Source organism: Benincasa hispida, chromosome 4 (genome assembly GCF_009727055.1).
Source record: "Benincasa hispida cultivar B227 chromosome 4, ASM972705v1, whole genome shotgun sequence".
In the NCBI taxonomy this organism is placed as follows: Eukaryota; Viridiplantae; Streptophyta; class Magnoliopsida; order Cucurbitales; family Cucurbitaceae; genus Benincasa; species Benincasa hispida.
Window position 1 is genome coordinate 33,205,535 of NC_052352.1, and position 72,089 is coordinate 33,277,623.

The 72,089-nt window shown below is 34.0% G+C and overlaps 5 protein-coding genes across 6 annotated transcripts; 1 reads left to right on the top strand and 4 right to left on the bottom strand.

Moving 5' to 3' along the window:
* Positions 1–5,795: 5,795 nt before the first annotated feature.
* On the bottom strand, positions 5,796–8,947 carry LOC120075178 (SHUGOSHIN 2). The gene is made up of 12 exons (XM_039028373.1): positions 8,773–8,947; positions 8,170–8,348; positions 8,054–8,091; positions 7,828–7,936; positions 7,687–7,710; positions 7,526–7,594; positions 7,406–7,441; positions 7,226–7,325; positions 7,091–7,142; positions 6,842–6,997; positions 6,575–6,730; positions 5,796–6,461 (listed from the first exon to the last, which is right to left on the bottom strand). The coding sequence occupies exons 1-12, from the start codon at positions 8,816–8,818 to the stop codon at positions 6,155–6,157; spliced, it is 1,272 nt and encodes a 423-aa protein (XP_038884301.1). The 5' UTR covers positions 8,819–8,947; the 3' UTR covers positions 5,796–6,154.
* Positions 8,948–10,999: 2,052 nt separating this feature from the next.
* LOC120075177 (probable pectate lyase 12) lies at positions 11,000–18,414 on the top strand. The gene is made up of 5 exons (XM_039028371.1): positions 11,000–11,417; positions 11,513–11,800; positions 12,051–12,957; positions 13,992–14,197; positions 18,106–18,414. The coding sequence occupies exons 2-5, from the start codon at positions 11,658–11,660 to the stop codon at positions 18,344–18,346; spliced, it is 1,497 nt and encodes a 498-aa protein (XP_038884299.1). The 5' UTR covers positions 11,000–11,417; positions 11,513–11,657; the 3' UTR covers positions 18,347–18,414.
* A 1,090-nt stretch (positions 18,415–19,504) lies between these two features.
* LOC120075176 (protein RNA-directed DNA methylation 3) lies at positions 19,505–30,119 on the bottom strand. 2 transcript variants are annotated; one of them, XM_039028370.1, is made up of 18 exons: positions 29,732–30,119; positions 27,560–27,822; positions 27,286–27,441; positions 27,043–27,201; positions 26,863–26,946; positions 25,715–25,782; positions 25,293–25,625; positions 25,136–25,187; positions 24,854–25,009; positions 24,606–24,749; positions 24,426–24,528; positions 24,199–24,351; positions 24,034–24,088; positions 23,876–23,928; positions 23,679–23,748; positions 22,564–22,597; positions 22,398–22,458; positions 19,505–22,306 (listed from the first exon to the last, which is right to left on the bottom strand). In XM_039028370.1, the coding sequence occupies exons 1-18, from the start codon at positions 29,904–29,906 to the stop codon at positions 19,647–19,649; spliced, it is 4,779 nt and encodes a 1,592-aa protein (XP_038884298.1). In that variant the 5' UTR covers positions 29,907–30,119; the 3' UTR covers positions 19,505–19,646. The 2 variants fall into 2 exon arrangements, with proteins under 2 accessions (XP_038884298.1, XP_038884297.1); XM_039028369.1 differs by having other exon boundaries at positions 22,564–22,600.
* A 21,621-nt stretch (positions 30,120–51,740) lies between these two features.
* LOC120076402 (zinc finger BED domain-containing protein RICESLEEPER 2-like) lies at positions 51,741–56,654 on the bottom strand. The gene is made up of 4 exons (XM_039030217.1): positions 55,325–56,654; positions 52,988–54,868; positions 52,848–52,902; positions 51,741–51,973 (listed from the first exon to the last, which is right to left on the bottom strand). Exons 2-4 carry the CDS (start codon positions 53,949–53,951, stop codon positions 51,940–51,942), a joined length of 1,053 nt encoding a protein of 350 aa, XP_038886145.1. The 5' UTR covers positions 53,952–54,868; positions 55,325–56,654; the 3' UTR covers positions 51,741–51,939.
* A 3,993-nt stretch (positions 56,655–60,647) lies between these two features.
* On the bottom strand, positions 60,648–65,462 carry LOC120075083. The gene is made up of 2 exons (XM_039028243.1): positions 64,648–65,462; positions 60,648–62,090 (listed from the first exon to the last, which is right to left on the bottom strand). The coding sequence occupies exons 1-2, from the start codon at positions 65,340–65,342 to the stop codon at positions 60,956–60,958; spliced, it is 1,830 nt and encodes a 609-aa protein (XP_038884171.1). The 5' UTR covers positions 65,343–65,462; the 3' UTR covers positions 60,648–60,955.
* Positions 65,463–72,089: the final 6,627 nt, after the last annotated feature.

Sequence of the window (72,089 nt, forward strand, 5' to 3'; positions counted from 1 at the left end):
TTAGTAAACGTAAATGAATTTGGAAAAAATTTAAAAATAATATAAGATTTTGGGAAGATTACATACAAAAATTAGCAAATGTTAGTGCGTAATCAGGCAAGATATAGCGAAAAGGGCCAAAACAATCCATAAGTTAAAAAAATTGATTTTTTAACTAATTCTCGAGGGTCAATCTCGCTTGAGATTGATCGAGAAAAATTATTTTTACGAGTTTTCAAAAAGCGTGCTAGTTTTGTATGGTGATAACCTAAACGTGATATTTCTGACCATTTCTCTATACAAAATTTAATTTGATGTCTAATGAATTCATTAGTTTAAAAAATGTTGAGTGTAACATAGGTTTATGATCCATAATTGAAAGCCCAATAACTTGGTAATTTTTTATGTTGAGTGATTTATTAGATAAAATTGAAAGTTCAATGACCTATATATTAAATAATTTCTTGAAGTTTAGACACCTTTTAGATACTTAGTAGGTTGCATTGTATTAGACAGAAGCACTTGTTAAACTCAACCAAATTGTTTGGGTAATTAGGTTGTAAGTTTATTTGATCCAAATAACACTTATTAAATGATGAATCCAATTTTGTCAACAAGAACATAGCTTAATTGATATAATTGGCATAGTGTTTCTATCATCAATCTAGAAGTCAAATGTTCGATTGAAAAAATGAGAATTTTCGTTTTCAAGGTTTTAGATCTATTTCACGCAAAATTGAATGTTCATAAACATATTAAATACTTTCTATGATTCAAATAGTGTAGAAACACTTCGTTGTAATTTTTAAGTTTTTTTTCTAATAAGTGGACCAAAAATTGCACAACAAATATTTGAAATAAGTTTAAACAAACAAGAAAACAAAAAGAAAAAAGAAAAACGGTGGCAGTCAAAGCTGATGCATGATGCCTCGATGGCCGATCTTGATTCTTGAGTCACTTTGTTTGGTGCAATAACTATGTACCACATTTCACTTTTTTTCTTTTTGGCTTAAATTAATCAAAATTACAACTCAAATTTTTTTTTACCGATAACCAATATTTGAGCCCAAATTATCAAATAACCTTTTTTAAAAATAATGTCAAATGACCATCCGTTGATATCATCATCATATTAAGAGAAGTGTCCTTACGTTATTGATCTCACTCTCGTTCTCAATGATTTGACAATTTTCACGAAATCATCTATATGAAATATCAAATCAATAATTCTCTAAACATACAACGGTGATTACTTTCTTCAACGAGGTTCTTTTCAACAGTGTTTTGTGGAACAGAGTTTTATTGAATGAGGTTTTCCAAAGCGGAGTTTTTCATAATGGAACAGATTTTTCTGGAATGGGGTTTCATTGTTTAAATGTTTGTTGGAGCGGTGTTATCTTTAGTAAAGGTACGAAAAGATCATTACGAAAGGAAATTGTGTATTGGGAGAGTTAGAGTGAAAGCACGAGCAAAGTGAGAGAGTGGGAGAGTGAGAGCGAGAGATCATTGCCAAGGGTTTAAGGCTTCGAGATTGAGTTCAAACGCAAGATTGAGAGTGAGCAAGACAACAAGAGCATGACATCAAGTGTGAGAGAAAGCGAGAGCGAGAGCAAAATTGAAATTGTGTATTGGACTAATGTTAACTTGCTTGTACAACTTAATGACAAATGTTTTCTTACTTTGTAGGATAACAAAAAAGTGTCTACTCATTCAATACAAAGGTGATTGAGATGATAACCAAGATTTATATGTTGGAGGCGAACTGACAGGAATCATTGTGTCTATTACATTGAAGTATGAAGAACTTAAAAGCTTACATTTATAGGGTTATAAATATCAGTTATTTAGAGTTTATGTTATAATGAGAGTTAAATATAAGCTTAAGTATGAAGCCCCTCCACAGTACACACGGAATGATGATAATCTTCGTTTCCTTCTTTTCTAAGAAGATCTCTGTAGAGTTCAACTATTTGTAACACTAAAATTGAATCATGATGAAAATTTGAATACGGGATTTGGAAATGTGAGTTATGATGATACGAATACAGACAGAGAATACGAGGAATCATATGTGTTTAGTTGAGAAGGGGATGATATTCCATAGTCTACAAACACTTTATCATCAACATTATCAATAGACAATGACTGTCTTATTCCATGGGGCTTGGAAAGAGAAACTCAGTGTAATCGACTAGTGCTTGATAGTGAGAGAAATCATCAAGTAGCTATCTTGCTATTCACTCCCCTCAACAACATATGGTGGACAAACAGGCTATTGAATACAATGTCAATGTCTACGAATCACCCAAAAAATGTTCTATTGAACATCTCTAACTGTCGTCGAGTAAGCTTTTCCTTCACAGTCTTGTTGACATTCACAATATGGGCCAAGCTCATTACTTGCCTGAGAAATCGATCAACTTCATTTATTTTGAAACCTTTTGACATCTTAAATTACTCCTGCATGAAATAAACATTCAATCTATCAATTAATAGATTATGCAAAAAAAAAAAAAAAAAAAAGTAAGCATAACATTCTGTTTAAGTGTTGTTAGTCCCACTCTCGCTATTAATGCTCTCACTGGTCTCACTAGTCTCGCTCTCGCAAATATCCCTCTCGCTTATCTTGTTGTCGTTGTTCTCACTCTAGCTTATTTCGCTTTCACTTATCTTGCTCACCTTCACTGAAGCATGTCCCTCACATCCCTTACCTTATTTGGCTCTGAATATAACTCGTCTTCGATATCAATGCCACATAACACATCCAAACCCAAAAAACAAACAAGAAACATAAAGATACGACTGATTACTAAACCCCAAAACGACCGACCGATTCCAAACCAAAACCTAAACCGACACAAAGATTGAATTCACTTACCAATGAAATTCGATTTTTCGGCAGCATGTGAATGGTTTTGCAAGGAATGTTTGATGGGTTTCAAATGTAGCGAGATTGTTTGAATCATTGAAGATGGAATGAGCGACACGAAAAAGCTATTACATTTGAAGAAATTTAAATAAAAATATATGGAAGACAAGGAAAAGGAAATTCAGTAATATGGTATGGTGATGATGTCAGCATATGGTCATTTGATATTATTTAAAAAGAAAAGAGGTCATTTGGCATTTTGAACTCAAATATTGGGTCATCCATACAAATTTCCCTCAAAACTTTGTCATTTGTTTACATAATACTATTTTTTTTTCTAAAGTTACAATATCACCATTAACTTTTTATAAGCGTTTCAAAATTGTCATGGGAGTAAAAAATCATTAGAATATGGAACAAAGAGTCAGCATGTATCTTTCTATTATACTGAATATAAGAAAATATCCTAGCAATCACCATGTTGTCCCACATCAATTTTTGTTCAACATTCTAAAAGATTTTTACTTTAAAAATAGTTTTGAGATATTTAAGAAAGGTTAAAGATAATATTGTGATTCGGAAAGAATATGATTATATTTTTAAAACCAGCAAAATTCAGAGGTATTGCTTTATAATTTAACCAATTATTTATTAATTTGTTAAATTATCATGTTTTCTTATTTCTCACTTTTGCTATTTGTTTATTACATTGTCCTATTCAGACAATGGTTGATTATAATGATGCCTCTTTCTGTCATGAATGGGTTCAAGATTCAGATTCAAAATGATGGAATTATTTTGTTTCTTTTGAAAGGGGAAAAAAACACAAAAATACCAAGACATTCTCATAATATGGACAGTTAAAGAAGAATATTCTTAAAACTTCAAATGCAACAATAATAAGCCACCATTTGTACCTAATTTAATGGTAAAAAATTCTTTTTTCTACAATAAATAACCTCAAATTCTCATTTCACATGTGTGATGTAATATTAAAATAAAATTTGGATTTTTTTTGGACAAATTACAAAAACCACCCAAAAGTATGATGACAATTACAATTATACCCTTAAACTTTTAATTTTAAAAATTGAGCTCTCAAACTTACGTAATTGTATAAATTGTAACATTTATATAAGTTTGAAAATTCAATTTTTATCAGTTATAGGTCCAATTTCTATAAATATTGAAGGTCCAATTTTAACACTGGCAAATATTTAGAGCTCCAATTTTTACTATTAAAAGTTTTAGAATATAATTGTAACTATCATAATACTTCAAGATAGTTCTTGAAATTTGCTCTCTTCTTTTTCTTTGTTTTTTTAAGTTGTCTCAAACCATGGATAAATGTTTTAATTGGTTGGTAATATTTTTTTCCTTTTTGAGTATGGTTGGTAATAAGTTTACACGACATGATATTTAATAACTTGACAAAAATTTAAAGAAGAAAGAAGGTATTTTAGAGAAGGAAAAAAAACACTAAACGTAAGTTTATCATCGATCAATTTTAATATCCATCAATAGGGAAGAACAAACATACTAAATTGCAATTATTTTTTTTCTATAATAAGGACTAAATCGTAAAAAGTTCCAACATTACGAAATATAACCAAAAATTAAAAAAAAAAAAAAAAAAAACGGAAAACTCAAATTTACCAATAAGATGTTGGATAACACAATTTCTTTTTTCTTTTTCTTTTTCTTTTTCTTTTTTTTTTTTTCTTTTTGAAAGTATGTGCTGGAATCCTCTCTGCATAGTCCAAAAAAAAAAAGATATTTACCAGAAATTTTACACTATGTTCGAGTTGCATTTTGTCATAACAATACAATGAATCGTTTAGCTTTGAAATTTGAATAATTAAGTTGAATTGAATTACTAAATTATCATAGTCTACGGATAATGTATAAAAATCGTAATTTGGGAGAATCCCAAACACTTTCCAGAAATCATACAAATGATTAATGCAGCCAGAACAGATTGAACTTTTGGAAGGCTGTGATTCCTTTTCTATTGAAATTTTCTTTCTTTCTTTTACACTTAAGGATGAAACGCGGTTTAGATTTGAAAGAAGAAAAGATGAAACATAAAATCCACCTTTTCTTTTGCCTTAGTGTCTCCTTATCTTCTTTAGCATGTGAGAGCAGGTGAATTTTTATGGGGTCCACACACCACCAGCCTCACCACATATTCTTCCCCTTGTATTTTTTCCATAACTCAACTGTTTAAAAGCAGACTAAAACACTAATGAATGTAGTAGCACTGGCACTAGCAGTACATTCACTTGGTACCTTTTCTTTTACCTGTTGAAGGCTTTTAAAACAAACTGGGACGTGGGACCCATCATTTTTCCAAAAGAATATGCATATCAGAGATTAAAAGATCTAACTGCGGCTTGGGGATGATTGAGCCACTGGAAACTCAATCATATCAGATTATAACTGAGGCCATGCAGGAGAAAGACAGTAAAAGAATGAAGATAATGTATGGTATCTGAATGGAAAATGTAGATGTGCAAAAGTCAGCACAAGTATGACAACACAAACCTGTTAACTAATTCAAGCATCAGATAATGGCAAAGGAAACGGATACTATAATATAATATGAGGGTTTCATATCTCAAAACCAATTAGCAATGAGAGAAGTAGCTCATCTATCTTATAAAGAGTGTGAGGTCTCTTGATTTTTCCAATTTAGGATCCTCGACATGCTCCTTCAAGATGGTATCTCTTTTGGGTTTACTATTCTTGATCGAATCCCAATTTCTTTTTTTTTTTTGGACTGAACACCCTTTTAAACTTTATGGACTCTAATACCATATTAGATCAAATGAGATTTCAATTGGAAATGAAAGAAGTAGCACATCTATCTTATAAAGACTGTAGTTGAGATCTTCAACAACCCTTTAAGGTTGGAAGATTTTCAAGTGGAACAAATCAAGAGCTAGACTTCAAATATAAACTAGTGTGCGCTACATCCATCTAGATACATCAGTTTACTTTACCGAGGCAAAACAAGAGTGTTTCAAAGATAAAATAGCTTCCTAGTGAGCTGATTGGTTGTAAGTCCTAAAAGTAATTGGATTTTAGTATGAAAGATGTTGTGAATAAGGTTTGAATGCAATGAGCTCATTTAGTCTCAACGGCACAAGGAAGCAAACTAGAGTTTTTTACAGTAAGTGCACAATCTAATGCTATCAAATGGTACAGATACAAAACTAGTGGTGCTGTCTAGTCTTCAATATCTACTACTATCACAACTCTCTCCCCTCGACGACAACAAGAAGAGGAAATTTGGGTTAGGATTGATCATATCTGTCTACGCATCTTGACGTTAAGTGGAATTTCCTTATAGGAAATAACTTTTTCAGCGGCTCGCCTTGACGGCCTACCAACAGATATCCTCCGACATTCTTGAACTTCTGATCTATCAGTAGAATTGCCATAAACTTCTTTTTCTACTGATGAAGTTGGAACAATTTTTCCAACTTCACACATGACCTCTTCTTTGCACAGAAATGTACTGGTAGAATTGGAATTTTCAATCTCAACTGAGTCTTTGACGGCCACTGGTTCCTTGAGTTTGAATCCTGTGGACTGCCTTCTCAAACAAGGCCTGATAAAAAATTTGATAAAGCTCACGTTCAATTTGTCTTGTGCATGCTTATATTATCTGGAACGGTTTCATAAATGAAGCCAAATAAAGCAATTAAATATCGACGAACAGACCTTTTGCCTTCAACCTTCTGAACGTCCGTTTGAAGAACTGAAATCTCTTTGCATTGAGAAGCATCGGTAGAATTGGAATCTTCTATCTGGAATAAGTCATTTGCAGCAACTGGTTCCTCAGCTTTGAATCTTGCAGATTGCCTTCTCGAACAAGGCCTATTGGAAATTCAATGAAGCTAATATTCAACATGTATTTATGCTATATCATTTCGAGCATATCCTGAAAACATAAACCTAAACAAACCAATTAAATATCCATGAACTGACCTCTTGCCTTCAACCTTTTGAACCTCTGTTTGATGAACTGAAGTCTCTTTACATTGAGAAGCATCATTAGAATTGGAATTTTCTGTCTCCAGAATATCATTGGCAGCCACCGGTTCCTCGGTTTTGAATTTTGCAGACTGCCTTCTCAAACAAGGCCTGTCAGAAATTGAACCAAGATCATGTTTGATTTATCTTTTGTATGCTAAAATCAGATAAACCAAATAAAGCAATTACATATCCACACCAAACCTTTTGCCTTCAACCCTTGGAACCTCTTTCTGAAGAAATGACGTGCCAAAAGCTGCACTCAAAAGAGAATTGGTTATCAAAAACGACGATATGTATATCCTGAAGCTGAAGGTAAACTAGTGCATTGTCACTTACATTCTCGTCTGGATTGTCGTCGCCTGTTAGTTTTGCAAGGCCTGTTATCCTGATTTGCATTTATAGATTCCTCTGCCTCACTACACTCGGTGGTCCCTACCTTGAGGTAGAGAAAAGAAATGCGTAAGTAGCCTAAGAAATATTTACTAATAAAGAATAACAATAGTATTGTTTATGTACCTCTCCAGGTTCAAGTGTTGCTGATTTTCCTTTTCTCTGGGAAGAAAAGTTTCAGTGTCAGTAATCAATAAACACTTAATTGCAAATTTGAAATGACTAACAAAAAAAATTAAAAGTAACCTCCAAATCCAGCTTTCTTGACATAAGAATGCCATTTTTACATCCAAGCTCATGCTGAAGTGCTTTTAGCTGCATAAGATAAAATTAGTTTCAGTTGCAGCAACTTAAAGGGTTTAATGTGCAAACTAAATCAAATTTCAGAAGACAGAAATTTGCCTCACCCGTTCTTTACCCGAATTAAGTTCCTGAAAATAGAAAAAACCACATCACGAAGTGTAAAGTTTATTTTTTAGGTTACTAGTTTGCCATGAACAAGTGATGAAATGGAAACTTAAGACACAAAGAAGCAGATGCAAGATTACCGCTAACATTTGACTGTTTGCTTGGGCAAGTTGCAGATTCTGCTGCTGCAATTTCTGAAAATTAGTTCTCAATTTCTCCAACTCATTTCCACTTATCTCAATTATGCGACTATTTTAAAATACTCATCAAGGGAAAACTTCATCAATTTAAAAGAAAAAGAAAGCTCGAACAGAAAAATAATTGCTCTTGCTGGTTATGGATCAATATAACCGTCACAAAGGATACTTTCTTTCTGCGATAACTTTCATGAGTGTCATATTTTCCTGGAAAAGAAAAATCAAAACATCATTAATAAGATTAGCAAGTCAAACAGGGCAGCTTATAGAACACATCAGAATTACCTTCTGTAACTTATCAACATATTCATGGGTCATAAGCAAACTCGGCTGTGGCATCGTATCTCGCTTCTGGAGTGTAGGTTGCTCCTTCAAGTTGCTTATATCGGAAAGCCTTTTCCTCTGGCCACCTCCTACTTTGGAGCTCTTCATCGTTTTCTCTCCAGCTATTTTCATGTTTTGACCTAAAACCAACTTTCTCAGTCACTAAGACAAACTTGAAAATCGCTTGCTAAATATCAACAACCACTTTCTAGGCTATCAAAACTAGTGAATGGCTTGCTTCGATTTACTAAGAACAAGCACGAGGTAGTTCACCTAAATTCAATAATTCTGCCAAAATCTACAAAAACCCTAGACGGTAGAAACAACAGGAGTTTAGGGATTCAATTAAGCGAAACCTAGAATCCTTCGTAAATCATATAAACCCCAGATGCAATTAGGGTTCCAATTAAGCAACCCCAATTCCTAGAAACAGAATGATTTTCCAGAAACCCAACTGGACCAAAACCCATCAAGCGAAAACAAAAAGGAATCTGAAAAATTCGTAAAGAGTGAAAAGATCAAGAAATTTGTACTGAATGAAAAAAATTCAAAAACAAAATGTACCTCCAACACCGTAGTTCTCCGAATCGAGCGAAATGATACTCTCCATACTGGAGAATTTACGGTGGAACCCTAAAATCTTTCTGATTAAACAAGAGATCTTGGAAAGAAGGACAAAGTTTCTTCTGCTGAGATGAGACAGAAGAGAGGAAATGAATTCTGAGGATTGGGCATTGAGCGCGAAATTGATAGAAGTTTGAGGGTAAAGTTGTAAAATGAGATCCAAGGAGCGCAACGGCTGTCCGAAGCAAGTTCCGAACCTAATTCAAATCTCCCTACGTGTACCCGAACCCGACATATCTAATGGGCCGTAATGGGCTTCATAAGCCAATATGAAAAGCAATTTTTTGGCAAAATAAAATTACCAAGAGAACAATTTTACATAAAGAGTGAATTAAAAGTAGCTAATTGTTAGATTTCTTGTGACAAAACTAATAGAAATGTCACAATTTGTAGGTATTTCTCACAATTTCCTTAACATAAAATAAAGTTTCAATTATATTGTTTGTTTGTACTAAAAAAATATATATATTGTTTGTTTAAAACTTATGTGTTGAAAGATTTCCAAGGAAATTTAAGAAAAACATTTTAATTTGCTCAAGTGTTAAATACATTTAAAAAGGATTTGTAAATTTATTTCCATTCATCGAAGAGGAGTTATTAACTTGAGAAATTGTAAAATTTGCCTTTTAACCTTTTGGCTTTGGTAAGTAATTCTATATTACTATCTCATCGACTTTTGTTGCAAGCTTTATATTCTTCAAACTTTTAAACCTCGTCTCATATCAAATGGAAATATTGTTTTCTATACTTTCTTATCGCATCTTTTTATTATTTGTTATGTATCAGTTGTCCACCACATTTTCAAATATAGAGCCCCTAAAAAAGAAGTCTAAGGATAAATTAAATTTTCATTCTTTTTAACCAAAGAGAAATAAAAATTATGTAAAGATAGTGATTGGAAAAAAGGCTCTATTATGACATTGGTAGATTATTTCTTTAAGAATGTAGATTGTTATATATTTTTACGTCGCTTCTACAATTATTGTCAAACAAGGTATGAACTTGAATGTAGTTCAATTGGTCAAAAAATGTATTTTTCTTTTTAATTAGAAGTTAAAATATTCAAATTATCATCCATCCTTAAACAAACTTATGAAGTTAGAAAAAAAAAACAAAAATGTTCTTAGACTTTTGCATACCTAACTGTTCCAAATCATTACTAACATGAAATATTGTTGATTAAAAAACAAATTTTCATTTTAATTTGATGCAAGTTGACGGAATTAATTAGATGGTGAAATATTTGAGAATTAGATATCAAATATATATATATATATATATGTGTGTGTGTGTGTGTGTGTTTAAGCAGGGAGGTATCTCTATCCAATCCATCCAACCTCCAACCATTTATTATAAGCTGATTTAAGTTGAAATTGGCTTCATTAAAGAAAATAGACATATAGAATAGCATGTGGGAGGTTGTGAGGTGGGTCCTTATATTCTTTTTCTAAATCAATTATTTTTAGCATATTCTTTTATTGTTATTATTATTAGTTCGGTTCTTTTATAAATTATTATTTCAAATTTGGTTAACCTTAACCAATGTCATTTGAGATAATCTGTATTTATTTATTTATTCATGGCTGGTTTTTGCTGTATATTTTGTAATTTTAAATATGATTAATGAATATTCTGTTCTCTTCACAAGTTTGAAAAGGCAAAATAGTAAGTAGGAAAAGAAAAGGTAAAAAACCATTAAACCTCCAAATTTACCTTTTAGGTTTGAGTAAAGTTTTCATTTTTCATTTTAAAATTCAACCACGTGAAAAGTTTGAATATTAAAAGGGAAAAAAACCCTCGAATAGTTTTCAAATTAATCATTTTCATATCTCCTTATAAAAATACAATGGTTTCCCTATCTGTATAGATTAGCAGTAATTAATATATATTATTTTTGGTAAGATAAGAGGTTCAAACTCCATATTAAAAAAAATCAACCCAACATTTCAAATTGGAGATTTGAAGTTCCAACCACTTGTTCCATACAAGTCATTTAATTTAGTTTAAAAATCCTTAGATTGAGGATTAAAAATTAAAACTACTACTAAACCAATATTTTAAGAAACTAATCAATCATGATCCACAAGACACAATGTTTAAGAAAAAAGAAAAAAAGCAAGATGAAGAAGAATATCATATATTATGAAGAATAAAAATAAAGGACAGTTTTGAATGCAGAGGAACATTAAACAGACTGTCTCATCTCAGCAGAGGAATTTTTAATACAGAGACAGAGAAAAACCAGAAGAAAGAAAGGGGAAGGAAGAGAAAAGAATGGGTTCAACAATTTGGAGAAGGAAAGCCCACCTTCCCCTTCCCTCATTGTCTGTCTGGATTATACCCTTTTAGAATAATATATCATCTTTTCATAATCCCTATAATAAATTTAGCTAACCCAAAAAACCAGGTAGAAAAATGTAAAAGCAACAGGCTGCATAAGGACACACTACTAAAGAGAAGAAGGAAAGGGAATAAAGAGAAGAAGGGAGAGAGAAACCATTTCTCTTTCTCCTCTTCCATTCCTTCTTCAGACACAGTTGTCTTGCTCTCCATCTCTTCTTGATGCTCAAAACCCTAACACCAAAGTAAAGAATGCCCTTTCCCCTTTACCCATTTTGCCATTCCCCATGTTCTCTCGTTTTTTGATTTAGTTTACTCATTTTCCTAAGTTGTTTTGCAGATTCATTTATAGTTAAGCTGAGATGTTCTTGTTCATTTGAGAGAAAGGTACCTGAAAAAGAGTCTTCTTCTTCTTCTTCTTCTTCTTCTCCTTCTCCTTCTTCTTCTTCTTCTTAAGCAGCTCCAAACGAAGCCTATAAGCAGACATGTTCGCTACTACTGGCATTCTGTTCTTCATCTGGTTTTTGAGCTCATCTCTGCCTCCTCTTACCATTGCAAATTTGAACTTCAATCTTACTGTCCCACATCTTCTTCCAGATCCTGAGACTGTTGCTTATCAAGTTCAGAGGTAGCAAGCTTCTTCACCCATTTTCACATTTAACTCAAAGTCTGTTGGTTTTTCTACTTGGTATTTTGGGTATCCACCATTTTCCATTGTTCTTGGCTGCAATAAGAACATACCCCAAATGGGGTTCTGCACTTGAGCTCTTTCTGGCATTTTATCAAACGCTTGGTGTGCCATTACCGTATTGCTCAAGCTGCAGCGCCCCCCCTGTTTCCATGGCTTCCCACATTAATCCTATCTTTCTTTCTTGCAGGAGTGTGAATGATTCCTTTTCCAGAAGACAAATGCTGTCCATTCATTCAAAAGGACAATCCAATTCCTGTCAAACCGGAAACCCTATCGACGATTGTTGGCGCTGCGACTCCAACTGGCAAGCCAATCGCCAACGACTAGCTGATTGCGGCATTGGATTCGGCCGAGCTGCCATGGGAGGGAAAGGAGGTCAGATCTACATAGTTACAGATTCCTCCGATTCTGACCCTGTAAACCCTCGCCCTGGAACTCTCCGCTACGCCGTGGTTCAAGATGAACCTCTCTGGATTGTCTTTGCTGCAGATATGACAATCAAACTTAAATACGAACTTATGATGAACAGTTACAAAACCCTAGATGGCCGCGGCGCCAATGTCCACATTACCGGCGGCGGTTGCATCACACTCCAATACATCTCGAATATAATCATCCACAATATCAACATCCATCACTGTGTTCCTACCGGCCACACCAACATCCGATCGTCTCCAACGCATATCGGATACAGAGGAAAGTCCGACGGCGACGGAATCTCGATCTTTAGCTCGCGCAACATCTGGATCGATCATTGCTCGCTCTCATACTGTACCGATGGCTTAATCGACGCCATTATGGGATCGACCGGAATCACGATCTCGAACAACTACTTCTCGCACCACGACGAGGTGATGTTGCTAGGGCATGACGACGGCTTTACGCCGGACTCGGCGATGCAGGTGACGATTGCGTTTAATTTGTTCGGCGAGAAGCTGGTTCAGAGGATGCCGCGGTGCCGACGGGGATACATTCACGTTGTTAACAACGACTTCCGATCTTGGGAGATGTACGCCATTGGCGGCAGCGGTAATCCGACGATCAACAGCCAAGGGAATCGGTATATTGCTCCGGGAAATCCCAATGCGAAGGAGGTACGTTAACCTTACTCTCTCACTTCATCCACACTGTAATTTAGTTCGCCGGCGCGTTTGCCGGACGCGCCGCTGTGGGACATTTTTTCTAAGAGAGGTAGATGAATTTTTGGTAAATATACTCAGATGGTTTCCAAATGTAAATGATTTTCAATTTTAAGTTTTTAACATTTTTCTATTAAATTGATTTTAGGCCATTTTCAAGTTTGATGAGTAAAATTGTTTATAAATATAGTAAAATGTAATACGAATATTTCTACCAATTTTATAAAAATACTTAGACTTTAAACTTTTATGTAAGTAACAATTTAGTTTTTACTTTCAAATTTGTAATAATCTAATAATTGAACAAATAAGTAACAATTTATTCTTTATATTTTACAATTTGTAAAGATTTAGTTTCTATCTCAAAAATCTTTATTAAAATTAAGTGTCAATTTTTATTATGTAAGGATTTTGTCTTCATAGTATATATATAAATTTAATTTTTGGTCCGTTTATCAATCTACACGTGTGATAAATTTTATAAAGCATATTAATATTTTTAGACTAAGTTGTTACATATTTCAAATAATGGAAATTAAATTATTAACCATTAAAGTTGAGAAATTAAATTATTGTATGAAAATTAAAATTTCCACTTATTTCTTCCTGATTATAGTTTTTTAAAAAAATGTTTGAATTCTTAATCAAATTCTAAGAATAAAATAATTTTTTTTTAATATTTATTTTTAAAACTTGGGTTGTTTAAACATTGGAATTAATAATTTTAAAAAACAAAAAATCCTATTGAGAAGGCAATTTCTTACAAACCAAGGGGTAGAGTGAAAATTTAAGAAATACAAGGGCAAATAATAAAATTCAGGCGGTGACGGGACAGACAGTTCGCACCATTAATACTGACGTCTTGGACAAAATTTTAAGTTAAAAATATGAAGAACGTCACACGTGTGGGGAGAGTCCGTGAGATAAAATTATTGAATAATTATTGGTCAGTGAAAGCGTGGTGAAACGGTGTCGTTTTGGGGGCACAGGTAACGAAGCGCGTGGACACAAACGCGGGGGATTGGTCGGAGTGGAACTGGAGGACGGAAGGGGACATAATGGTAAATGGAGCATTTTTTGTGCCCTCCGGCGAAGGACTGAGCAATATGTACGTTAAAGCTTCCAGTTTGCCGCCCAAATCCGCCGCTCTTGTCGACCAGCTCACTCTCAACGCCGGTGTCTTCGGCGGCTCCAGGTACCTTTTTCATTCTCAAGTTACCAAAATGCCCTTCCTCTGCTATTTTCTTTTTTTTCCTGAGGGTTAAATTTCAATTGAGCTGATTTTAAATTTAATCTCTAATAGTTTCATTATAATGGAGTCGAGAGTTTTAAAGTGAAATGGCCAAAGTACCCTTCTTTTGATACTGAGTTAGCCTGGAAATTTGCTCTAAACTAAAGAATAGAAAAATATAGGTTAAAATATGATTTTTTTTTTTTTCAAAGTAAACTTGTTACTCTAGAATTGGTTCAATTTTAGAATCTCTATTTTTTATAAAGGGAAAAATAACTTTTTGGTTTTTAAGTTGTGGGTATAATTTCTATTTAGTCCCTAAATTTTAAAATGTTATACATTTAATCCTTAAGTTCTTTTAGTTTCGTTTCAATTTAGTTTTTAAGTTTCAAAATGTAACAATTTTACCTTGAACGTTTGAGTTTTGCTTCAATCTAGTCTCTATGTTTCAAGATTTACCCTTTTAGTCTTTTGACTAAATTTAAAATCATTAAAAGAGTTATAATTAATTAAGTTTTACTACTTTCTATCACCTTTAAAATTAGATTTAAAAATTCAATTCATAATTACTTTTAATTAATTAATAGAAATTGACTTCGATGTTTGGAAGTGAGTATTTAATGAAAAATTGAGGTTAAAAATACAAAATCTTGAGGCTTAGGGACTACATTGAAACAAAACTCAAAATTCAAATATCAAGAGTAAAATTATAACATTATGAAACTTATGGACTAAATTGAAATAAAACTTAAAATTTAAGGACAAAATATATAACATTTTAAAATTTGAGGATCAAATAGAAATTAATCCCAAAACTTAGGGATAAAAAAGGTATTTTTTCGATAAATCTAAAATTTAGTCATTTAAAATTAATTTTTGTCAAAATTGATTAATTAATAATAATATGATTAAAATATGGTTTTAGTTCATATATTTTGACATATATTCAACCTAATATGATTTGAAAAAATACACTTGGAATAGCTTTTCACAATTTACAATAGAAAGACTCATAGATAATAAAAAAGAAATTAAGAAATCAAAATAAACTGAGAATATGGACTAAATTTAAAGTTTATGGAGAGTATATATAATATATAAATTGGAGTTTTGAAAAATAAAAATGAACAAATGATCAAATTTGGAAGTATATAAAAAATATTATAACTGCAGTGAATAGATTAAATGCAGAGGTTTGGTAATTTTGTGGAAGAGTTGAATGGGTAAGTAAATGTGATATAGTGAGAGAATCTAGACCTGACACAACAGCCTTAAAAAAAACAGCTCACATTTGTTTTTTTAATTTTTTTTGTTTCTTTTTGTCTTTTGCCTGTCCTGTCCACTTCTTCATTGGAAAAATAAGATCCATTGCTTTCCCATTATTGTCAAATTCCATTAGGCTTCAAAGTCCATCCAAATCTTGTTTAAATCTTATTTTCCTTTCTCAACTTTGAATGCTATTCTATTTTCATCTTTAAATTTTTTTAAGATATCTATATTAATCTTTTACCTTTGAATATTATTTTATTTTGATCTTAACACTTAAAAATATTTGTTTTAGTCTCTAAACTTTTAAAAGATACTGATTTTGATCTCTGATATATTAAGATTTTATTAATTCTTTAACAAAATGCTGAGGTGATTTGTATTTTTGGATGACTAGACTGACGAATAAGTTAATAACGTCAAAAAATCTAGAATTCCAAGGACTAAAGTAGAACAAGATTCAAAGTTCAAAAACTAAAATAGGATTTAAGCCTCAATCACCAATCATAATTCATAACACAATGCTCTACTCTTTTAAAGAAAAAAAAAATGTATTTGATGACTCACCTATAATGTAATTTTAGATGGACTTTTTAAGTATTTAATTTTGCAACTACTCAAAATAGTTTTTGAAATAATTTTAAAGTGTATTAGAAATCATTTTTATCAAAACAGTTTATTTAAAAATAACTTTTTTTAAAATACTAGTCAATCCGAACAGACTCTTAGATATAGATTTAGAAGTATGTGACTTAAAAGTAAATTCAAAATTCTTTTACAATTCTTTCTTTGCATCTAACAATACAAAATAGACTGAAAAAAGAAAAACTAGGCTCATTTAAGAATAATGTAGGTTGTATGAAATAAATTAATAATGAGAATTTTGTATCATATGGGGTGGTTAATTTCTGTTTTTCTTGAATGTTGGGTAATATTAGCTGAATTAGAAGGGTAGAGTTGTCATGTGGATTAAAGGTAAAGTGTCCTTTTAAGTTGTAAGCATAAAAAAAGGGTAAAAAGAGGAAGGTAAGTGGATGAGAGAAAACAAGCAGTTGGAGCAAGTGGGGTTCTTTCAATTAATTAAGGGATGAATGCCAGTATTGAAAAGTTCTTCTCTTGGTAGTAGTAGTAGTAGTAATAGTTCTGTTCCTTTCTGTTTTCTTTTCATATATATATATATATATATATATATTATATATTATATATATTTTTCTAAAAGCAAAGGGAAAAGAAAAGTTTTTGCTTTCCAGCCATGTCTTTTGGGACCCACTTTCTTTCTCTATATTATTTCTAAATGGTGGACCCTACTTTCAGTTTCAATTTACAATGAAACTTATGACCTCTCTCTCTCAAGGACTCCAATTTTTCCCAAGTGGATCAAAGGAGAAGACTTGAATCCATTTGATAACTAACTTAGATTCGTTTGATAATCATTTAAGCTCTATTTACTGATTTTTTTATTTTTTATTTTTTAAAATTAAATATATTTCATTCATATTTGTTACAATGATTTTTACATCTTTCTTGATTATCATGATTGAATTCTTAGTCAAATTTAAAAAACAAGAACAACCCTTTGAAAGCTATTTTTTTAGTTTTAAAAAATTGGTTTGATTTTCTAAACCGATGATGAAAAGTAGATAAGAAAAAAAGAAATTTGGAGGTGAGGTAGTATCCATAGGCTTAATTTTTAAAAACAAATTTGTTATCAAACGGTACCTTAGTTTTGTATTTTTGTTTTTGAAAATTTAGCTTATTTTATCCATATTTTTTAATAATGATGTGTATCTTTCTATACAATAATTGAATTCTTAGTCAAATTTTAAACAAAAACAACTTTTTGAAAGCTAGTTTTTTTAGTTCTCAAAATTTGACCTGTTTTTTAAACAAGTAATGTCTATAAACTTAAATTTTTCAAAAATAAAAAATAAGATGGTTACCAAATAGAGTTTTAGTTTTCAAACATTTTGTTTCTATAAGATATTTTTGTTTCCTACAATTTTCTTTATATGTATGTATGAGTTTTTTCTCTGTTTTTCAAATTTAATTTCTCAAGGCTAGTTCTAAAATATTTTGAAGTATATCAAAAAAATTTAAAGAAATAGTACCCTATAAAAATGGTTACTATTATTATTAAAAAAAAACCATAGTAGTTAGATATTATTAATTTTTTTCCATCATTGTTTTAAATGATTTTGATTGATTTGATTCTTTTTTCTTTTTAGCATTTTCGGATAAAATATGTCATACTATTTATAAAATGATAAGTCCGATAGATTGAACTTTTTCGTTAAATCATTGCAAAAATGATCAGCCGAAAACCATTAAACTGGATGGTTTATAGCTCAATTTATTTTATGATACTCTTGCTTTGATCTCAAGTAGCGGTAAGATATGAAATTAAGACAATATTATGTTGTGTTTCTTCATAAATAACTTGAGTCATATTACTCAAATCGATCTATTAAACCATAATCATGTATGTCATATTTATTTGTTTTGCCATTTGTTCTTAAGAGTTGACCAGTTGATATGATGTGTCCTAACGATGTCTAGTAAAATCAGACTGAGTCACCTAAAACTTTGTTCCATTTTGAATCGTGTAGGGAGAGTAGACAGAGCAACTCATATCCCGGAGACGAAAGCACCACCAGCTCGGGATCCAGTGGCAGCGATGGTGGTGGTGACTATTTTGGGATGATATTTGGCGGAGGCGGGATGAACAGTGCACCACCACCATCTCTTTCAGTTGTTAACGTTGTCATTCTAACTCTGTTTACCGTTTTAGTTCTGTACACAAACTCGAACTACGATGTTTTATTATCATTAACAACATTGTCATTGTAGTAATTGAAAATTTTCAGGAAAAAGAAGATATATTAAACAAAAAAGAAAAAGAAAGATCGATCTTTTCCCTTTTGCAACATTGCAGATAATAGGATAAAGCAAACTAAAAAAAAAAAAGACAAAAAGAGAAGGTAAATTTCAAACATACCGTAAAAACATGGCATGTCTTAAAGTCGGTGGAAACTTTGACAAAATGGAATCTCTTAAAACAATAGCATGACTGTTCTGAAACACAGCATGTGGAAATGAGGATGATTGTCGTCTCCTCCAAAATGTGTGAAAGATCCGCTGCATTGTACTGCACCATTGTCGAGCATCTATCAAGATTAGTCGTTAAAACATTCTCTCTCGGCCTTGAAAGTCAAAAGTGAGCCTTTCCAAGATTGAGAATTCACAAGACAAATGGGCCAAATTCTCATTTAGCAGAAAACTAGAAGAAAAAAGGGAAAAGGAAATCGTTATCATTGAAAAGAAGAAAAAGAAAAGCAAAATGTGAAGAGGAAAGACATTGTGAGAGAGATATTTGGATCCCCTAACAACTTCCTTAGTTAATCAAGCATGCTCAAAGATATGTTTTACTACACACAATAATAGTTTGTGATTAAAACTTCCAGAGCGAGCATGCATCATCTACAACATTCAAATATTCAAAATGTAATGTAATAAAGATATTAACAAGTACACCATAATTCATGGAAGTCTCTAAAAGAAAGTCTTCTTTAACAAGCGATCTCCCTTAAGTTTGTCTACGAAATGTAATTTGAGATACTACCATTCAATCAGCGACCCCAACCAGATGACGACTTCCCATTGTCGGCAGAACTGGATTTACCCCAAGCTCCTCCACTGTTGCCATCACCCGGAGACTGCTCAGTATTCCAACTGGATGTAGGCTTCTCCCAACCACCTCCTCCTCCTTGGGCACCTACATTGGCTTCTTTGTTCCAGTTGCCCTTTTCTTTGTCCATCGTTGATGGCTTCCAAGTGGAACTTTGACCCTCACTAGAAGTCTCAGCAGGCTTCCCCCAACCGGAATTCACATCTTTCTTTACTGTTTGATTCTCAGTTCCAGCATTCCAATCAGATGTTGACTTCTGCCAGCCACCGCCTTGAGAATCCGTCTTTGTCGCTTGGCTCCAGCTGTTCTTCTGACCACCATCTTCAATCTCCTTGCCTGCAGTTGATTTGCTCCAGCCAGAATTATTGTCTGCACCAGAAGAACCAGATGATTTCCAATTATTGTGCTCATTCCCACTTGGTTCTTTCCAACCTGAACCTGCTCCCTGGCCACCATCATTGCTCAACTTCCAACTCTGCTGCTGCTGGTTCTTTTCATCACCTCCTCGGTTCCAAGATCCTGCACCACCACCACTGCCCCAACCTCCATTATTACCTGAACCTGTGCTCCAGCTTGCAGGTTTATCCTCATAGTTACCGTCGTTTGAACCATCTTGATTCCTCCTTCCACGGCCTCGGCCGCCAAAACCACCTCTACCACCACTGCTACTCCAACCTCCTCCATTGTCACCACCATTTGAATCACCTTCTTGATTCCATCTTCCCCGGCCTCGGCCTCCAAATCCACCTCTACCACCACCGTCACCACCTTCTTGATTCCATCTGCCACGGCCTCGGCCTCCATATCCACCTCTACGCCCTCCATTGTCGCCATCATAAGAACCACCTTCTTGGTTCCATCTTCCACGGCCTCTGCCTCTAAATCCACCTCGGTCTGATCCAAATTTCTCTCTGTCACCACCACCACTACTCCACCCTCCACTCCCACTGTCACCATCATTTGAACCACTTCCACTGCTCCATCTTCCACGACCTCTGCCACCAAATCCACCTCGATCTGATCCAGATTTCTCCCCGTCACGACTACCACCACTACTCCACCCTTTATTGTTGTCACCAGACTCCCCACCACCACCACTGCTCCACCCTTTGTTGTCACCACCACCACTATTCCACCCTTTGTTGTCACCAGCACCTCCACTGCTCCACCCTTTGTTGTCACCACCACACTATTCCACCCCTTGTTGTCACCACCACCACCACCACTATTCCATCCTTTATTGTCGTTGTTACCACCACCACCACCACCAGTACTCCATCCCTTATTGTCTCCATCGCTGCCGCTGCCACCACTATTCCATCCTTTATTATCGTTGCTACCCCCACCACCACCAGTACTCCATCCCTTATTGTCTCCGTCGCTGCCGCCGCCACCACCACTATTCCATCCTTTAGTGTCCCAACTACGCCCACCACCACCAGTACTCCATCCCTTACTGTCTCCACCTCCGCCGCCACCACCACTCCATCCCTTACCGTCTCCACCGCCGCCGCCACCACCACTCCATCCCTTACCGTCTCCACTGCCGCCGCCACCACCACTCCATCCCTTATTGTCGCCACCACTACTCCACCCTTTATCGCCGCCACCACTATCACTGCTCCATCCTTTATTTTCGCTGCCGCCACCACCACTACTCCAGCCTTTATTGTCGCCATCATTTGAACCACCTTCACTGTTCCACCTTCCACGGCCTCTGCCTCCAAATCCTCCTCTGTCTGATCCACCTCTGCCAAAACCACCTCTATCAGATCTGCCTCTACCACCAAACCGACCCCTTTCACCCCTTCCTCTAAAACCACCTCTACCTCGATATCCTCCTCTATCACTACTTTCTGGCCTCCAGCTCCCATAACCTGAGGTATCATTAGAAACGTCAGTTTGAGCTTCAGCACCACCGGTGGAATGATTAGCATTAAAGTCATTTCCTGAGTTCCAGTTGCTTCTCTCTCCCCAATTAGAATTGCCACTTCCAGAACTCCAGTTGCCTTTCTTGGCCGAACTAGAATCCTCATTCCCGGTATCAGAATTCTTTTTCCAATTAGAACCCCAGCCACCCACTTGGTCATTCGAACCAGCTTCCTTGCTGGTCTGACCCCATCCGGATGCAGAATCTCCACCGGAAGTCTTTCCAACATTCCAACCACTGCCTTGATTCTTAAGCTCACCATCTTTCCCACTTTCAACAGATTTTTTATTCCAAGGAGAATTGTCCTCGGAGGCTTTTGTATCATTTGAACTGTGCTGCTTATCCCAACCTCCCGCCCATTGATCTCCTTTGGAAGCTGTCAAACTTGAGGAATCAGGTTTATCATTCCAAATAGCAGAACCAACATCAGATGATTTGGATGTATTCCAACTGCTTCCACCCTCGCGTTCTGATTCATTAGTGCCCCATTTTTTTTCACCATCAGAACTTGAACTCTGCCATTTGTTACCATTATCACTGACTTCATTACCCTGTCCCCATTCTTTTTTCTCAGTACTTCCATTTTGACTAGAAGGTTTTGGTTTATTCCAACTGTCGTTTCCTCCAGCTCCATCACCAGCAGTAGATTTATTCCAAGCAGAATTGCCACCATCACCCACGTTCTTTGGTTTACCCCAGCCACCAGTCTCATCCTGGGCACCCCAATTTGATGTTTGACTTCCCTTCATTGAAGTACCTTCATTCCAGCCACTTGAATTGACCTTATTTTCTGCTTCTGGTTTGGTCCAGCCACCTGCATTTCCTTTGCCAGCTGGCCGAATCTCAGAGACAGTGGTTGAAGCATTTTGATCGCCCCAGTTTCCACTTGATTTACTTTTGCTGCCCCACCCATCAGCTGAGGTTCCTGCTGGAGTATTATCATCACCAAAATTAGCACTTTGATGATTTTTCCAACCTCCAGATTCTGAATTCGTAAAGCCTGCAGAATCTCCACTAGGTACGACTGGTTTGCCCCAGGCACTAGAGCCATTGCCGTCTGAACAAGTTTTAGAATCACTCTTTCCCCATCCAGAGGCTTGACCAGTGTTCGCAGTATCCACACTTGATTTTGCAGCGCCCCAGGAAGTGCTTGCATCCGGAGTGGACTTGCTAACCCAAGGAGAATCTTCATCTGTAATAAAGCAACAATCAGCTTCTTAAAAATTGATATTCATGCATAATAAAGCATCATTTACGAAAGCAAAGCACTCTATTAATCGCACCATTTTTAGCATCGAGGCTTTCAGAACCAAAAGGATTTGTGGAACTGGACCCTGGACCATTCTGCAGCCAGAAAGGGAAGAAAGAATATGCATGGAATTTTTTTTTGGAACATTAACATTTAACAGCACAAAGAAAAACAAAGGGAGAGGGAAGAGAAAAACTAACCCAGGTACTGGACTCAGGGAAACTGGGCCAAGGACTTCTGCAGGGAAAGTACATTCTCATAAATACCATCATCGTAAGGGTATATAGAGACAAAGTAGTGAAATCCATAATAACAAAGGTCTTAATAAGCAGTGTTGGATCCCAGATAAGATAAATCTAAAAGTATTATATTTAAGGCATGCAAACAGTCGAACAGTTTCTAAATTAGATAAAACAAATAAAAGAAATTTATTCAGACATAAACAAACGACAATTTCAACATTTGAATTGACTGATCATAACATATCTTGATGCATGCATAGTCAGAATACATCCATGTCAATTTTTCATACCATAGCATTACAAATTTCTCATGGTCATATCTCCAACTAATTTCACTATCTCGCCCCTTACCTAAAAAAATCATACAACACATACCATTGCACTAGAAACTTTCAGCTGATTTATCTAGATCTAAGAAGCACAGACATGGATATAAATATGACAAGATAAGCAATGCACCAGTTTCTAAAAAACTAAAGTATGGATACGTGGAGGAATTGTTATTTTACACACACACACATATATATTATGATAATGCCCAATTAATTGTTATAATACTAATTTTAAGTTAAATTAAAGTAGATTAAAAATAGAGTAAAGTTGAAGGAAAAAAGAAAGGCAGCACGGCATAACTGGAACCGACAAGGATGAGAGGTGGTTGGGCAACTGGTGTAGGGCAGACGGCAGTGAAGTAGAAAATGAAAATTGAAAAATGAAGTTGAAGATGAAGGGAGGAGGGGGCTGTGAATCGTGACTCAGATAGTGAGAGAGAATGAAGATTTGATTGCCTTTCGGGTCTTTTTCTTTTACTTTTATCTTCTTTTTTTTTTATTTCTTTTATTTTGGACTGCCAAACTTAAAAGAGGACTTTTAAATAAAAAGGGTTGTGAGTTGGGCTTTTATGTGGTAGATTGAAAACCAGGTTAATCATGTTCTACAAAGTTTAAACTTGATCGTGTATAATAACAAGGTTAGCTTATCCATAACTGCCTTTTCCATTTTCGGTTTCTTCTAGATTTAAATCAAGGATTAAAAAAAAGATTGAACATGTATATTGGTATCCAAAAACATACCTTTCTGAAGAAGGCCCAGCAGAATTCCAGCCATCACCACCTGCAGATGACCCCGTACCGCCAATCCAATCTTAAAAAGAACAAGTGTGACAAACTTGTAATCATTTCCGAGAGAGAACTTTCAGAGAAAAAGATAGCAAAATAAAAAAACTTTATTAAAAGGAGATTAATATAACATATCAAACACGAACTCAAACCTTGGGAGCTGCCTTCATTTCCCAGAATATCAAATGGTTTTAGGGGATCCTCACTGTAAAATGATATTTGTATTGCGTGAGAGAGAGGGAGAGAAACAGAGGGGGTACAATCTATAGCAAACTGCTCGAGAGAACAATGACACTTGTAGTTAAAGTACCTAAGCGACGCTGCTGAGCTCTTTCTCTGTACCTCCGAAAGAAAATCAGATCTGACTGTGGAAATTCAATTTAAGAAAATAAATAACAGAGGGAAATTTGCCTACAGATTCTAAACAGCACTCAGAATATTAAACAGGGCCAAGATACTATCACAACCAACAGACCTGTAAGAACCTTCTGTTGAGAATCGAGCTTCACTGTAACATCTCTTTTACGTACGGCTATAACACGACACAGGTACCCCTTTAAAGGACCAACACGTATTCTCAAGGTTTGACCAATGGAGAACATTCCATCTGCTCTGTCATCACGGTTGTCTGCATCCAAAGAAGGTCCTCAAAGAAATATATACAGCCAAAATCCCCTATGCATCAGTAATAATAATACATACACTCACGACCACTCTCCTTCTCTGCCCATGGCTTTTTAGGTGATAGAGGTGACTTGGGAGAAGCGGAGAAATCCTCAAAACCAGCAAAACCCTTGTCATCCTCCTAAATGGAGAAGAAAAAATGTTGGATTGGGCACAAGCTAAACAACTGATAAACAAAATCAAGAGAGTTCACAAGACCTTTCCACCAGGTGCATCATAAGAAATCTTGATTTTCTCGCACATGTTAGATTTGCAGCAGAAATAACCATCATTATCCACCTCATTCTCGTCATATACAAACACCGTGTTTCTGTATACATGCTTAACAATCCCTTGCTTATCCTGTAAGTTCAAATCAGTTGCATAAGATAGCCTACTTTATATGCAGTACATCAACAGGTAAATGGTCTTAAGAGGGGAAAAAAAAAAGAAAAAAAAGAACGAACCTTCAATGATCCCTCCAAAACCTTGACATTGTCGGAAACGGATATGATCTTTCCATTGTGATCGGCAGCAGTAAATTTAGCATCTAAAGGCCCACTTTTCAACTCCTTCCGTTGCACATTCACCACAACAGATCCATCAGGGCTGTCCTTCAAAATCTAGATAATAGAAATGAAGGTAGGAGGAAATAGAGTATAGATCAATCACAAGGAATAGAAATAAGCTACTATAGCCATGATAAAAAAGAAGAATAATAATAAATCAAATTTAAGTGACATATGTACCTTGTAACTATCATCTTTTTCCATTCCTAATATCAACCCGAAATCTTTCCGCCTGCAAGGGACAGCAAGACCACCAATACCATTGCAAAGTAGCTGAGTTATGAGTCAACAGAAGTCTGATAGTACAATTATTGAGAACATATAATTAAGGACTCACCCAAAACAAACAAGATCGTGATCTCCAAAGCTGCTCGTGGAACTAGACCCTGATGAGCCCTCACCTTTTCCACCCCCCTTTTCGGTCCTAATATCCTTCTTTTTCTTCTTTTCACCATAAAGTTGAGAAAGCCACTCCACATCATTAGATTCGTTGCTCTCCGGAGGCTTGAACTTTAAGAGCTCATCTTCAGAAGGTATCACTCCCCAGCTTAACGAATCTAAAGATATTTTTTTGTATAGATATCCATCCTTGAGCATCATCCCATCAAGAAACTCAAACAGCTTTCCAGTTTCACGATCACGTCTAAATTGCATAAGTGGTCGAAATTCACTGTAAGAAGCAAGGAAAAAAAATCTTAATGTCAATGTACCCATAAAGGGGAAAAAATATGATAAAAACAACAAACTATTTCTTATTACTCGAGTTCGCTAGAGTTTATCAATCGTGGTGCAGGATTGGCAGTTTTCTTAGCAGCAGCTCCTCCACCCTATAATGAGAAGAGAGATTATCTCAAGTAGAATATGTACTCATAACATTTCTCTTTAAACATAAAGGCATCAGGTATATATAGAAGAAACCAGAGAGGCAGAGGGTGAGATTTTTACATCAGAAACTGCAGCAACAAATTTTACGATTGAACATTGTATCAGAAAAACCTACAGCCAAATTCTTTCATGCAGAAAAACATGTGAAATGAGAGAAGGTTTTCAATCAACTTCGTAAACTCGTTAAACTACAATGTATTCCTTTCAAAGAAGATACAATTTTTCATTCCAATCTAATAGTAATATGCTTGGAGTTGACCAAGGACTACTTCCCCCACCCCCCAACACCCACACCCTTTTTGGTTCTCATTGTTTACATCATAAATACAGACATTTCCTTCAACAAATTCAAAACCGTCTTTGCTCATATATCTAATTCACAAATTACTGATGCTTAACAAGTGAAACTTCTCCATTTCAATGCCAAGAGCACAAAGCAGGAACCAACATTCAGCACACTTGAAAAGTACAGTCATCATGTTTGATATTACATTTAGTATCCATAAGGCTACACTGATAGAAGATCAATTAAGTTGTTTGGCAGTCGACACTTTTTCTTCTCAGCAAGGTTGTATCACTTTACCAGATTCAGACTGAAAGTAAAAGCTTAAGAAACTGAAAAGGCCTGAAGATTATCACCACAAGGAGACAATTGACTCCCCCTCCCCCGAAAAAAAAAATGAGTGGTCTACATAAGACATCAATTCGATTTTATAAAAAAAAAAAAAACCATGTGACCATAAATATAATTATGTTCACGCACTACCAAATCTTTAGAGCATCACCTTCCCTATCCTAAAATGATTTATTTCTTCATTTTTATTCTCTCAACTGCATTTATCCTTTAAACAAGGAATTATTGAAATATCGAAATGAAATAGGCCAGATAAACCCGGGAAAAATATATTAGTTGCCGGTAATGTAGTGTCATAAAGTTGTTGCAAGTTGCAACAAGCAGAATAATATTACACCATACACATTCAAGATATATAAGAGTTAAAAAGGTATGCAAAACTTCATACAAATTTTTCGGCCATAGCTTGGAGATCAATCCTTGGAACCAGCTTCACTGTCGCTCTTTTACGTGCATTGTTGACAGCAACAATCTAAAGAAATCACTAAATATTATTTTTTGAAAACAAAGGGGAATTAGTGATTAAAAATGCTTAAACCCAATCTTTCCCCAAATTAGTACACTCTACCTGAGCAAGGTCTCCCTTGTATTTTCCATTTTTAACACGGGCCATCGTACCCACGGTGACTTCACTGACTCTACTTCGAACAGTAAGCAACTGAGAGATGTCATTTTCAGGAACAGAAGTTACACGGGTTGAGTATATTCCACTTATGCCTTTACATGCCTGGATCCAGAGTTACCCATCAAATGTTATACTTATCACTGACCACTAATATTATGCTAACATTACCAGAAAATCTCAGGTTACCTCAATTAAATCATACTGCCTTGGAGCTTCAATGTAAATAAAACCCTTTGCATGCTCCACACAAAACGCAGATTTTATCTGTAGCTTGGTACCAAATGAGTGCAAATCAACAAATTTCTGCATAAGACAAAAAACTGATTGCCGCTCACGGCCAACCTACAAATAAAATTTCCAGACCATAAGAATTAATATATGGAGTTAGAAAAAATGGAAATGAAAATTGGATACTTAATTCTTGGCTGAAGCATTTGTTTCCATTGATTAAGCACCATACCATGCATTTAACCTTCCACAAAGAGATGGTATCCCTGGCAGATTGCGGGGGAGGGTTTCTTCCGGTGGAATTTTTGTTCTCATAATTTTCGTCTGCAAATGCACCTAATCCAGGTGCTCGATTGTAGACTTCCTCCATCATTCTATCAAATTCTTCTTCGTTCATTTCCTCTTCTTTTGGGAAGAATGGAATGTCTTGAGCTTTTGCATCATCATCCTTAAATGTTGGTAATGTCTCCAAATCTTCCTCCATGTCCATGAGATCTATTTTTGTCAAATAAGAGGGTTGAGTAAAAAGAAAAGAATAGGCTGTCTTGAGGCTTCTTTCATAACGAGGTAATACATGCACCCCAACTTAGATGGAAAAACATTGAATGTTTTTAGTTAACCACAAGAAAAAAGAGAAAATAAGACTTTTTCTCACAAAATTCTTATATTATGAACTTGTTAATGGACACTATGGGAATCCAGCCAACAGATCAAGAAAGCTCAATTCCCCATGATAGAAGGTAAGAAGGTTGGGACTCAGTTCAGCTTGATTTTTTTTAGTGCCAAAAATGGGGCCAAACCAACCCATCATTTAAGGAATAAGGAAGGAGGGAGGGGGGAACACCAAACAAAACTATACTTCACCGAACGAACCAAAAATATTTAATCCAGATTGTACAAATAATTTTCAGTGGGTTTACTCTTATAGGCTTACAATTCTATTTTTGAAGCTTATTTGCACCGATTTGTTATAAACATCATTCATTTCTTTGAAATTCCACAGCAGTAATACCAATAAGAAAAAGAGAATAACAGAATTTGTCTTGCAGAACATTGCACCAAAACTAAAAGTTATTAGAGTAAAATGCACTTTTTAGCCAAGAGAGAGAGGGAGAGAGTATAATGTCGTATAATCCCATTCTTAGAATTTAGCCTTCAAGTTTCAATGCCAAAGCATCAACTTCGAGTATGATCCTATGCAACTTCAAACAAGTACACCAAATATTTTTAAAAATTAAAACATTTTTCTTAAAATGAAGGACCTGCACATATAAAAGGACTGATTGAGCACAAAGAAGCCAAAAATGGACGCTCCCTATCCATAATTGTTATTGTCAAATTAAAGTTTCAAAGTCTAGAATTTATTTCTGTTCACTCTTTCTTTAGTTGCCTATCCTGGTCTGCTAGTTAATCTCCTTAAAAGTAAGTTTCCCCTATGTACACCAAAACCATGGTTTTAATAAAATTAGAGAAGATGCACCCAACTCATGGTTAACATGGAACTAAAAAATAGAGATGAAATGATTGTGGTGTGCAATTGATCACTAATTATAAAATTGAATTGATGGTTAAAGTTCATACGGTCTCTAGGAGTATGCTCCCACACCTTTCACAGTTAACCATTTTCTGAGATAATTTTTTTTGCTGCTACTTTTTAGTTTACAGCTTGCTTAGTTCTGGCTTAAAAAGTTTGCGTGACATGCTTCTCCATTAGTTTCTAGTTTGTTCCTTTCCAAATATCTTGTCTAAAAATAGAGGGGGGAAAGTTAATAGTTTAGCATAAAAATTGCATATTAAACCAAATGAAGACAAATATCAAGGACCAAACCAAAACCTTGTAGTAAAAAGACACCAGACAGTGATACGAGAGAAGTTTGAAAGAAAAAAATGACCCACGACATTGCGACCTCCGCCGACTTTGAGTTCCAAAATCAGTTCATTTATGGATAAACAAATTCAGAGCATCTAATAAGCCGAAAACGAGAGAGCCGCAGCGGATACGATCCAGCGACTTCAATCAGTCCCCCTAGAAGCAGCAGCGGATACTATCCGCCGCGAGTCTCTCCACATGTTTGAGCAAACGAGTCAAAGTCGTCATCAACCTATAGAACGAGACAAACGTCTCTCGAACCAAAGCGTATGAGTAAAATCTTTAGTTCAACAAGCTTTCTCAAAGCAGCAAAAGGGTCTTAAGCAGCGGATCATCTAGGATAAACAAACAAGCCTAGAGAGCAACCATTTTCACAAATTACTTCCAACTAACAATATTCAGTAAAAACAACCCCAAAATATAAAAACCTAACACAATGTAGAACAAAAATACACAGAAACAAGCTCCAAACAGTACAGCGAACCCCTAAACGCGACGAAAACAACTGAGATGGGTTGAAGGGAGAGAATCTACCATCAAAGAAATCACTGTCGTCGGTATCGCCACCGACTTCGGGAGCGACATCCTCGAATAACTGAAGGACGCTCCGGTCACGCCTCTTGCGAGCAGCGGAGGAATTGTTGTCATCGCGAAGCTTGCGTTTACCGGAAGAGGAATCTTTGGCAATCCCTTTGCCCTTGGACGCCATGGCTAGGGCGGAGAAGGTAAGGTTTGAAACTGGAGGAAAGAAATGTGGAGAAGGAGAAAGAACATGCAGATTGAGAGAGAAATGGAGTGCGGTGTTCAAGCGTTGGAGTGAATCAATCAATCGTCTTCCACTATCAACTCTTCTCTCGAAGCGAATTCCCTCTCTTTTCTATGCTACGATGCCTTTTTTCCTTTTTCCTTTTTCCCTTTTCCAAAACATTTTGCTCTCTCTTTTATTTTCTCTTAATTATATTTTCTACTGTTTGGAAAATTTCACAAAATAACTCAAACACGAAAAATTTTTCTACCAATAATTTATTCATAAAAACTTTTCTATCACGGACCTTTTGTCTATGTAAAATTTCAAAATTATTCTCAATTTTTAAAAAGCCTTTAGACCGCACCACATCTTTCCTTCATTCAACAACGATTTCATTCAATGTGCATTCAATACAATACCAACATTCCACAAAAACATTTGTTCCCAACTAATATTCTTCTAATAGCATTAAAGAGAACGAAACGTCACTCTCAGTATTCACTTTCTATCATCGAACTCCCCACAAAATTCTCTCATTGTTCTATCGTAGCTTTCTCTCAGAGTTTCAGCCCAACATCTTCATTGATCGCTTTCATCGTTGGATTCAGTCCACGTTTCTTATTCCTTCAACAATTTCTTTAGCCCTTCATTCAAGGTACGATTTATTGTCTCATATTGCTTTCATAATAAGTGTCGTTTAACATTAAATTACAATACTATCATTTATACATTACTATGTAACCGTTTACTATGCGATCGTTTATACATTACTATGTAATCATTTACTATGCGATTATGTATAAATTATTACACAATCGTTCGTAAATTACAATACAATCGTATAGTAAATTATATACATGGTCGTTTAGTAAATTATAGACGATCGTATAGTAATATATACACAATCGTTCATTACAATATAAACGATCATTTATACATGACTATGCAATCGTTTACTACACGTTCGTATAGTAAACTATAAGTGATCGTGTAATAATTTATACATGATCGCATAGTAATCTATAAACGATCACATAGTAATGTATAACCGATCGCATAGTAATTTATACACAATTGAATAGTAATGTGTAAACATTTATAAACGATCGCATAGTAATGTATAAATGATCGTTCGCTTATCAATGATTTGTTTATCCCATCGTAGATCAATGACGTTATTTCGCATCTTTGTACGATTTTTGGGGATTGGGATGAGTCTGGAGGAAATCATATTGGTGGTCATATGAAAGGTCTGAAAATAAAAAATGATATAACAGTTAGTGAATTAGTGAGTATGATGCACCAACGATTGAATATCGATCCGGATATGTATGATATACACATCAAATGTTGCTACAATCTATTGGTCCCGGATCCCCCAATTGACGTAGTCGACGATGAAGATCTTAGCTTATTTTTAAAAGGCAATGATGCATCATGGATGTTGTTATTTGTATCAGTTACACCTTGCAAAAGTCATGGAGTATACGCAGTCAATATGTACCATCATCGCAATCAAATCGATCAACCAATTTCGACCAGTCAAAATTGTGGGTTTGCAACCATTCCAACACGCAATATTCATACCATGTCTTCACTTGATTATCATATTGAGCCATGTAACTTGGGGGTGACGAAAGTGAAGCTTTGTTTGGTTAGAACAGTGAACCCAAATGTTCTTCACAATTCGATACTGAACATGGATATGGGCAATCTCCAGGACTACAAACTTCTCCAACACCTAACATCCATATTTCAACCCCACCTACTCCTGTTCACTAGTCGTGATGTCTTCGGTTTTGATGCATTCCATCATTCCAATCGAACCATTTGTTGATATAACCAAACCATCAGAGGGCCCATCGTATGACGACCTCATCACAATACCTCATGACTGTTTAAATGACAAGGATATAAAGGAAGGTCAAATTTTCTTTTCGAAATATGATTTGTCAGTTAAATTATTGATGCTTGCAATAAGAAATAACTTTTACTACCATGTAAAAAAGTCAATAAAGAGCTTGCTAATTACCCGGTGTTCGGTGGAGGAATGTAAGTGGAGGGTCCGTGCAAAAAAATGAAAGAAAGTGATTCTTTCAAAGTGACGAAATATCTCAGGAACATAGATGTTCTCTTGAAATGAAAACTAGTGATCATTGACAAGCAAAAAATTGGGTTATTGGACACTTAATCAAGTCTAAATACAAACAAGTTGGTCGAACCTACTGCACAAGGGATATAATTGAGGACGTCCGACGAGATTATGGAGTGACCATAAGTTACGAGCGGGCTTATCGCATTAGAGAGTATGGATTAGTGTATGCACGAGGGTCGCTAGAAGGATCATATGCTATTGTTAAGACATATGGTGAGGCACTTAAGCTTGCAAATCCAGATACAATATTTGAGGTTGAAGTAGAGGATGGACAATACTTTAAGTACGTCTTCATGGCACTTGGTCCATGTATCAAGGGTTTTATAAATTGCATCCACCCAGTAATCGTTGTTGATGGGACCCATTTGCATGAGAAATACAAAGGTATGTTGTTAATAGCAACGTGTATCGATGACAATAACAACATATATCCTATCGCCTTTAGTTTTGTAGATGGTAAGAACGATGCATCATGAACTTGGTTCATGATTGATTTGAAGGCTTCAATAATGAGACGTTCCCAATTTAGTGATTATATCATATCGGCACATCTCAATTGCAAAGGTTTTTGTAAGTATATTCCCTGTTGCATTTCATGTCCCATGTATATACCATATTCGGAACAATTTGGTTGACAAATTCAAGAATAAGGACATAGTCCCACACTTATACCTAGTGGTGAAAGCTTATAAATTGTCTGACTTTCAAATGTATTGGGCTAAGCTTCATCGATATCCGGGTGTGACGGCCTATCTTAAGGATGTTGGATTACAACAGTGGGCAAAGGTTTATCGAGTCCATTGTAGGTATGACAAGATGACGACAAATATAGTAGAACGACTCAATGGAGTGTTGAAAAATGCACGAGAACTACCAATCACAAAGTTATTAGAGTATATCCGCGAGTGACTACAAGGTTGGTTCTATATCCAACGTACACATGCAATGGCATGCACAGACATTGTAACTAATTACGCAACGAGTATTCTTAAGGAATCGGAATTGATGTTTAGAACACATTGTGTTTCCCTGGTGGATATGCATATAATTAATGTGGCGATGGATATTTTGGGGGTTGGTTGATCTTCGTTCACAGACATATACGTGTATGGAGTTTAATTGCCTCGAGATCCCGTGCTCGCATGCAATATCTGCAGTGACCCCGAGAAACGTTAACGTTCAAACATTATGTGCAAAATGGTTTACAGTTGAGTGTGTGCTTACTGCTTATGCTGAACCAATCTTCCCAGTCGCACACAGGTAAGAATGGGTTCGAAGACCACATGTTGGAGATTTTGAATCAATTCTACCACCGCAAAAGGTAGCAAATGTAGGTCGACGTCAAATCGTCATGATACCTTCAATTGGAGAGGAGCCACGACAAATACATAGGTGTACACGATGTGGTCAGAGAGGACATGGCAAGAAAACGTGCAGACAGACATTGATAATACCTGATACTGGCTCATCTAGACTAAACAATATGTAATCTTCTCGGGCGATTGCTTCGTCTTTTCTGTACGATCGCTTAGTTATTTATTTGCTTAGTTAAATGTACAACACCAATTATACTATACAATTTTAGCACAAATTTATCTAAACGATCGCTTAGTTATTTATTTGCTTAGTTAATTGTACAACACCAATTATATTATACAAATTTAGCACAAATTTATCTCAACGATCACATAACAAAAACTAAACGATCGCATAACAGATATCTAAACGATTGCATAATAAAAACTAAACAATTGCATAAACATATATCTAAACGACCGCATAACAAAATCTAAACAATCGCATAACAAAACTTAAACGATCGTATAATAAAAACTAAGCGGTCGCATAACAAAAACTAAACAATTGCATAACAGATATCTAAACAATTGCGTAATAAAAAACTAAACGATCGCATAACAGATGTCTAAATGATCGTGTAACAGTTAGTTAAACGATTGGTAATCTCTATCTGATCACTTAATAATATCTAAACGCCCGCTTGGTATTCTCTATCCAATCGGTTAGTATTCTCTCAACGATTAGGAAATGAACGAAATTGTGGGAGACCCTATCGTTATAAGGTATTCATAGAGATGACGTTCACTAAACGGTCTGAAGGGTTTTTAAAAACTAAGGTAATTTTGGAATTTCGCATGGGCAAAATGTCAGTGTATAAAAGTTTTTAAGAATAGGCCATTGGTAAAAAAGTTTTTGGGTTTTGGGTCATTTTGTGAAAATTTCCTCAAGGCGTTAAAAATAAAGTTTTTTTTTTAAAAAAAAAATTTTTTTTTACCGATAACCCATTCACAAGTGTCTTTATTATTATTAGAGATGTACATGGGTTAGGTTGGATTGGGATTGTTTTTTTGGACCAATTTAAAATTTAAAATTGATTGGATTGACAACTCAAATGATCGTCTTTAACTCAACCCAATTCTTAAATTTTTTGGGTTAGATTGGGTTGGGTTGTGGGGTTATAACTTGTTTTTAGATTGGGTTGGGTTGTGGGGTTATAACTTGTTTTTAGATTGGGTTGGGTTGTGGGGTTATAACTTGTTTTTTCTTTTTAATTAAATACATGCAAATTTATATACAAAATCTCATAAAATTCAAATGTTAAATACCAAATATCTATAATATTCATTATAAACTTTAAACAAAGACGAATATTACAACAATTTAAATATATATATATATATATATATATATTGAAAACTCATATATTAATCCATACAAAGTAATCAAACTTTAAATAAATAAGAAATATATTTATATATTTTATTAGTGTATATAGAATTCAGGTTGGGTTGGATCAACCAATCTTTTTTAGTCTACTCACGACCCAACCCAACATAACAAAAACATAAAAAGTTTAACCAAACCCAATCCAATAACAAAATTAACTCAACTCAACCTTTACATTTTAGGTTGGGTAGCCTGAGTTATTCAGGTTGTCGGTCTATTTGAACATCCCTACTAATTATTGACCCACCTGTGTATGAAATCTATGCTTGCGTCATAAAGCGTTACTGTGTTTTATAATATATCGTGTTATGAATAGTCATGTCCATCGTAACCCGAACACCATGTGTAGTGACGTGTTGACATTATTATATTTTTTTTAAAAAAAATACAGTACCTAAAACTTTATATGTAATGTTTTAAGATATTTCATAATAGATAAGAAATAAGTTGCACGTGGTTAAGAATCTTTCGAACACAAATATTTAGTTGCACCTAATAAATTATGAACAAATATACTAGTCACTGAATATCAATGGTAAATATTTAATGTGAAGTTTGTATAGGAGTGACACAATAAGATTGTTGATTACCCCGTTATTGGGTGGTTATCGGAAGAGAGTGAATTATGTTTTTTTTAAAAAAAAAAAGACAGAGAATATATATTTTTAAAAAATATGCTAAATTATAAAAAATGTCATTAACTTTACACTTTATATAAAAAAATGCCCATAAAGTTTCAAAAGTTTCAAATACCCTTAAATTTCTAAAATGAGTTAAAAAAATATATTGTCTTTAGCTTTGGATGGAAACCATTGGTGTTTTATGTCAAAAATACTTATGAACTTCCATGAGTTTTAAAAACATCCTTAAACTTAAAAAAAAAAAACTCATATTGTTATATGAACATAAACCGTTAATATCGTCTCACCTCTCTATTTTCGATATTTTTATCCCCTCTCTTATTTAATACCCTCTTACTTCATTTATGTTAACTATTCAACACTTCTTCATTTATGTTAACTATTCGACACTTGTTTATCTAAAATAAATAGATAGATAAAAATCCACACTTTAATTGAGATATATGAACTATAATAAGAATAAAGATAATAAATAAAGCACCAAATGATTTTAAGACTTAAATGTTTTGAGAATTGTACGTTAGTAGTTGAGTGTGTGTTGATAGTCAAATACATTTTTTTTTTTTGTTTATTTGACCATTTGTCATGTTGATATGTTTCAGGAGGAGATTTTGATTTTGAAATTTTGTGGCATTTTATGTTTTAACTTAGAGTTTTGGTTGTTGAGAAAAATTGTATAAACTGTGAATTGAAAATTAAGAGAAATACGATAATATCTATATGAAAATAAATAAGAATATCTATATAATTTATTTTAAAATTGGTTCTTTTCGAACTTAAAAAAACTTCAAACAGATCGATCAAACATTTATTATTATTCTTTTTATCATTAGAGTCATTTTATCACGAGGTATTAACGGTTTTATTCAAATATTAATGGCGGAGGTATTTTTAATTTTTATTAAGTTAATAGTATTTTCTAAATGTTTTGAAAATTCAAAGATATTTTTTACAATAATATTTTTTGAACTATTTTTGAAAATTTAAGGATATTTTTGAACTTTTGAACCTTTAGAGACGTTTTTTATACAAAGTGTAAAATTCATAGACTTTTTTTATAATTTAACAAAAAAAAAAAAAAAAAAGTACTACCAATGAGGGGAATAACATAAAGGGTCATTAAATACATTCAATAATAATTCTACAAAGCAACGAATAGAAAAACATTTGTTCAACTTTTTTTGTTTTTTGTTTTTATTTTTTAAAAACATTTTAAAGCAGTGAATAAATAACAATAATAATTAAGATTTCATATGTCATCAATGGGTGGTTATTGGAAGAGAGTGAATTCTAGAAAGAGAAAGAAATGTATTTCATGAGAATTGTTTTTCAAAAACTACTATTGCAAGAAGGGGAAGAAGCAAAGAGAGAAATTGTCAGAAATATATTCTTTTAAATTATTCCAACTAACACTGTTTTTTAAAATTTGTTTAAATAGTTTTTTTTTATTCATCTCGAATGAGATCGACATGTTGTTTTGAGTCCTTCTCGTTACATCTTAATACCGATATTTATTAATTTTCTATGTATTTTTCCCAAATCTAATACCAATTCGTTATCTTTGCTACATATTATATCAAATTATTACATAATTTTTCAGATATTTAGCATGTATTTATATTTTCACAATTATATGAATTTCCAAAATTTTATATGGATTTTTCCATTATCAAAATTGATTTTTCAAATTGATTTAAGATGATTGCAATGTCATTTTAAAATTTTATAAAATATCAAATTTTACGAAAAAATGGATAAAGTTTGGCATATATATAGATTATGGGTGTTAATCATGCCAAATATTCCAACGAGCTTGAATTTCGAGGTTAATTATGTATGAAATTTCATCGAAAAAAATCAAACTACACATAATCTTGGTGTTATTTTGCATGGATTAACGTTGAGATCCACATATTTTTTTTTAAATTATATACAATCTCTCCTAGATCTTCGAATTTATTCATGTAATCATTTCCAAATCTTATATAAAATCTTGCAAACCTTACCTTGAAATTATATTTACACGAATTTCTAAATTGATTTAACGGTTATCTAAATAATTTACAAATTATCTTTTCAAAATTCTCCAAATTGTGTAATATTCGATAGTGTAATTTTTTAACTTTAGGAAATTGGAAAGATTACATAACCGTTGGAAAAATTAGCAAATCACCGTGTACAATCTGGCCAGATGTATGATCGATCGATAAGTTAGAAAAAGTTTATTTTATTTATTTTTTTTAACCAAATTTCGATGGCCGGTCTTAGACAAGATGGATTGGACAAAACTATTCTCACTAAGTTTTAAAAAATGACGTTAGTTTTGATAAGTGAAATTTTTCGGACAATTTCTCAATTAAAAGACATAAATATTATTGAAATAAAGGAAAAACATGCCATATAAAGTAGAAAAAAAGAGAGATGTTTGTTTAACTATCAATTAAGGGGAAAAATCCACTAACCATGAAAATCAAATCAAATATGTAAAAAAATAATGATGATGAAATAATAAAAAAAAATACATAATTATTCGATTGTGTACAAAAACATAACAATAATAATAGCATAGAATTTAAGTTGAACGGTAAAAGTAGCCATTGTTCACGTGAGGTTTTCAGAGAAACGTGTTTCATAGAGTTGAATTTGAGTTGATGTTGATGTTGAAGTTGATTTGATGCGATATGATTCAATCTCTAATACTTGATCCTCTGATTCTCTCGCACCGAAAGTAGAAGTCTTAAAAGAGTATTTGTGTCTTCAAAGGTCTCATGTCTTTTAGGAGTGCTTGTTGATGAATTCTCTGAATGAACTTCTCTATAGAGTTCTCAGGTGGGCTCGTGGCTTGAGCTTGGTTAGTCCATGGGCATGACCTTTGGGCCCAATTAGTTCGTTTTGGGCCTTATTTGAAATTTGAGTCCAATTCAGTTTTTTTAGTTGGACTTTAAACCCAAATAATAATATCAAGTTGGGCTAAATTAATCTCATATGATTCAACTGACGTCATCGAAATTTGTCTTCAAGGACCTATGTCAACTTCTATTTGGACCCAAATTTAATAATTTAGAATTTTGTCATTAATCTAGTAAACGACGTGACAACTTGTGATTGGTCTAAAATTTATCATTCAACAAATACCCAGATTTACGCACATACATGGGTGGATGAATCTCAAAAAATATAAAGTTGGAATCAAAATCCAAATACATTTGTTCTTGAATTTGACCTCAATTGATTGTGTCAGTCAAACTATTAATTTAGTACATAAGTTTAACTTGAATTTGGGATAAAATTTGGAATATGCTCAAATTTTAATTTGAGATTGTATCCTTAATAATTTGACATAAAATTTGAAATATGCCCAAATTTTAATTTGAGATTTAATCCTTAATAATTTGGCTTGAGGATAAAAGTATGATGATTTGGATTTTTGCTTGACATTTTATCACAATTTAAATTTGATTTTAAATCAAATTTGGAATATGTCCAAATCCTAGTTAAAAGTAAATTTAAAGACAAAATATAATAAAATTAAATTAGATAGGGAATTTGTTTAATTTAATTTGAAATTATGATAGAATTAAATTAGGAAATCTAATAGTTTGAATCAAATCTTTATTTGATTTTGATTTCATAATTTATTATGGAACCTAGGAACCTCTGTAAATGGAACCCCTCCATTATCCCCATCCACTTATTTTCTTCTAATCTTTCATTTCTCTCTTTTTCCTCTTCTTCTTTCATTTTTTTTCTTCCTTTTTTTCTTTTTTTTCAACACTTTTTTGTTTCACATGTTTTTTTTCTTCTTATTTTTTAACACTTTTTTTCACATGTTTTTTTTAATTACTAACTCGCCCCCTTATTTTTTTTATTTTTTTTTGTAGGAGTTACAACACAACCAAAAGAGCACAACAATTTTTTTTTTAATCTCACAAACCCGTCTTTGGTGCACATAAGAACGACCTTGGTATGATCTATCTACTCGTGCTTCCTGATCGTCATAGGGGACCCGCAAAGGCTTATGACCCCCTCATTCGATCACCGACTACCTTGCAGCGTCGTTCGTGCATCCTGATCGTCATTGGAGGGGCCCACCAAGACTTACAGCTCTCCCATGCTATCACCCTAGGGAGGATCCCAAAAAGGTTTACCTCGTAGCATCGCTCACATATCCTGATCGCCGTGGGAGGGGCCCCACCAAGGCTTACAACTCTCCTATTTGATCACCCTATAGAGGATCTCGATAAGGTCTGTCTCGTGGCGCCGTTCATGCATTCTGATCATCATGTGAGGGGCCCCGCCAAGGCTTACAGCTCTCCCATGCTATCACCCTAGGGAGGATTCCGAAAAGGTCTACCTTATAGCACCGTTCGCATATCCTGATCGTCGTGGGATGGGCCCCGCTAAGGCTTACAACTTTCCCATTCGATCACCCTAGGGAGGATCCCGATAAGATCTGTCTTGTGGCACTGTTCGTGCATCCTGATCGTCATGGGAGGATCCCCGCCAAGGCTTACAGCTCTCTCATACTATCACTCTAGGGAGGATCCCGAAAAGGTCTACCTTGTAGCACCGTTCGCATATCCTGATCGTCGTGGAAGGGCTCCGCAAAGGCTTATAATTCTCCCATTCGATCACCCTAGGGAGGATTTCAGAAAGATCTACCTTATTATGTTACTCCTTGATCAAAATTTGAAGATAAGGGAAATATGCCATCGAGTATCGAAGATGAGGCGAATATGCCATCAAACTTTGAAGATGAGAAGAATATGCCATCAAGATTTTGAACGGAGTCAGGTTGGCTAGAGTCGATCTCGCATATAAGGCAGAGTCGGACAGACCAAAGTTGTCCTCGCATATAAGGTAAAGCTAGGCAAACCAAACTTTATCTCGCATATGAGGTGGAACTACACCCACATTTTTGGAATAGGAAGCCAAAGTTACACCAACATTTTGGAGAAGGGGCGAAGTTGTACACAACATTTTAAAGAGGAAACAAAACCGCACCACGACTTTGGAGATGGAGTGACGTCATTAGTTTGGAGATGAAGTGAAACCGCGCCATCAGTTTGGAGATGAAACGAAGCCACGCCACGACTTTGGAGATGAAGCAAAGTCGCGCTAACATTTTGGAGAGGAAACAAAACCGCACCACGACTTTAGAGATGTAGCGAAGTCCTGCCATTAGTTTGGAGATGAAGGAAAGCCACGCCACAACTTTGGAGATGAAGCAAAGCTGCGTCATGATTTTGTAGACCGAGTCATTGAAGATGGAGTTGAGCCATGCATACCAACCATGAACTTGAAGATCAAGCGGAGCCATGCACACTGACCTTGAACTTGAAGATGGAAGTGGGGTCATGCACGCCAATCTTGAACTTGAATATGGAATAGCATCAATGGAGCTTCTGAACTTGAAGATAGAGAGGCATCGACGAGACATTCGCGTTTGAATTTGATAAAGCATCGACAAATCCTCCGCATTTGAGTTTGACAAAGCATTGACGAATCATCTACACTTGAGCTTGAAGAATCGGTGAATCCTCCGCATTTGAGCTTGAAGTATCGGTGAATCCTCCGCACTCGAGTTTGATGAAGCATCGATGAATCTTCACATTTAGCTCGACTTCGTGACTTTGAGCGTGAATATAGCATTGCAAAGCCTCTAGACTTGAGCATGAAGATGAAGCATTGATGAAGCCTCTAAACTTGAAGATGGAGGAGCATCTAAGTTTGATTTTAAAGAGGAAGTGAAACGCATTCCAAGTGTGTGCCTTTTATTTATTGTGTTGGCTCCTTACGAGGGATGAATATCTTCAATCCATTGTGTTGCCCTCAATAGGGATGAACATCTTCAATTTGGAGTATCATTCTTTAACGGGGATGATCAATATCAATCTTTAGTATCATACTGAAGCGGCTGTGGTACCCTTTTATGATGGACTAAACTTAAATTTCTTTAAGTTTCCTTCGTACCTTTAAAGGAAGGGATCAAATCATGACATAGTTCAAGTATTTATTTATTTGTTTGTTTTTTTTTTATGCACGACTGAACTTAAATTTCTTTAAGTTGCCTACGTGCCCTTTATAATGACGGGGATAAAGTCGTAATATAGTTCGTAAAAAGATTTTTTTTTTTTTTTTTTAACATTTGTTAAGTGTAAAACTTTTTTAGAAACTTGTCGTTGATTAGGCATATTCTTAGCCCATCTTGATCAACTATCTCGTACGCTCTGTTTGTGTAGACTTCTTTGATGATGTAGGACCCATCCCATTTAGGTGTAAACTTATTCCCCATATGTTTTTGTCGTGATAATTGGTCTCCTTACGGCGAGCACTAGATCACTGACTTGAAAGGACCGAGGCTTTACATGCTTATCGAAGGCTTTAGACATTCTTGCTTGGTAACATTCCAATGCTTGTTGAGCTTCTAATCGTTTTTCGTTCAGTGCTTCCAACTTTTGGAGCCGCAGTTTGGCATTGTCCTATGTAGTCAACCTTTCTTGCACCACCATTCTTAGTGATGGAATTTCTCTTTCCAAAGGAAGAACAGTTTCTACCCCATAAACGAGAGAGTACGAGGTGACTTCTATAGGGGTACAATGAGTGGTGCGATAAGCCCACAAGGCTTCACTGATCTTATCCTACCAATTTCTCTTCGACTAGGAAATAATTTTCTTCAGCAGGTTGCACGATGTCTTGTTAAATGCCTCTGCCAACCCGTCTGTGGTGACATTATACATGGATGACTTGTACTGCTTGAATTTGAATTTTTCACACAACCTGTCCATCAAACTGTTGGAGAATTGTCTCCCGTTATCTGTCACGATCCGATGGGGAATACCGTACCGATAAATGATATGAGTGCGAATAAAATCCACCACGTTTTCTTTCTTAGCTTCCCTTAGAGAGACAACCTCAGCCCATCTTGAAAAGTAGTCAGTGGTTGCGAGGATGTAGGAGTGCCCTGTTGATGACTTAGGTGTTATAAGGCCGACCAGATCAAGTCCTCATGCTTCGAAAGGCCATGAGGCTATGGTCGGATGTAGAGGCTCGGACGGTTGATGAATGAAATTCGTATGATATTGACAGGTTTCACACTTCTTTGCATAATCCATCGAGTCCTGGATCATTCCCGGCCAATAGTAACCCATTATTTTCAACTGGAATTGTAGCTTTGGTCCAGCTTGATGCGCGCCGTATACGCCTATGCTTCCTCCAAAGCCTTCGCTGACTCTTCTTTAATGAGGCATCGAAGGAAAAGTCCTTCAAGGGATCGACGGTATAGGACCCCTTTGTAGTAAATGAAATGCGCGGCCCTCCTTCGAACCTTAGTTTTATGGCGGGGGTCATCGGAGAGCCTTCCATGCTCAAGGTAATTTATGATGGGCTGTCGCCAGTCTTCCTGGTCGGTTAGGTAGACTAATATCACATTTGTTTCCCCATATGCAGTCTCGACCGGAGGTACAACCCATCTCCGCCAAAGCGATATATTAAGAGGCACGTTATCCAAGACCGTTAAGGCAGTGGCTAGGTTTTCCAAGGCATCCATTTTTTTGTTCTCCTTCCTCGGGACATGTTCCAACGTCACGCTTTCGAACTTTTTCATCAACTGGCGAGCGTAAGTGAAATAGGGTTTCAAGTCATCATGCTTCACCTCATACTGGCATAAGAGTTGATTGATTATCAACTTTGAGTCACCGAAGATCTCTATATAAGCTACTCCAATCTCTAAGGCCATTTGGAGACCAATTATTAAGGCTCGGTATTCAACGACGTTGTTTGAGCATAACTCGGCAAGTGCGAAGCTATAAGTCAGCATGTGCTTTTCTGGCGAAATGAGGACGATACCTGCCCCGCACCATTTTTCCGTGTCGCACCGTCAAAGAACATGACCCACAACCCCAAGGTTTGTGTGAAGAGAACTTCGTCATCGGGCAAGTCTTAATTTAACTCCCAATCCGATGGTACTGGGTGATTTGTCAGGAAGTCGGCCAATAACTACCCTTTGCGGTATATAAACAGTATCGTACTGTTGAAGCATGATTGCCCACTTGGCTAAACGTCCCGAGATGATCGACCTGGACAAGACGTACTTGATGGGATTGGCTTTCACAATTAATTGGACTGTGAAGGCCTGCATGTAGTGCCTCAACTTATCTATGGCAAATAAAAGCACAAGGCACGTCTTCTTTATAGGGGAATAATTGATCTCGGTTCCATTCAGGGTCCCACTCAAGTAATAGAGAGCGCGTTCTTTTCCTTTTTCTCTTTCTCGTTCCAATAGTGCCCCTAGTGATCTCTCTTGCGCTGCAATGTACAGTATCAACGACTTGCCCGCTACTGAGGCTCCTAAGACAGGAGGGTTGATCAAGTACCTCTTTATGCTATCGAAAGCATTCTGGCAGGCCTCAACCCATTCGAATTTCTCTCCCTTTCTCATCGATCTTTGAAAGGGTTGACACCGCCCTGCCAGGTTAGAAATAAATCTCCGGATGTAAGCCATACGTCCTTGCAAACTTCTCAACTCATGTAGATTTGTGTCTTAGTATTGATCCTGGATCAGTCTATCTCTATCCCTCGATGTCTCACAATGAAGCCTAAAAATTTTCTTGAAGTTACACCGAACGCGCATTTGAGGGGGTTCATCTTTAACTGGTACTTTCGTAGACGATCGAACACGGTTCTTAGATCTTTCAAATGGTCCTATCGTCATTTGATCTTGACCACAAGGTCATCCACATAGCACTCCATGTGTTTGTGCAACATATCGTCAAACACCTTCTGCATGGCACGTTGATAAGTAGCGTCAACGTTCTTCAACCCGAAGGGCATTACCTTGTAGCAATATATCCCTTTTGGGGTTCAAAATGCCGTCATTTCCTCATCTATGAGGGCCATCCATATCTGGTTATACCCGGAAGATCCATCATGAAGGATAAGGCCTCATGTCTCGTTGTCGCATTCACTATGATCTCTGTGATGGGCAATGGAAAATCGTCTTTCGGGCATGCATTGTTTAGGTTGCGAAAGTCTACGCAGACACGAAGTTGTTCATTCTTTTTTCTAATCAATACAATGTTGGCTAGCCATGTTGGATATTTAAATTTGCAAATAAACCCGACCTCAATCAGCTTATTGACCTCAACCTCAATCTGGGGGATAAATTCTAGCCGAAAGCGTCATTAAGCCTGCTTAATGGGTCGACACCCCTGTTTGATCGCGAGATGGTAGATTGCTGCTTTTGGATCTAGTCCCGACATCTCTTCGTATGACTAGACGAAAACATCCCTGTATTCGGTGAACAAACTCATGTATTTGTCCTCTTCCCTTCCGAAAGGGACGCACTGATGAAAGTCAGACGCGGTTCTTCTACTGTGCCTAGATTGACCTTTTTTAGCTCGTCCACCATGGATTGACCACCGTCCTTTAGACCTTACGGAGCGTCCAATACTTCCTCTTTGATCATACCTTCTTCGGATTCTTCAGTGATGGTGATGTGGTGGGACGGAGTTTCACCTTCCTCCTGCTCTAAATTTCCATTCTGAGGATTAGTGAAAATGACGTCGCGCCTATTTACTTTAAGCGAGTCCTCACATGTGTTTAAAGTAACGAAGGTCTTTCTCTTCATGCGTGAAGGGAAGGTACTATGGATTTCTCCATCACTTCTTGCTTCTTCTGATGGCTTTTCGTCTGATGATCCTTCAGCATTTTTAAGGTCGATTCGTCGCCAGATGGACACTCGGGGTATCGGCCCCCCTTTTTCTTATAGTCATTTCGGGGGGTTACCGCAGACGTTTCCCTTCCCCCTTGTTTTACTAGAGACATATTGGTCGAGGAGATCTTCAACCTTTCGTGCTTCAAGCGATAAAAAATCGGAGCGTGGGGTTTTCCTTCGCTCTCCTTTAAAACTGCGCCTAGTCTCTCGAAGGCTGACGGTCGCACCACCACCGGGCGATTGACAGATGATTTCCTCATTTCCTTCATTCGGTAGAGTCAACCTTCGAAAGATTGAGTGTCGAGTAGCTCTGGGAATAGTATGTGGGCTTCCCCTTTATGCTTTTGTCATGCTTAACCTCTCAAAGACCAAGACGCGTGCAGCAGACGGTTTACGAATTTCCCTTTTCTCCTATATCATCGACTTCTTCTGCAGTGATATGATTGTTGTTGGCCACTTTCCCCTTCGCCTTTCTGATTATGCAGTCTGGCTCTGATGGCTCATATCCGAGCCTTGCCCTTGATGTGGGTATAGTGTGTCCTTTTTGCAAAAGCTTCTTTTAGGTCAGCGAGAGTTGGGGTTGCTCATAAATCTTCAAACTCTTAAACTTGGTGTGAGTTGTGAAGTCATAACCCGCCTTCGCCAACAACTTGTAAGCCTTGGGATCGAATCCATCTTCAGTTTGCCTCTTAGGCAGCTTTAACCCCGTCACTTCCGCCTCCGACCTGTGGACTTCCTGCTTCGTTATCGGCGTGAGGGGTGTGACGAAACTCTCCTTTAGAATTTCTATGTCGTCAACCTGCAAACCTTTTGAGCATTCTGTAAAAGGTGACTCACCCTTTTTTCGTCTTGACAAAGAAACATAGCGTAGTATTGGAGGTTTTGAGGCTTTTTCACCCCCCACCATGAGTGTTTTTCCAACGTCGAGGGATGCTCTACTCTCTTTTGGGTTGGAGGCTTGTACCTTGCTACCCGCCCCTTTCTCTGTGTCTATTGGCAACCTCGACTGGGATCCACCTACTTTCTTTGCCAGCAAATTCTCCGCCAGCATAGTCTCACTGGAATTCTCGCTTTTTAGGTAAAACTTTGCATCTGCGAAGTGAGACTCGGCCTCGAAAAATGGATTAGAATCTGCTTTAACCTTTTTAATCATATATTGGTAAAACTTGAAACACTGACGTAGTGTCGATGTAATCACACCATTCCTATGAATCCAAGGGCGTTTCAATAGCAGCTTGTAGGTGGTCTTTGAGTCTATCACATGAAACAACGTGTCAGCCTTCAGATTGCCAATGAGGAGCTCCAAGCGTATCATGTCTATCGCCCTTTGGCTGCCTTGATTGAAACCCTGAATTACTAATTTGCTATTTGACAACTCTTTCATGAGTATGCCCAACTGTTTCATAGTCTTCTTAGAATTATATTGATGGCGGGTCCGTTGTTGATAAGGATTCGACCCACTCTCTATTCTCGAATGTATCCAGAGACGTACAAAGGCCTTATTATGTAATTTGGATCCCAGTAGCAAATCTTCGTCTGAGAAGCCTTTGGATGTGCAACACGAGGCATAAGCACGTGCTGCAGAGGTCGATGCATCAGATGCATTGGATTCTAACAGTGCCTCAATGAGGGTCGTCTTAGCTTCTCGCGGGAGTGAGAGCAGGTCGTCTATGTTGAATGGTGACGAATGCTTTGGTTCTTCTATCGACTTTAATAGGCATGGAATGGTATCTTCTTCTTCCATGTATTGACAACATGACATGCAGCAGCCTCTAGCATCTCCTCTGAACCCCAATTGCAGAAGTTCTTTGGGAGGAAATTTGCTAACGTCATCTGTCGTTTGGGACGAGGAACATCATCGTCTCTCTCGTCAGCAGCCTTGGGCCTTCAAGCCTTCTTTCTACCCTTCATTTTTTGTGTCTTGTTCCCTCTCTTGTAGCTTCTATGAGAGCGTAACTCTTTTTGGGTAGAGTTCAGTCTTTCCTTCTTACGACGCGCCACAAGGATCCAGCCTTCGTTATCATCATCGTCAGGAGGCTCTCCTCCATTTTGAGGATCTGTAGCTTGGACCTTCTGCTGAAACCGCACTACCATAGGTTCGAAGGTCCCAAACTGGACCGAGCTCTCCCTCTCTTCATAATATATGATTGGTGCCACCACGCTTGGAGTTACCGTTACCGCAACATGATTCGTTTGAACCACCTCATCTAGATCCAACTCTATTTTCCTCTCAAGGGCATTGAGGATCAATTCCTTCAGTACAAAACATTTTTCGACTGGGTGGCTAACGACCCTGTGATACTTGCAATAGTTGGGATCACCCACTTTATCGGCCTGTTCCGGTCGTTTACATTCTAGTAGCTGGATAAGGTGGTTCTCTAGTAGTTGCTCGAGCATATCTGCAACGTCAGAGTCGGGGAACGACTAGAATTTTTCCTATCGCTCCTTCAGGGTTAGGCGACGTCTTTCGCCTCCTTCGTCTTTTTTTTCCCCTATCTTCTTCTCTTTCCCTTTCGAGGAGAACTTCAATGGGGCCGTGTTGACGACCATTGATTCGTTTGTAGCACCTTTCAAAATTTTCTCGGTGCCCTTTACCACCTTTTTGTCTTTCTTCGGTTCGTGGCTCAAGAAGTCCTTTGTTCCCCTGTTGGCGATATTTAGCTCCATATCGTGGGCGCGAGTCGCCAATTCTTCAAAGTTACGGGGTTTTATTCCCTGTAGGATATAAATGAGTTCCTAGTGCATACCCTGCATGCACATTTCTATAGCGATAATTCGGTGAGTCGATCTTTGCAGTCCAAACTCATAGCTCTCCATCGATTGATATAGTCGATGCCCGGCTCCTATTTCTGTTGTTTTGCATTTTTCAGCTCCATCATGCTGACGGTGTGTCTAGTGCTATAGAAGCGATTCAAGAATTCTCTTTCAAGTTGCTCCCAGCTGTCAATCACCTCAGGCTCTAAGTCTGTGTACCAGTAAAAAAACGTTTCCTTTGGGGGTTATGATGAACTACTTGACTAGTAGATCTCCCCTTGTTCCTGCATTCTCGCATGTTTCTACGAAGTGGGCGATGTGTTGCCCTTTCCATCGAATTGCTGAAACTTTGGGGGTAAATACCCTACAGGCATTTTCAAGTTGTGGATCCTCTGGGTGTATGGCTTGGAATACATGAAGGAAGTTTGAGCCGACCCTCCATATTGAGTTCTTATGGAGGTCATGATCATGTCTTGCAGTTGTTGGTGGATCACAGAGAGGCCATCGAGGCTGACTGTTGCAGTTGGTTTTCTTACAACACGGTTTCCCCCTCATCAGTTGCTTTGACCGTGGGTGCTTGGCTTGATTCAGCAGCCTCTTGAGACTGCATTTGTTTTCTCAGGGCAGCGATCTCATAGTCTCGCTCCTCGTCGGCTTTCATCAGAAAGTTAATCTTCCTTTCCATCTCTGCCATGGCCGCTTCCGCCGTAACGTCTGCCATCATGACATAAATCACATATGGCAGTGAATCTCTTTTCGGCTTGTTGGAGGCGGAAGTGGAGTTGTCAAACAAGGGATTTTCCTTGATAACCATCTCGCTTTGTGGGGATTCCATCATTTGCCTCAAGATGTCGTGGGCGATGAGGGAGCTCTACTCTTGCTCCTACGTGACTACTCTTGAGCGACTGCAGGTGATAAGTCCCATGTACGAGCCGTTTTTGGAGGAAGCCTTGGATACCATATTCTTAGGTGCCATTTGCCTTTTTTCAGATGCTGAGAGAGAGATGAGAGATAAAGATGTCTCACCAGGCATGCCAATTTATTCACACGAGGTTTCCGGAGAAACGTGTTTCGTGGACTTGAACATGAGTTGGTGTTAATGTTGAAGTTGATTTGATGCGATGTGGTTTGATCTCTAATATTTGATCATCTGATTCTCTCTCAGTTGGGTGAATGTACTTGACTTGAAAAAGAAAAGCACCGGACGTTCTCGAAATAGAAGGCTTGGAAGGGTCTTTGTGTCTTCAAGGGTTTTTTGTCTTCTAGGAGTCCAACTTCAAGAGTCTTGGGAGTCTTCTGGCTGTTGATGAATTCTCTCTAGGCTTTCTGAATGTAGAAAATGATGACCCCCACAAATGAAGAGAACTTATCTATTTATAGAGTTCTCAAATGGACTTCGTGGGCTTGGGCTTGGTTGGTCCATGGGTCTGGCCCTTGGGTCCAATTAGTTGGTTTTGGGTCTGATTTGAAATTTGGGTCCAATTCAACTTTTTTTTAGTTGGACTTTAAACCCAAATAATAATATGAAATTGGGCAAAAAATCTCATCTGATTCAACCGCGTGGCGTCATCGAAATTTGTTTTCAATTCAATTCAGGACACATGTCAACTTCTAATTGGACCCAAATTTAATGATTTAGAATTTCGTCATTAATTTAGTAAATGATGTGACAACTTATGGTTGGTCAAAATTTTCTCATTCAAAACAAAAAGGAAAAAACTATTAATCAACAAAAATAGATTAAAAAAACCAATAATAATATATTACCATGAATATTTCTTAGGCTTGAAAGGAAATTTATTGGTCAATAACAAAGGATCAAAATTCAACTAAATTTGAAGATAACATAAATATATAGATTTTTTTTTTGTTGAAAATAAATTTATTGATCCACGACAAGGAATTACATTTAAAATTTTAAGATGGCATGAATATTTTGCATGCTTGAAAATAAATATACCAATCAACAACAAAGTAAATATAAAGTAAAAAAAAAAAAAGAAAAACATTTGTCTACTATCAATACAAATGATCAAAATTTTCAAGATCTCATGATGATTCAATGTTACCTCTTCAATTGACAAATATAAGTTTCATGCACCATTGTCTTGTATAAAACAAAAACTTTTACTTTTCATTCTATCCGAAGCTTTGATATTTATAATAAAAAGTGAAACCCTTTTCATCATCTTACACTACGAAAATAGAGGTCGAGTCAAAGCAAAATAGAAATATTTGTATTTACTCCTCAAAGAATTACAATTATTATGTGAAATGACATGTTTTTCTTTATCAATTGTAGTTATTGTGTGAATAGATGTATCTTAATAGTCAAACATGCATTTTTTTAATTATGTTGGTTGGAAATTTCATTAAATAAAGATGACAAAAAAAAAAAAAAAAAAAAAAAAAAAAAAAAAATACAAACATCACCGTGAAGGATATGGAGTTTCATGTACAATCACCATTGTGAACCAGCAAAACTATCATGAAAGGATATGAGGATAAAATAGTCATTATTTAAAGATATAAGGACAAATATGAAATATAAAAATTCTCCCCTCATTGACCTTTTAATATAGTATAAATAGATTTATTCCCGCTGTTTTTGTCCATGTATACCAAAATTTCAGTAACTTTTGATAATTTTTTCCATGTATAACTCAAAACTTTAGGTTTATATCAAATAGATTATTAAAAAAATTTTAAAATGTAATAGTTCCATAATTTTTAAAATTTAAGTCTAATTTTGTTCCTCAACTACAATAAAATGTCTAGCAAGTCTATAAACTTTTTTCAAGCACAACAATCATGGAATATCATGGAATGGAAAATCAAAAACCTCTAAATTAGAGAGAATGAATTCATGCTAGTTATCATTGACATAAACATTGGCATAAGACCTTGAATGTCTCAATTTGTTTCCAATACGAACGTGAGTTTTGAATTTTTATATTTGACATGCAGTTGATTTGTTCATATTTTTTTTTAAATCATAAACTAATACAATATAAAATTGAAAATTTAATGTCCTATTAGAATAAATGTTCAATTGTAAGGTTAATGGATTTGCTAATTTTGAATAAAGTTTGAATATGTCATAAACTTATTAGACATAGACTCCAAGTATAAATTGATACACTTCTAAAATTTTAGAGTTTAAATTAATACAATAATCAGTTTGATATTTTAATTATACAACAAAAAAGTTTTAAAAAATGATTTTACACCCTAATTAAATGTTATCAAAAAGTCATTGAAATTATGGAACTAATAAATGAATGTCTTTTGTGTCAACAAATGGTTGGTGTGATTATAAATAATGGCAAATAACATAAATATAATAATATAGCCAAAAAAGAGTCTAACTTTTCAAGCATGAGTATAACTAAACTAGTTAAAACATATTTTTGACTATACGTCGATGATTCAAATCTACGACCATCATACCATTATTGAACTAAAAAAAAAACTTGCTAGAGACATCACCTATCTTTGTGCATCTCAGACATCATCTATCTTTGTACCTCTCATCAAATTGTCCAATCATAATTTGCTATGTTGCAAATTTTGTTTTTTCCTTTTTTGAAATATTTTAATACTTTTTAGATGTGAGTGGTGAAAATGGATGTACAAAGATGGATGATGCTTGGGATGCATCAAAGTATTACTCAATTAGAACGGTACAAGGCACACAACATACGGATTGAAAAGGTTCCACATCTCCCATTGACAATCAATTATGTCAAATATAAACTCGAAATCATCCAGATAAAAAATAAAAAATAAATGAACTTAGTTAAAGGTCCAACCAATTCATTACAAAAAGAAACTTTTTGGAAATTTCTACAACTTCAACAAAATACATACACATTAGTAGTAGTGTTCAAAGGAAGATGAGCTAGTTACCCTTCTCTGAAACTGAAACTTCTTCCTCCATTTTCATACCCTCACACATTGAGGACCAAAATCTTTATCATTACCCTATTCCATTAGACATAAAAACCACCTGCACAGCCTGCAGCTGAAAATATGAGAGGATAGGGCTATGGACAGTGACCAAAATAAATTTTGTTGTTGCACGGTTATTGAATACGAAATGACAGATTGTATTTTTCAACAATTTTAATTTAGTTTAGATAGTATGTTGAGTTCAACAAACGTATAAGAAGGTTGCACCCACTTTAAGGGAAGAAGTACATGTCAATTATTGTTGAGCTTAAGAAATATTACTGATGTCGAGGGGAAAGGCCAGAAATGGCTTCCCCATCCCCGCTCCGCATTTCATTCTCTATGCCCACAAAATTCTCTATTTAATAACTGATGAAAAATAAGGAGTAAAGAGAGAAAGAGGGCACACAAAGTTACGTGGAAAACCCTAGTACAAGGAGAAAAAAAACCACGATATAAAGTTTTCTTATTAGAATTGATAGGATACACAGAGGCTATACGTATAAATAGAAAAGTAGGAAACCCTAGAATTCAGTAAGAAGACAAATGCCCCTAGGGTTTAGACTCTACTTTCAACAATAGCCATGTTAAATTAACACTAGATTAGGATCTCTGGCTCCAAAATCATGTTAAATTACCACTAGTTTAACAAGCTTAAATTAAGAGGCTATGGTAAACTCTATCCGCAACCTTTTAACCCAACCAAAATCCTTTCTATTTCTAAATAATTTGAAGCCTAGTTAATGTTTAGGCTCAACAAAATTTAAGATTAAGAAAAACTAATCCAAAACGAAAATATATCAAATATGATACATTGTGTCATGTCAATGTCAAATAAAACTATAAAATCCAAATCAATGGTCTATGAATAACATAAAAAGATAAAATAAGTTCATCAGAATAAAATTAACAGCATAATTTAATGAATTTTAAACATTTACCTTGAAAAGTTTGATCCGCAATGGAGTCCAAGTTCACCTCCAATTTTAGAAAATTCTGAAAAGGAGATAAAAAAAAAAAAAGAAATAATTACTTTAAATATATTTAGTAATGTAATAGAAAAAAGATATCAATATGTTACCTTGATCTAATTTATCAATATCTTCTATTACATCACCTACATCAGCCACGAGAGGTTTAGGTTGTAGCCAACTTTGAACACAAATGAGGGCTTCTAATATCTTAAGAGGAAACAAGGACCGAAAACGATCCAGTACACGAGCTTCAGCATTAAAAGTAGACTGAAATGCAGATGTGGTGAGAGGAATGGCAAAGATGTCCTTGGCTATTTCACTGAGGATTAAGAATCGAGAAGAGTTCAACTGCCACCACTTGAAAACATCCAGATCCTTGCCATCTCTTCGATGGCAGCATTCGTCCAAATAATTATCTACCGCCATCTTACTATCATTTGATGCTTCTTTGTCAAGAAATTTCTTAAATTTCTCAACCATTGATGCACGAACAGATCCAACAGGTGAACTAATGACAGTATTCAGTTCATCTCTTGTCATATTGAAGAAGTATTCATCACACATTTTTTGTAAAGTTCCTTTCACCTTTGCAGTCATCTTATCAGCAACAACATCCCCCCAAAATTCCCGAAACCGATCCTTCAAAAACTTTAACTTATACCTTGGACCAAGAACCACAGCTACATATAGCAGGAAGTTTGTTTTATTAGAGTTGCCCCAGTATTTTTTAAACCTAACTTGTAAGCTTTCTATCATCCAATGCAAATACGGGTTATCATTTTGATATTGAGAATATTCTTGAATCAAAACTTGTATCGAGCAAAGCTTATGAAAATATTTCTTCGGGCTTATGTATGAAGGTGCAGAAATATTTAAAGCAATGTCATTAAGAACCACCAATAATTTGACAAATGCACAAATATTTACCCAATCCTCCAGTGAATGTATGGCCTCCGAAAAAAACTTCGGATCTTGATCTTTTATCCTCTCAAATACAAATTGGAAATTCGCAACTGCATGCATCACATGTGTGAAACCATGTTGCTGGTACATCCAGATTGAAAAGCTCATCTGTTGGGAGAATGTTTCCTTTATCAAAGGCAAAGTTTCTAAAAGTCTGTAACCTTGCGGGAGAAGATGTAATATTCTTCACAAAATATCGAATTAGGAGTATAGACTTGTATAAGTGTTTCCAAGCGTCATTGATTAACATCCTGAATACACGGAAACTTGACCTTACGTATAAGAACTCCCCATTTAACACCAAAGAATCCTGTGCTATGAACTTATCTCTCAAATAACTAATTACAGCATCGTTGGAACTCTCTCTTCCAACAGTTACAGTGAGCACTCCATTGATACCCCATTCAAGGAAACACTTCTCTGTTGTTTTACCAATTGTTTCTACTTCACAATCAGATATTTGACAAAAGTTCAAAATCCTTTCATGCAAATCCCAGCCTTTGTCAACAAAATGTGCAGTTAAAACCATATAATTTTCTTCATGAAAGAGGTCCACGTATGAATAGTCAAACATATTCTTTGACAATTCTGCGTGAGGACATTTTTCAGACGCTTTCTCTTGCTCAAGTATATTTGAAACCAATCTTGTATTATCGTAACTTGTGATGGAATGACAAACTTAGGCTGTAATGATTGACAAAATTTCTGGAAATTTTCACTCTCCACTTTCTTAAACGACAACTCATCAAATAAAACCATAGTCGCAAGCATGGTCCTAGAATCCTCCTGAGAGAAGTTTGTAGCTGTTAACCAAGCTTCACGGTCCCCCTTCTTTTCCTCTTCGTTCTGGAATGAAGAAGTTTTGTGTTTGTGATTCTCAAGGGAACATGAGTAGTGTTTGAACTTCTCACATTCTTTAAGCATATTACTCGACAAACTCACAGTCACATTTCCAACCATACAGCTGTCAACTAAGTGAGAGCAAGAACTATTTTCATTGGAAGCTCCTTTTTGTAGAAGTCACCCTATAGATTTAAAAAAATTCAAAATTAGTCAATGAGATAATTCTTCCCAATCAACAAGATCAGCTGACGACTTTGATACAACTCTCATTGCTTTCTAAAATTCCCAATATCATGAGTCATATATGATAAAAATAATAAGACGCCATATCAAAGCGAAATGACACCATTCCTGTCAAATAACTACAAACAGTTCATCTACAAAAGATGCAAGTTGTCATTCCTTCACAACTAAAACTCAGATTTCCCCTCATATACCATTTTTTTCCATATTTGTGAATGAAACTCAAGGAGGGAGATATCAACTGAACCGGTGCAATATAAGTAATCAAATGATACAAAATAAAGTTATTAAAGCATATAAGAATGCAACTTTAAAGCATATAAGAACGTACTTAATTTATTAGCCACAATCAAACCATCATTGATTTAGGAGATAAATAATACAGGTTAGTATACCTGTCGTTATGATCGTAGTCATCGCATCCATCCTTGTCTTGTCTATTATCAAAATGATCCTTAACTTGTTGTCCTCCGTCATATTGTTCATCCATGTATTGATCACGGTCTTCCTCAAAAGAACCCTCGCTGTCATCGCTTTCACACCGAAAATGAGACGAAACTGAGGGTCTATGCCTTCCAACTAAAGGACAATCACGTGCCCAATGCCCCAAGCGTCCACACTTAAAGCATTCATCATCAACTATGTATCTAGATTCTCTCTTAAAGCTAACCCGACCACTAGATAAATTAGCTTGGTTCTTCGTATTCTGCCTTCATACTAAAATTAGCCTTTCCCACTGAGATAGTACGCTGGTCAAGTTCCTAGCCACTCATTTCCCAATTGCATTATACATTGCACGACGATTTGCAAAGGTAAGAAATCCAAATCCACACGAGCGACCGGAAAACCGATCTACAATGACCTGCAGAAACACGACAAGTTACACTCTCACGAAAACAAACCAACTTTTATAAGGACAGAAGCTCAAACAGAATAAGAAGCATTTTTCATATAATCCTCGAGACTAACAAAAAGCTTGTACAGAGATAGCTAAGTGAGACTTCCTCAATACATAATCATGACTAATCAATCAAAAGGGAGTAAAGAAACTCACAGTACTAAAATATGAACTGATATAAAATAGAGAAATCAAAAGGGGGAAAACACATTCCTCTAGGCTTTTCCAGCATAAACCGAAGTAAATGAATGTCGTTGCACTACATTGAGAATGCGAAAAACTAAAATTACAATATCTCAACTCTTCTAGATCTCCCGTAAAATACAAGCAATTCCAGAACGAATGTCGTTGCACTAAATTGCAAGCACTATATCAGAAATACGAAGACCTAAAAATTAATCGCGTTCATGATAAACACAGAGGCAAAAAATCAAGAACAGTAGAGGACATGGACAAGCCAGCACATCCATAAAATGCACGAAAAAATGAGGGGGGGAAACGGATGTTGCTCGAGCATCGAGAATTTTTCCAAAACGCCTGAAGGCGTCTTTGACTCGTCGATCATTGGTGCTCCACGATAAGCCTCCGACGAATATTTCATGTTCTTCGCAAGACGGGACTGGTCCTGCAAAACACAAGTAACTCGATGAGACTAGAGGGGAAATAGCCATGGAATTGAAGTAAACCATCATTTGATCAATTGCAAGCATTTGCTAGGTGAGGATAACAAAAAGTAATGGCAAAAAAGCCATGGAAATGGATTGGAAAGCTGGCCTTTGTTCAGGGTATTAACACGGTGAAGAACACATGCAGAAACTCGGGTTCTGAGCGATAGTTGGAAGGTTCGAACTTTTGTTTAAATATATTTTAAATATTTATATAACGTCGTGTGGGGTCCGGAGAGTTTGAATTTTCACTTTTCAAAAATATCAAGCTGTCTACTCAATTGTCAAATCGAAGTCTAATCATGCTTGTCATGAGCTGATTTTTCTTATATATATATTTGTTGTCCGTAGAAAACATAGGTAAAACTTATACGTTGCTTGGGAACTGGATTCAGATAACATATTTGAAGTTTATATTGTCAACTTCATATATCCGTGTTTGTGATGTATAATTATTTAGTATGAATTTATATATTCGTGTTTGAAGTACAGAGTTGAGTTCGTATGTCTGCGTATTCAATCCAGTTTTTTAAACTCTAAATAATATACTTTTATGATTACTATTTTGTTTTTAAATTTTTTTATTAGGTAATTCTATCCTCTTTGTTTGAATAACAAATTAATAGCATTTAAAAAATAATGATAATACTTTTTTTCCTTTTTTTTTTAGGACAATTAACTCATTATACTTTTTGTATAAATATGGTTAAATAAAATGAGAAAAAATCAAAACTTTTGATTCTAACTAATTTTTCTTCATAAATTTCGTATTTTCTTATTTTTCTTATTTTTTCTATTGTTGCCCTATATTTTTACTATGTCGTTAATTTTTCTAATTAAATCTCCCCCATTGTTGCTTATGAAGGTGATTATTGGAGTTGGTCACCGGAGTTTGTTGTCAAAGTCAATTGGTCGTCGAAGTTGGTAGCGCGAAGGTGGTTGTCGGAGGCCATAATTGGTTGTTAGAATTGGTCATCGAAACTATCATCAGAGTTGGTTGTTGGAGCCCGGAGTTGGTCGCGCGGAGTTGTTATCAGATGTGGTTATTGGAGCCTGGAGTTAGTTCTCGGAGTGTGACAGTGAGTTGATGTATGGAGCCATTGAAAACATGAGAATAGTAATATATACCAACTCAACTCCACCAACATTTAAAGTTGATGGGTCAAACAATGAGTTGGTATGTTATACCAATTCAACTCAACTCATGTTGGTGAGCCAAATACTCTTTAAGGTTTTTCAAAAAGTTTGATTTATCCGGTTAACACAACCCAACTCTATTGGGTCATCGATTCATTCGAGTTGGGTTCAAATAAGTGGAAATTTTATAAGTTGGGTTGGTTCATGGATTTATCTAAAATAATTTAAATCAACCTGAATCAGTTCAAACTTGTTATTAATTTTAAAAAGTATGTTGTTTTTATCTATGATACGATTATTTTTACATATATTTGTTTTTGTTTTATTTTATTTAACAATTGTTTTGATTAATTTGTTCTCCATTAACTCGTAAAAATAAATTATGAGCAATTTGGAATAACAAACAATATATAAAATAATTAAATACAAATTTTACATATTAACATATTATTTGTTTTTAGAACAAATATTTAAATAAATGATTCGACTAACCTAAACCAACTCAACCTAAAAGTTTCATGGTTGGTCTGGGTTGAGTTCATAGTTTAATAAGGATTATTTTGGTTGAGTAACTTTACAACCCGAACAATTGGACTGGGTTTAAAGAGTGTTTCAACTTGATCTAATCCAACTCATGAATACCCTAGTGAAACTCAAGGTATACCCAAATATTGATCTCGCATTAAATATTTAAGGCAAATTATAAATGAAATCGACCTTTGTTAGTTTTAAAAATTCCCACTTAAATTCTCAAAAATATAAATATTATTGTGGCTAGTCTTAGATAAAAATCACGAGTATTTTGTTTCGAAAATATCATAAAACCATTAGTTCCTGGGTTAGTCTTGGTTATTTTAGGTAAATCCATGAACCAATTCAACCCATAAATTTTTCATTTATTTGAACTCAACCTAACCTAAAATATGTGTGTTGGGTTGATTGATTTTTTTGAACACCCTTAATCGTTTTTTTTTTTAACGAACCTCTAATTCAGTCAATGACATAACAATTCTCTATTTCCCCATCCTTTCTCTCTCATATTGTCTTTAATATCTTACTCCCCTTCTTCATTTCCTCCATCCCTCGATTCAGGCATGAGAAATATGGTATAATGAAACCACCGATGGATCTTGGGACTTAAGTGTTTTAACATGGTTGTACATTAGTAGTTTGGTATTTGTTAATACATCGTTTGAGTTTGATATACAAAAAGAGAGACATGTTGGGATTTAAATCACAACGAGGATAACTAATAGGGTAGAAAATAAGAAACGTGTCTAGTACTAAATTTGCAGTGATGAAGACTTTGTTGATAATTTTTAAATTGAAACTACTCTATTTATTATGATTAACGAAGAAGATTCATCGTGATTGAAGATTATATTTTTTTATCGATTCTTTTTGCATTTGACTATTTATCTTTTGTTGAGTTTTAAAGGAGAATTTGATTTGGAAGTTTCTTAAGATTTTGCAGGGTTTATGATTTTTCTCGAAGTTTTGGTTTATAGTCGGCTGTTAAAAATTTTATATAAAAAAATTGGTGTTTTTTTCCAACTCAAGACAACTTCAAGTAAATTAACTAGAATACTAGTATAGGCATTTTTTTAACATTTTTTTTTTTAAAGTTTAAGAGTATTAATGTAAGTTTTGAAAGATTTAATGATACTTTTAAAATAAATTATTAATGGCTTTCGTCCATATACTAACAATAGTGATATTTTTGAAACAAAGCATCGACTAGATTCATCCAAAACTAAAATAAATGGTATTTTTTTCTTTATTTTTTCCGAAAGTTATAAGCATTATTTACACTTTTGAAAGTTCATAACATGTTTTTTTTTATGCAAAATACAAATTGGTCATAATTTTCAATTTAGTAATGACAAATACTTAGAAACTTTTAAATTAACTAGTTTGATATCGATAAATTTTATTTATTTATTTATCTGTTAACGTTGAGACTAGACAGGTTCATATGTTAGATACAAATTTCTCATATCACTAAATTTATTAGATAAAAAGATCGGAAGTTTAATATTTTATTGGCTACCTTTAAAAATTTGAAAATCAAAATGACACATGCTGTAAAGATCAAATATAAAATATAATTTTGCGTTCTATATGTATGAAATAGTAATGTTATTTTTTAAGGGTAAAATACACACTTTTAGTTAAGTCTTAGTATTTCTTTAGTTATTAGGTTTCAAGAGAACACTCGTGATTTGTAACGTTTAAAGTTTGATTTTAATTTGTAATTTAGCTAATTTAACTACTAGATGCGGTAAAATGACATGTCATATAGATTGATGAATGTGAGTTCTTCATTCGACAAATTTTAATAATCTAATGTTATTAATTACTTTTCATGAGTGGACTTCCTCTCATCTTTTTTGCCATCAATATCGATATCTATGACGACTGTCGGTGCTTGTTACCAAAGATGGTGTTAGTTGATGATTTATGAAGAATCACAATTTGATTTAAAAGGAAAAAAAAACACGAAAATCTACGGCCACATGAATCAATAAAAGTATAAAAATTGATGTTTTGTAACTATCGATATATATTTTTTAAATTAGTAATTAATTTTAAGCTCTAAATCAAAGTTTTACTGAGTTTTTTTTTTTTTTTTTTTTTTTTTTTTTTTTTTTTAATTTTTAATCACAAGCATCAACTAAACAAACCATTCATGCATCATTAATGATCAAAATTATAGTAGTGACTATTGAAACGAGGTTGTTATAACTCCTTCAATTTAATTATATAAGAAATTAAATGGTTGTTTTGCTTGTTGTGGTGACTTTTGTCGTCGATAAAGTTGATACAATCAAACATCAAAATCATTTCAACATGTGATGTAAGAGTTTAAACCTCTAACCTTTAATAAGTTGATGTATGTTCAAATTCTCACATAAACACATTCAAACTACATATGCTCGAACAAATATTGTTTTCTTTAATGTCCATAAACCAAAATCAAAATAAAATTTCATATTTGAACACCTAAGTACATTTCAATTTCAATTAAAACGTATCTTTCTACGTTACTTTTCACTGTGTAAAAAAAAGTTTTTATTACACAAGATGAAATGACTAAATAACAAACAACAACAATTACAACTAAATACCAAAAAAAAAGAAAATTAAGAAAATTAGGATGCTACTTCAATGCAACCATCACGATCGTGCAGTTTACTCAATTGTCCAACCATAATTTATCACGTGTCAATTTTTTTTCTAAAAAATACGTGATAATTTTTTTAAATGTACTTTCGATTTTTTTGTTGAACGTTTAGAGTCAACGGCACAAAATTAATCAGGCACCTTTACTTGTTGCCTTCCGCATTTCTTTCATCATTCGAAACGACGCCGTTTCCAGTAGCTGCTTCTTCTTCTTCAACTTCATCCCTAAACCTCCTATATATATCTGTCTTATAAAACTCTCTGGTTCTAAGAACCAAAATGAATGAAAACAGAGCTCCAAGCAACGTAACTCCGGTGATTATAATGAACGACATTTTAAAGCAATTGACACCAACGCAGTTCAACTCTTCTCCGGCTATCCTTAACCTCCCGGCCGCCGCCAGCTGCCGGTTGGCCTCCTCGTCGTACAAATGTCCGGTGACTCGAACATTGACGAAATACAACCCGATCGGACTCGCAACGGATCCGAAATTGTACAGCGTCGAGTAGTATTTGAGTCCGAAGATCTCTGAAATTATGGCGAAGAGAATCGGCCATTGAGCGCCGTAGCAGAATCCGATGACGATTGAAGCGATGTAGAGGCCGCCGGGGGGATTGAAGGCGATTAGGAGGTGGCCGACGCAGGAAAAGAGGAGAATTAGGGTAAGAATTAGGGTTCGAGGGAATTTGTATTTGGTGAGGAAAATTTCGGAAGTGAAACCCGAAACTACGCGCCCTAGGTAATTCCAAATGCTTACTAGCGATACAAATGTGCTGATGCTCTGTTTAGGGTACCGGAGAGAGGCGCCGATTTGGCCGAGGTTGTCGATGGCGGTAAGAGTACCGCCGACGCCGCACGCGGTGGAGAGGAATAGGAGGAGCATGTCGGCGCTGAAGAGTGTTTGTAGAATCGTGTAATCTTCGCCTCTTGGCGGCGGATTCAGGGCGGTTCTCCAGCAGGATGGCGTTTGTGGCTTTAGTTTTCCGGCGGGAGATTTGACCGAGGTTTCTAGGTTTATTGGGAACTGCTGCGGCGGCGATGGCGACGGCGATGGTTTTTGGGTGATGATGGTGAGTGGAGAAGGATTTTGAAGTTGAGATAGCTTTATGCGCCAGAATTTGTAGTCTTCGGCGATGACGATGAAAATCGGAAAGGAGAGGAGAAAGACGACGACGGCGGCGCTGGAACTGTACTCGATGTGGGAGAATTTGAATTTCTGTTGAAGAACGATCATCACCATGAGAAATCCGGCTAGCCCAAGAGAAACGTACAAGAACCTGTCAATAATCAAGTTTAATTTTTTCAGTAAAATAATAATAATAATAATAATAATAAATTGAAGTTTGTTTCTTGGTAATATTAGATGTAACTAAATTTTGAAAGGTACATGGGTTTTATCTAAATTAGTATATTTCTAAGAGTGTGATTTGGCCATGGAGTTGAGAAGTTAGAGATTGGGAAGTGGAGTTTACTCCTTTGATCTAAGGAGTAGGTGAGTTTTACCATTAAAAAAATATCAATTTTATATTTTATCAACTCATTTACTTTCAACTTTATATTATTTTAAATAATATTTTAGTCACTATAATTTCAATTTTGATTTATTTTGGTATTTGTTCCTTGTACTTTCAAAAGTGATAATTTTGATCCAACAATTTTCATTTTTACGAGGTTAGAATTGTCACTTTTTAAAGTTCAGTGGCCAAAATGAACTAAAGTTAAAAATAGAATGATCAAAATGAAAATTTTAAAAATATAAGGATGAAAATGAACAAAAGTCAAAAGGACTAGAATATTAGTTTTAAAAAAATCTAAACAAATCTTGTTGTGACTTGAGATAGCTTAGGAGATTAAGACATATATTTCGAACCCATTTGGATTGACGTGAGAAAGAAATATATTTTTCAATAAATTATTTTTTTATTTAATAAAAATTGTTTAAAATAAAGTTGAAAAACTATTTGTTGGATGGTGGTCAAGCATTTCAATTTTTTCCGAATGGTTTATTTTTTAAATTAAATCTACTTCACTCAACTTAAATGATATTCGAATATCCATGTTTTGTAATTTAAATTATCATAATAATTTGGTTCGGTACTTTTTTTTAATGGATTTCCTTCTTTATTTTATTTTTACAATACATTCATTTTCATTTTGATACTTTTAAATATCTAATTTTTTTTTCTTTGACCAAAAGAATCAGCAAAGTCTCGGAGTCTGAGAATTTAGGTAAAACCAATGAATATTGTTATTATATATGTGGTTTTGATTTTTTTTTTTTTTTTTTAAAAATTACATAACAATGCTTAAAGTTTTCCCCTCTAATTTGTACTATTAAGAGAGAGAGAGAGAGATTTTTGTATATATAAAAAGAGAGAAAGGTCCAATTTGGGGAAGGAAAAAAAAAGTAAAATTTTGTCCTCTTTTTTTTTTTTTTTTCCTGGCTCGTGCTATCATTAGCACAATTTAAAAGTTAAAAAGGAGAATATTTTGGAGGAGGTTTTTAAAAATAAAAAAAAATAAGAAAAACTATTTCCGCATAATAATAAAATTTGTAATCTTTTTATAGATGTGGATAGAAATCTATTAGTATCTATCCTTATTTTTTTACTATTTTTATAAATAATTTGACATTTTTTCTTTTAAAAATTTATCTAATTTAGAGGTGTATTAATATTTGTTTATACTTTATCCTAATTATAGGACTAAAAAAAGAATATTTTAAAATAGAGCAGGTAAATTTATGCTTGAATAACTAGGTAAAACACATATGTTTTTTTTTTTTTTTTTTTTTTTTTTTTTTTTTTAACGAAAAACACTCTTTGCCCATAGATTTTAGTGGCGAGTTTTATTTTCATTTTGTTCTTAAATTTCGATTTTTAATACTTTTATAAATTTTACCATTGACTTTCAGTTAATAAATTTAAAATTTAAAATAAGTACGAAGGTAAAGTTTTGATTAATTTCAAAAGTGATGAGAATTCCTAGAAAACCAATTTAAGCATAATTAATTTAGCTTTTTCAAATTAGTTAATAAACAATAAAACCATATTCTAAAAGTAAATATTTAGTGAAAAATAAGGTTTAAGTGTAAATCTTATGGCCTCAAAAGACCAAATTGAAATAAAACTTCAAACTCAGAATATAACCACCCTTTTTGATAATCTAGATTTCTTTGCTTTGTTATATATTTTATCCCATTGTCTTCAAATATCAACAACTGAAAATTAAAAAAATTAGGTCTCGTTTTGGTAACCATTTTGTTCATGGCTTTTATTTTTAAAAATTAAACACATGATACTACTTCTGCCTTCAAATTTTTTTCAATTGTTATGTACTTTTCATCAATGGTCTAAAAACCAACTCAGTTTTTAAGAAACTAAAAAAGTAGTTTTTAAAAGGTAAAATTCAACCATTGTATTTAAAAAATATGCAATTTATGATAAAAAAAAAAGGTAGATAAAATAGATTTAATTCTAAAAATAAAAATAAAAAACTAAATAATTACATACCTTGATTTTTAAAAACTTGACTAGAAATTTCACTCTCTTACTTAGAAAAACATGAAAATATATATTAAGAATTGGATTGAAAACAACATAGATTTCTAATAAATAGAAAAAAAAAATATATAAAATAATTACCAAACCACTTGGGATAGTTTTTAAAAACCTACCAACCAAATATAAATCAATGTAACATTTCATAATCCAGAAAGAAAGAAAGACCCAAAGTCTTTTTTTTTTTTTACGAGAAATATTTTTGTTATCCGATATTTCCCTAAAAAAGGGGGAAAAAACAATAAACTAAATTGAAGAATGAAATCATTTTGACCTGTAAAAAACTCTCAGTTCATTCGGCTGATGTTGAACCTTCATAATCCGAATCGTCCTCAAGAACACCACAGAAATAACCGCCGGTAGCCATGCAATTAGAAGAATCAACGATTTAGAATCATCGCCATAAATCGCATGATAAAATTGCGTCAAAATTGCACCGCTTAATCCAACATATCCTTTCAAAATCCCTAAAACCGCTCCTCTTCTCGCTGGATAATTCTTCACACAAGTCACTAAAGCGCCGGTGTTAGCAAACGCCGTCGAATTCGCTCCTAAGCAAATGTAAAGACACATCAGCCAAACCGACGGCGCCGCCACTTTTTCCGTCACTGATAGCCAAATCATGAAGTATCCGACGAAGTTCATCGCTGCGCCGATTGCTAGAACCACCCACGGCGGCGTGATTTCGGCGATTAGGCCGGAAATAACGCCGACGTTTGTGCCTAGGTCTTTGAAAAAGCTGATTAGATTCAGAGTGCTCTGATCGTAGCCGAGGACGGATTTTATGGCGCCGGAGTAAAGGCCGAACATGTACGGCGTTCCGGCGGTGGACATGACTAGGAATGAAGCGAACACCATGAACCAAGGTCCGGTTAGAACTTCGATGAAGAAGGAGGTTGTAATTGCTCTGAGCGAACGACGCCGTTTCTCGCTTGATGAACTTCCTCCGCCGCCGCCGGTGACCTCCATTTTAATTTTATTATTTATTTATTTTCCTTGAGTGGAGATTTTGATTATAATTGCTATTATTGGGGTTATATAGAGATTGGAAGTTGACTTCGTTTTTACCCAATTTGGTATTTTTTATCCATTGTTTTGATGTTGAGCTGGTGAGATACAAAAGTAAGGGGTGATTTACCTCAAATCCAATAGTAAACACGGTTTATATATAGAGAATAACTTTCATTTCTCTTATTTTTGTATATATATATANTATATATATTTTACATTTATCAATAAATATCTATTACAATTCTACATTCCAAATACAAACTTGCTAACTCTAATATATTAATTCTTGATTTATTAACTCCACTCAGTGAATCAAACGACCTTAGAAAGTTCAAAAATCAAATTTTAGTTAATCTCGATTGGAGGTTTGTTGAAATATAATTATTAAAAAGTTTGAAACATTTGGAACGTTGAGTTGATCATTATAGTCAGTGAAATTTAATAGTTTGTAGGATATAATAGTATGTGTTTAGGGTGCATATTATTTTATTACGAGTTATAATAGTTACAAATAGTAAATACGATAACAAACGAATGAGGATAAAAAATATATATATACTATAGCAAATAATCAAACATTGTAATGAAGATGTATTTGAAATAGTAATATCACAGTTAATTATATGTTACAATAATTGAAAAAACAAACTATTATAATTGTAGTCTAATACACGAAGTGAGTCTATACAATTTTTTAAAGACATCTAATTAATTTAAAGGACTAAGATTGTAATTTAAAGTTATTTATATAAACATACTTTAAAAGCTGTTGGTTATTGGGTAAGTGTAAATTTTGATATTCATTTATGTTCTGGCAATAGGACGTTTAATTTTTGCTGAATAGATTTGCAAAATTAACTTCTTTCTTTTTAGAATTTATCGTAGCTGATAATTTTCCTGGAAAAATGTATATAATTTTAGTTGTCATGAATTTGCTAGTTATCCTAAATTATGATTATGATTTTTTTTTTCTGCAAATGTAAATTGTGATTTTTAGAACAATATTAGACATATTTATGGTAAAATGTATATATACGAATTTATTAACAATTGAAAAACAAACATAATTTTAAAATGAAAAAATAAATAAAAGTAATGGTCATTACAAACACTCTTTAATGACCTGTATAACTTAATGAGCACTTTTTCTCTGACTTTAAGGTTGTAAGTTTAATTTTTTTCATCCCACGTATTATTTTAAAAAATAAAATAAAAACCACTTCATTTGACAATTTTAATTTGGAAAAAGATAAAACCTAGCAAAAGTTTGCAACAACTTCAAAATAAAATTGACTAGTTAGGAAAGTATCTCGTTAACTCGACTTAGTGTAACGTGTTTTGTTTGAGATTGTTGTAGGTTTAAAATAATTAGTGCTAATATATATATACATACATTATACACATATATATTTGTAAAAGTAATTGTAACGTGAATCGAACAAGTTGGTTACAAGTGTTTGGTAAATAAATAGACATATAAAATAAATTTTAATTTTAAGTGAAAAATAATTTTTTTTTATTATTAAAAAATGCACATGCTTTTAAGAGAATCTAAAAACTAGTAAATAAATTATTTAAAAAGTGAATAAAATGAATGTGTGACTTAGATATGATTTTAGTAGATTTAATCATAATACTTTTTACCAAACACAAAAAAGGTTAATATTCTTTTACAATCACTTCTACTCCATTTCTCTTCAAATTAATCTCAAATGTAGTTATGCACTTAATAAAAAAAAACATTAAAAGTTCAAATCTCTCACATCTACATATTATTAAGCTTGTATAAAAAATAATTATAATAAAGTAGATTCTAATTAGTATGAAATATTTCTTATTTTTTAAACCAATTTTGAAAATTAAAAATTTTGGATGCACCCATCTTTTTTGAACTTACCCAAACGTCTAATTATAATTCGGCACTTGACAATTTATTTAATTGATATACTGGAGTTTATATATATTGCAAAAAGATGCTCCTATTGTGCACCTAAATGTTATTTATATAACAATGGTAAAATTTCTCACTTGTTACTTTTATTTTTATTTTTTAGTTCAATAAATATGACACAATTTCTATCGATAAAAATAAATATATGTTAATAAAATTAAAATATAGTTACTAAAACGATGTGATTTGAACCCCCGAAGTAAAAAGAATGAAATGAAATAAAATATAGTTTCCTTGTCCTTATCTATTTATTTTATTATTATATAATTATAGCAATGTCGATTAATTGTCCGTTATATTCGGCCATATTACTGTACAAAAGAAGATAAGGAAAAATAAAAAAAAAAGATCGACCAGATGTGTTCCCATGCAAGTCTGACTTAGAAACTATTTTAATGTGGCCTTTTTATTTTATTATTATTATTTTAAAATCATTTTAATAATATTTTGGAGTAATTTTAAGTTACCTACTTGAGCACCATATGAATACTACACAACCATAATAAATGTTGATTTTTTTAATGAAAAATGTTTACGGATAAAAAAATGTCAAACTATTTAAAAAATAGTAAAAAAAGAAAAAAATGATAGACATTTATAGATTTGTATTAATATTTATTCACGATAGTCTTCTATTAGCCTTTATAAAAGAAAATTAGAATTTTATTATTATGAGTAAATAGTTTATTTATTTATCTATTTATTTGAAACTCCTTATTTTATATATATAACATTATATTATATATTATGAATTAAAAATTCATTACATCAAATTATGAGATATTTTTTTGAAGTCGTCGTGATATTGACATCATTGAAATTTTAGACCTTAAATATGAAACTTGGATATTTTTTTTGGGGGACATATTGTGGATAATGATACAAAGAGGAACTAGAGAAAGTTTGATCCTAATATTCAAGGGGCCACTTCATTAATAATGGATTGTTTTCTTGGAATTTGGATCATTGTTAATCTACAATATTGCAACAATAGCAAGAAGTTGGATTCGAACTTACCATCTTAAATAGTTAGATAAGTTAGAAAAAAAAGTGTTTAGTAATATAGTTTATTTGATTTTTTTACCTTTGAATTTTCAAATATTCTAAAATTAAAGTGAAGGGTTTCAATAACGTTTTATTCTACTTTTTCTTGTTGATTTCACTCTAATCAAGAAAATGAGAATTAATCAAACACAATAATAAGGATGGTTTTTATATTTGACAAAAATATTCATAAATATAACAAAAATGTCTCCGTCTATGATAAACACTAATAGACTAGTATCATCTATCATTGGTAGACACCGATAGATTGTGACATTTTGCTATATTTAAACATATTTTCAATAGTTTTTTTTTATTTAAAATAATTTTCCAAATAACAAAGGAGCTTTAGTTTAGCTTCTATAGTGAAAATCCAAATCTTTCGATGGTTTTAAATCACATTGATGGGAATAAAAAAATTTCGATTGGTTAGCAACGTTAGTTGAACGGGGTAAAAAGATTTTGATAGTGTCGTATAAGTATGTACTTCTAAAAAAAAGTAACAAACTAGTAAGTTATCATCTTTCGTAACTATTTTGGTTTTGGTTTTATGTTTTTTATTTTTTATTTTTTATTTTTTATTTTTTTAAATATGCTTGTGATTACAGTGTTTTGATAAGGTTTCTACTTTTCTTATAAACAGCAAAATTTAAGGGGAGAAAACAAAATTTTTAAATTTAGCATAGTTTTCTAAAAGCAGGTATAAAAAGCAATTAGTTAAACTAGTGATGGTATTTATTTATTTATTTATTTATTTATTTATGTATTATTATCATACTTTTCAAATTTTATAAAAGCACGAAGACTAAAATCAATTACGTTTAGAATTTTGGGTTCTAAAATTCAAATTAAATTTAGTCCATTATGGAATTATTTCACTATTTAAAAAACTCAAATAAAATTTCATCGAAAGACGATCACTTTTCAACGGGCATAAAGTAGGAACAGATAAGTATGTAAACTTAGAGAACTCCAAAAGTCAATTTTTTTTTTTTTTTTTTAAATTACATTTTGTAACCATTTTTTATTTGGGGTCTTTTTAAAAATATTTATATTTTATAACAAAAATTCTAAAAGTGTTTAAGTTCAAAAAATACAAAGCACTTTTAGAACTTTTGCTATAAAGTGTAAATATTTTTTGGGATTTTTCTATCGATAAGAATTTCTCAAAATAAAAAAAGAATGGTTGTCCAAATAAGGTATTTTTTGAAAACTTGACATGATTTTTAAAACATTGATAGAAAAATTGAAAAAAAAAAAAAAAAAAAAAAAAAAAAAGTGTGGATAAAAGTATAATTTATAAGCTTAATATTAAAAATGACAAATATCAAATTATACATTTAAATTTTGGGAGCTGCATCAATTTAAATCTTAAACTAATAATTGTATCAATTTACTTGAAACTTTGGAGGTTGTATTAATTTAAATCTCAAACTAATAATGGTATATTATTTTAATCCTTAAACTTATATATATATATATATATATAAACCTTGAACTTTTATAAGTGTATCCAAATAAAACAAAGTGAATTGTTTAAATTGATACAATTAAAAAAATTTAGGGTTTGATACACTTATGAAAGTTCTTGGTTTAAATTGATTCAATTATTAGTCTGAAGTTTAAATTATCCGTACAATCGCCAAAGTTCATCGTTTAAATTGATACAATTATTATTTTAGGGCTTGAATCGATACAACCCTCGATGTTAGAGGTAGAAATTGATACATGCCCCATTAAAAAATATAAAATAAAAAATATAGTAGTTATAAAAGTGGCATCAAATTAAAATTCATCTTCATTTGCAAGTTCTATTGTATTTAAAAAAAATAATAATAAACTGTCAAAATGTGTATGACTCAGTAAAACTTACTATTAACCTCAACATTAAAATCTTTTGCTCTGTATATTTCACAAAATATTTTAGATTTTATTTTTTATTTTTATTTTATTTTTTTAACAATATGTAGGATGAGAATCGAACCTCTAAATTATAAGTATTAATTATTTAGGTATAATAAAAGATTATTATACATGAAAGATATTAATTTTCCAAATCCTAAATATTAATTATATGTGTCATAAAAAATATGCTGAAGGCGGGGTTTTATTATTCTTTGAAAATACGAGTTTTATTCTTTGGCCATGGTGCATGAAAGAAAAACGATTGCATCCTCAACTCGAGCAAAAACATTATTATTTAATATTTTGATTAATTAATATTCTATTATTACCTCAATAAGCTAATAATATTTAAGTATTAGCCATTATTTTTTTTTTTCCAATTTTTTTCTTAGTTTTAATTACTGCATTACATTTTAATATTAATTCCAGACATACTAATGGGTATAATACGTAATTTAGAATCAACTAAAATTTTAAAAACTTGATAATATTATTATAGTTTTTTATATTTAACCCTTTAATTTTAACCTTTATGTAAAAAATTATTGATAACCATGAAAATTTACTCTACAGACTTTCAAAAATAGAAAAATGAGGGAAAATATTTTTAAGAAAATAGCAAAATTTAATTGTAATTATAAATGTCTATCACAGATAGACGTTGATAGAAATCTATCATTGATAAACGTTGATGGAAGTTTATTAGTGTCTATCGGTGATAAAAAGCTGATAGAAGTATATTATTGATAGAGTCTGATAGAAGTTTATTAGTGTTTATCAGTGATAGAAACTGATACAAGTCCATCATTTATACTATCAGTGATAAAAACTGATACAATTGTATCACTGATAAAAGTCTACCATTATCTATTTGTGTTTTGTTTTCTATTTCTATAAATAGTTTGACATTTTTCAAATATAAAATTTCTCATTTGATTCCTATGTATTACTTATAGGGTTAGATACTATTTTGGTCACTGTACTTTCTACTTTAGTTTATTTTAGTATTTTAACTTTAAAAAAGTGATCATTTTGATCCCTTAAAAATGTAATAAAAGTGAAAATGAAGGGACCAAATTTATCATATTTTAAAAGTACAAAAACCAAAATGAATCAAATCGGAAGTATAGGAACCCAAATGAATATTTTGAAGGTACGGGAATCAAAATGAACCAAAACTAGAAGTATAGAAATAAAAACAAACACTATAAAAATATAAAGACCAAAATGAACTAACATTGAAAGTATCGAAATCAAAGTAGTATTAAATCTTAATATATATATATATATATTATATATATATATATGCATATATTCAAACAAAGACATTTAACTCGAACGTTAATTATTTTGTTCATCTAAATACAAAAATTTATTTTTCAAATATATTAAATTCCAAAAATTTAATATCCCTATCATTGATCCAAACGGGCATTCTCTCATCTCCACATAATAATAATTATAACAACCACCTTCCTCTAATTTAATATTTTTCTAGAAAGCTATTCACATAAGAATTTCTCGCTGTTTCTTGCCACTTTGCTTTCTTGGAAATGAAAGGATAAATAAAATAAAACAAATTTAATTGGAGGGTGTGGTCGTGGCAATTTGCTAAAATGAGATTTTAAAAAATAGAAAAAAGAGAAAAATTATTTACACAAAATAACAAAATTTTAATATCTTTAATAGAGATTTATATAAGTCGATAGAATTCTATCTGTGATAGAAATTGATAGATAGACATTAATAGAAGCCAATCAGTTCAACTTTTTTTTTTTTGCTATTTCTATAAATAGTTTGTATTT

Coding starts and splice junctions, on each gene's coding strand:
- LOC120076402 (XM_039030217.1), bottom strand. CDS start 53,951: ATGAGCTTTTCAATCTGGATGTACCAGCAACATGGTTTCACACATGTG. Junction 52,903..52,987: donor TATTGATAAATTAGATCAAG/GTAACATATTGA, acceptor TCTCCTTTTCAG/AATTTTCTAAAATTGGAGGT. Junction 51,974..52,847: donor TGCGGATCAAACTTTTCAAG/GTAAATGTTTAA, acceptor TTTCAGCTGCAG/GCTGTGCAGGTGGTTTTTAT.
- LOC120075178 (XM_039028373.1), bottom strand. CDS start 8,818: ATGGAGAGTATCATTTCGCTCGATTCGGAGAACTACGGTGTTGGAG. Junction 8,349..8,772: donor GGAGAACTACGGTGTTGGAG/GTACATTTTGTT, acceptor AGTTGGTTTTAG/GTCAAAACATGAAAATAGCT. Junction 7,711..7,827: donor CAAACAGTCAAATGTTAGCG/GTAATCTTGCAT, acceptor TTCTATTTTCAG/GAACTTAATTCGGGTAAAGA.
- LOC120075177 (XM_039028371.1), top strand. CDS start 11,658: ATGTTCGCTACTACTGGCATTCTGTTCTTCATCTGGTTTTTGAGCTCA. Junction 12,958..13,991: donor GAAATCCCAATGCGAAGGAG/GTACGTTAACCT, acceptor TTGGGGGCACAG/GTAACGAAGCGCGTGGACAC. Junction 14,198..18,105: donor GGTGTCTTCGGCGGCTCCAG/GTACCTTTTTCA, acceptor TGAATCGTGTAG/GGAGAGTAGACAGAGCAACT.
- LOC120075176 (XM_039028369.1), bottom strand. CDS start 29,906: ATGGCGTCCAAGGGCAAAGGGATTGCCAAAGATTCCTCTTCCGGTAAA. Junction 25,010..25,135: donor AAAAAGATGATAGTTACAAG/GTACATATGTCA, acceptor TCTATTATCTAG/ATTTTGAAGGACAGCCCTGA. Junction 23,749..23,875: donor AAATGAAGGCAGCTCCCAAG/GTTTGAGTTCGT, acceptor GTTCTTTTTAAG/ATTGGATTGGCGGTACGGGG.
- LOC120075083 (XM_039028243.1), bottom strand. CDS start 65,342: ATGGAGGTCACCGGCGGCGGCGGAGGAAGTTCATCAAGCGAGAAACGG. Junction 62,091..64,647: donor GAACTGAGAGTTTTTTACAG/GTCAAAATGATT, acceptor GATTATTGACAG/GTTCTTGTACGTTTCTCTTG.